At 42.9% G+C, this 72,089-nt stretch overlaps 4 protein-coding genes across 4 annotated transcripts; all 4 read left to right on the top strand.

Annotated features, from left to right (window-relative positions):
• The first annotated feature begins 16,061 nt into the window (after positions 1-16,061).
• Positions 16,062-17,000, top strand: LOC140070061 (olfactory receptor 1E16-like). The gene has a single exon (XM_072116389.1). The coding sequence runs from the start codon at positions 16,062-16,064 to the stop codon at positions 16,998-17,000; it is 939 nt and encodes a 312-aa protein (XP_071972490.1).
• Positions 17,001-44,253: 27,253 nt separating this feature from the next.
• On the top strand, positions 44,254-45,198 carry LOC140070060 (olfactory receptor 5AR1-like). The gene has a single exon (XM_072116388.1). It carries the CDS (start codon positions 44,254-44,256, stop codon positions 45,196-45,198), a length of 945 nt encoding a protein of 314 aa, XP_071972489.1.
• A 10,796-nt stretch (positions 45,199-55,994) lies between these two features.
• On the top strand, positions 55,995-56,994 carry LOC140070059 (olfactory receptor 5AR1-like). The gene has a single exon (XM_072116387.1). The coding sequence runs from the start codon at positions 56,020-56,022 to the stop codon at positions 56,992-56,994; it is 975 nt and encodes a 324-aa protein (XP_071972488.1). The 5' UTR covers positions 55,995-56,019.
• Positions 56,995-65,640: 8,646 nt separating this feature from the next.
• On the top strand, positions 65,641-66,549 carry LOC140070058 (olfactory receptor 1f45-like). The gene has a single exon (XM_072116385.1). The coding sequence runs from the start codon at positions 65,641-65,643 to the stop codon at positions 66,547-66,549; it is 909 nt and encodes a 302-aa protein (XP_071972486.1).
• Positions 66,550-72,089: the final 5,540 nt, after the last annotated feature.

The following is a 72,089-nucleotide window of genomic DNA, read 5'->3' as shown; positions in this document are numbered from 1 at the left end:
ACCTCTACCCTAGTGCGGACCTCCCACTCGCGTCTCCAAGACTTCTCTAGAGCTGCACCAATTCTATGGAATGCTCTGCCCCGGACTATCAGACTAATACCTAACCTCCAAAGTTTCAAACGTGCTCTTAAAACCCATTTCTTTAGGCAAGCCTATAACACTCATTAACTGCATGAAGTTTTAACTCTTCTACTAACCCGTCCTGTGTCGTCCTCCCATCTGTTATCCAGCAACCAACAGGCACCAGACTTCTCTGCAGTCCCATTCACCCTGGACCTGGTATATAAGATGACGGCTGAGTGGTTCAAGCGACAGCAATTCCATTTATTATATTTTTTTCTATTCCCTAAGAAGAATGGCTTGACCATTAAATATTCTTTTACCTCGTGTTACCCCATCATCTTCATAAACCGTAAGCTCTGGCGAGCAGGGACCTCACTCCTGTTGTTCCATACAAATGTTGTGCTCTGTTACATTACATTTGTATTTGTTTCCTATGATTTGTAAAGCGCTACAGAATATGATGACGCTATATAAATAAAGATTATTATTATTATTATTATGGAGGCAGTGAACTAGTAGTAGATTAAAGGTGCTGCAACTATGTTAGTTGGATCTTGGGATGGAGCTGGCGCTCTGCAGCCAGGCGAGCTTTCGCCAATCCAAGCCCCTGTCTCTAGGCTACTCCCCAAACAGCACTTCATACTTTCAAAACGAAAACCCATTTTAAGAAAGTTGATTCTAATAACTACCTGGATTTTTCGAGTGCGCATCATAAAAAATGGATTAAAAATGTGCCCTATTCACAGTATAAGAGAATAAGGAAAAATTGCACAAATGCTACCTCTTTTGATGAACAAGCCAAAATTCTCCGAAAACGTTTTGAAGAAAAAGGGTATCCCAAAGATCTCTTGAAAAATGCATACCAGAAAGTGAAGCCTTTAAAACAAATTGAGTGCATATCTAGGAATGAACACACAAAAAAAAAATAATACCGATTTGAAACAAAATCAATATGAAACTAATTTTATCACAAAATATAATGACAATTTCAGAGAAATACGTGGCATCATACAGAAACACTGGCATATTTTAAAAAACGACCCTCTTTTAAAAGAATACCTCCCAGAGCACCCAAAGCTAATATATAGAAAATCAGCCACACTCAGGAACATTTTGGCTCCCAGTATCCCGAGACAATACAAACCAACACTCACAGACAGTCAAGGTTCAGTCAAAAAGTGTGGCAAACCGAGATGTCTATGTTGTGCATCCATTAAGACAGGTTCAACTTTCACATGTACGCATACAAAAGAGAAATTCAATATAAAAACCCAAATGTCCTGTCAGAGCCAATATATTATTTATGTAATAGAATGTAAAATCTGCAACCTACAGTACGTAGGTAGAACAGTCCAGTCCCTACGTAGCCGTCTGAATAAACATCGAGAAAATATCAAAAACAAGTTCCTCTTACAAGGTGTTTCGAAACATTGTGCCCTCTCCCACCCGGGCAAACCATTTCCTATTTCCATCATGCCCATTGACCACATTGCTAGTACAATATCCAACCGTTTCCCCACTTTATGTAGAAGAGAAGTTTTTTGGATGTTTAAATTGAACACATTGTCCCCGAATGGGTTAAATGAGGTAAATGAAACTATTTTGTAATATACATACACTGACGCTCCAATCTTCCTTCATTTCTTGCACCAACGAGGGTCCCGTCAACTCAGTCGCTCATTTACCTACATCCTACGCCTTTTTGATCCATATCGGCTTCCGTAGCCCTACGGCTCGAGACAGCTTTTTTTCCACACCTCCCTCCATACTTGTAGTTCTTTAGGAGTTCGAGACACCGGCCCTGAGAAGCTTACCATCCCATATGTCCGATACCGGATGTTGTTGTTTGTCGCCTCATATGACGCTCATTTGTATTGTTGCAACGATCTATTTATACATACCCATCCACAGAGTTTTGTACTTTTACATTTATATTTATTTATTTATTTATTTATATATATATGACTTTTTTGTATACACAATAGGCTCTTGATCTTGAAGTTTTTTTATATGTATGTTACTTCTGTTTTTATGTCTAATTGACTCTATCTCCAACCGGATACAGCTATACGCCGTCCGTGAATATAAATTACTTCTAGCACGCCACATTCACATCAGAACCAGACGAAGCGCTCAGCCCGAGCGCGAAACGCGTTGTTCGAATTTTAAAGACCCCCCCCCTTTTTATATATGAATTTCTTTTTTATATATTAATTTTCATTGGTTTATAATATACCACCAAATAAAATCTTCATTCCTATTGGATCAGTCCCAAGCGCCATTTATCGCTCCACCACGTGCGCATCACCGATGCGACAAATTATCTATTCTCTACCCGGAGTCGTGTTTCCGAAGCAGGAGTAAGGATCGACACCGGGAGCGAGGCTGCACGAGGACGCCAACGATCCCTTTCCACCACCTTCTTACGAGTACACAGAGTTGTGCCTGCCAGCACAACTCCATCAGGTGAGAACTTTCACCACCATTTTCAATACGCCTGTTACTAAGGATACTGCACTATAGGAGCGCCCCATCTCCTTTTTCTTTTTTAAACACTTCTAAGAACCTTTTGTATAAGATCAAGTGTAGTAGCGTTCTTATAAGTTTAGGATATGGCGGGTGAGGGGAATGTAAACAGATGCGCAAGAAGCGCTGAAATAATATCCCTAAATGGTAAAAGTTTGCAAGTATATTTTGTGGATTACACAGCAGGGTGGCGACAAAGTTAACAACTTTGATGTGGAATGCCCTGTAATAGCTCTTGGGCGGTGTGCCTTTTATCGCCTAGGCTCAGCAGTTTCAGCACCGCCTGCTGTCGCTTAGCGACGGCACTGCTGCTGTGCCTAGAGCTACCGACTGATGGCGCCATGCCCACGGATGGTAATTCGGAGGAGGAGGAGGTGGAGGAGGGGTGGGAGGAGGTATAGTAGGCCTTTGAGACCTGGACCGAGGTAGGCCCCGCAATTCTCTGCGTCGGCAGTATATGACCAGCCCCAGGGTCAGACTCGGTCCCAGCCTGCACCAAGTTAAGTGTAGTAGCGTTCTTATAAGTTTGGGATATGGCGGGTGAGGGGAATGTAAACAGATGCGCAAGAAGCGCATGATGCGCATGGAGCTGGCGCTCCGCTGCCAGGCGAGCTTTCGCCAATCCAAGCCCCTGTCTCTAGGCTACTCCCCAAACAGCACTTCTAAGAACCTTTTGTATAAGATCAAGTGTAGTAGCGTTCTTATAAGTTTAGGATATGCCGGGTGAGGGGAATGTAAACAGATGCGCAAGAAGCGCTGAAATAATATCCCTAAATGGTAAAAGTTTGCCAGTATATTTTGTGGATAACACAGCAGGGTGGCGACAAAGTTAACAACTTTGATGTGGAATCCATGAAAACAACCCAAATTTCTGCCTGACACACCTCGTTTGATAAAGGGACGATGTATGGAGGCAGCTATATGGACGACTTTTGGAGGTAGCAATGGAGACAACGTGTGGAGGCTGCTATGGAGACAATTTAATTTGGATAGTGCCTGTATGTGGCAGTCCCAAACATTTTTCAAACCAGAGGAGCAGGTAGGTGGCCCTCCAGTAAAATGGAATAGATTGAGTGCCTGTATGTGGCAGTCCCAAAAATGTTTCAAACCAGAGGAGCAGGTAGGTGGCCCTGCAGTAAAATGGAATAGATTGAGTGCCTGTATGTGGCAGTCCCAAAAATTTTTTAAAACAGAGGACCGGGTAGGTGGCCCTCCAGAAAAATGGAATAGATTGAGTGCCTGTATGTGGCACTCACAAAAATTGTTTCAAACAGAGGACCGGGTAGGTGGCCCTCCAGAAAAATTAAATGCATGAAGTACTATAGCAAGAGCCAGTGGGCCCTGTCAAAAAATAGCCATTTTCCTCTGCTTTACTGTACAAAGAGGAGGAGAAGGAGGAAAATGAGGAGGAGGAGGAGTGGATCAATTATTCAGGTTGAGCTTCCTTCACCTGGTGGAGATTGGAAATTCTGAGAAATCCAGCCTTTATTCATTTTAATAAGCGTCAGCCTGTCAGCGCTGTCAGTCGACAGGCGTGTACGCTTATCGGTGATGATGCCACCAGCTGCACTGAAAACCCGCTCGGACAAGACGCTAGCGGCAGGGCAGGCAAGAACCTCCAAGGCGTACAGCGCCAGTTCGTGCCACATGTCCAGCTTTGAAACCCAGTAGTTGTAGGGAGCTGTGTGATCATTTAGGACGATGGTATGGTCAGCTACGTACTCCCTCACCATCTTTCTGTAAAGATCAGCCCTACTCTGCCGAGACTGGGGACAGGTGACAGTGTCTTGCTGGGGTGACATAAAGCTGGCAAAAGCCTTGTAAAGCGTACCCTTGCCAGTGCTGGACAAGCTGCCTGCTCGCCTACTCTCCCTCGCTACTTGTCCCGCAGAACTACGCACTCTGCCGCTAGCGCTGTCAGAAGGGAAATACTGTTTCAGCTTGTGCACCAGGGCCTGCTGGTATTCATGCATTCTCACACTCCTTTCCTCTGCAGGGATGAGAGTGGGAAGATTTTGCTTGTACCGTGGGTCCAGGAGAGTGAACACCCAGTAATCGGTGCTGGAATAAATTCTTTGAACGCGAGGGTCACGGGATAGGCAGCCTAGCATGAAATCTGCCATATGCGCCAGAGTACCAACGCGTAAGAATTCACTCCCCTCACTGGCCTGACTGTCCATTTCCTCCTCCTCCAACTCCTCCAACTCCTCTTCTTCTGCCCATACACGCTGAACAGTGAAGGACTCAACAATGGTCCCCTCTTGTGTCTCGCCAACATTCTCCTCCTCTTCCTCCTCATCCTCCTCCACCTCCACCTCCTCCGATATGCGCTGAGAAACAGACCTGAGGGTGCTTTGGCTATCAACAAGGGAATATTCTTCCCCTGTCTCTTGTGACGAGCGCAAAGCTTCCGACTTCATGCTGACCAGAGAGTTTTTCAACAGGCCAAGCAGCGGGATGGTGAGGCTGATGATGGCGGCATCGCCACTGACCATCTGTGTTGACTCCTCAAAGTTACTCAGCACCTGACAGATATCAGACATCCACGTCCACTCCTCATTGTAGACTTGAGGAAGCTGACTGACCTGACTACCAGTTCTGGTGGAAGTTGACATCTGGCAGTCTACAATCGCTCTGCGCTGCTGGTAAACTCTGGATAACATGGTCAGTGTTGAATTCCACCTCGTGGGCACGTCGCACAACAGTGGGTGAGCGGGCAGTTGGAGGCGGCGCTGCGCTGCCCTGAGAGTGGCAGCATCTGGGCTGGACTTCCTGAAATGCGCACAGATGCGGCGCACCTTCGTGAGCAAATCAGACAGATTGGGGTATGTCTTGAGGAAACGCTGAACTATCAGATTTAACACATGGGCCAGGCATGGCACATGTGTCAGTCTGCCGAGTTGCAGAGCCGCCACCAGGTTACGGCCGTTGTCACACACAACCATTCCCGGCTTGAGGTTCAGCGGTGCCAGCCACAGATCAGTCTGCGCCGTGATGCCCTGTAATAGCTCTTGGGCGGTGTGCCTTTTGTCGCCTAGGCTCAGCAGTTTGAGCACCGCCTGCTGTCGCTTAGCGACGGCACTGCTGCTGTGCCTAGAGCTACCGACTGATGGCGCCGTGCCCACGGATGGTAGTTCGGAGGAGGAGGTGGAGGAGGGGTGGGAGGAGGAGGAGGCATAGTAGGCCTGAAACACCTGGACCGAGGTAGGCCCCGCAATCCTCGGCGTCGGCAGTATATGAGCAGCCCCAGGGTCAGACTCGGTCCCAGCCTCCACCAAGTTAACCCAATGTGCCGTCAGCGATATATAGTGGCCCTGCCCGGCAGCACTCGTCCACGTGTCCGTGGTCAGGTGGACCTTGTCAGAAACGGCGTTGGTCAGGGCACGGATGATGTTGTCTGACACGTGCTGGTGCAGGGCTGGGACGGCACATCGGGAAAAGTAGTGGCGGCTGGGGACCGAATACCGAGGGGCGGCCGCCGCCATGAGGTTGCGAAAGGCCTCGGTCTCTACTAGCCTATAGGGCAGCATCTCCAGGCTAAGCAATCTGGAGATGTGCACATTAAGGGCTTGGGCGTGCGGGTGGGTTGCACTATATTTGCGTTTCCGCTCCAGCGTCTGGGGTATGGAGAGCTGAACGCTGGTGGATGCTGTGGAGGATCGTGGAGGCGACGATGGGGTTTTTGTGGCAGGGTCCTGGGCAGGGGGCTGACTAGCAGCTGACACAGGGGAAGGAGCAGTGGTGTGCACGGCCGGAGGTGAACGGGCTTGTTGCCACTGAGTGGGGTGTTTAGCATTCATATGCCTGCGCATACTGGTGGTAGTTAAGCTAGTAGTGGTGGAACCCCTGCTGAGCCTGGTTTGGCAAATGTTGCACACCACAGTCCGTCGGTCATCCGGTGTTTCCTTAAAGAACCTCCAGACTTCTGAAGATCTAGCCCTCGCCGCAAGAGCCCTCGCCACGGGAGCTTCACTAGTTGACACATTTGGCGCTGATGCACCAGCTCTGGCCCTGCCTCTCCGTCTGGCCCCACCACTGCCTCTTCCAACCTGTTCTGGTCGAGGACTCTCCTCCGTCTCAGAAGCACTGTGTTCACCCGGCCTCTCAACCCAGCTTGGGTCTGTCACCTCATCATCCTCCGAGCCCTCAGTCTGCTCCCCCCTCGGACTTCCTGCCCTGACAACAACTTCCCCACTGTCTGACAACCGTGTCTCCTCATCGTCGGACACCTCTTTACACACTTCCACTACGTCAAGAAGGTCATCATCACCCACAGACTGTGACTGGTGGAAAACCTGGGCATCGGAAAATTGCTCAGCAGCAACCGGACAAGTGGTTTGTGACTGTGGGAAGGGTCCAGAAAACAGTTCCTCAGAGTATGCCGGTTCAAATGCCAAATTTTCCTGGGAGGGGGCAGACTGTGGGGGAGGAGGCTGAGGTGCAGGAGCTGGAGGAGTGGCGATTTCGGTGACATGGGTGGACTGCGTGGAAGACTGACTGGTGGTGGACAAATTGCTCGAAGCATTGTCAGCAATCCACGACATCACCTGTTCGCACTGTTCTGGCCTCAACAGTGCTCTACCACGAGTCCCAGTAACTTCAGACATGAACCTAGGGAGTGTAGCTCTGCGGCGTTCCCCTGCTCCCTCATCAGCAGGTGGTGTCTCACCCCGCCCAGGACCACGGCCTCTGACCCCTGCAGTAGTTGGACGCCCACGTCCCCGCCCTCGTCCTCTACCCCTAGCCCTCGGGTTAAACATTTTTAAAATGAGAGTTATAACTTTTTTTTTTTTTAACTTTTTTTGGGTTTTTTTTGTGTTTTTTGTTTTTTTTTGTGTTTTTTGTTTTTTTTTTAGTTTTTAAAACCAAACAATGCTATCCTATTGCTATGGCTATTTTCTAGCCAAGTATCAAAGCACACTACTATGCCAGATGAGATGACACTGAGTTAGTGCCTAATTGAAATCCAACCCCTACTAAATTTTCCCACTTCGGTCTTTGCTATGGATATGTGCGTCACTAAGCGCAGAACACAGCGGTCGCAAGTCTCACTACAAATTGCTCAGAATTGGCTAGTACATGCACTGCAGAAAGTACAGCCACCAGCAGATCAACCAGAAATCAAATATATAGAACGCTACTGTAGGCGTAAGTAAGCTCTTTGTATTCTCCTATGGCTATTTTCTAGCCAAGTATCAAAGCACACTACTATGCCAGATGAGATGACACTGAGTTAGTGCCTAATTGAAATCCAACCCCTACTAAATTTTCCCACTTCGGTCTTTGCTATGGATATGTGCGTCACTAAGCGCAGAACACAGCGGTCGCAAGTCTCACTACAAATTGCTCAGAATTGGCTAGTACATGCACTGCAGAAAGTACAGCCACCAGCAGATCAACCAGAAATCAAATATATAGAACGCTACTGTAGGCGTAAGTAAGCTCTTTGTATTCTCCTATGGCTATTTTCTAGCCAAGTATCAAAGCACACTACTATGCCAGATGAGATGACACTGAGTTAGTGCCTAATTGAAATCCAACCCCTACTAAATTTTCCCACTTCGGTCTTTGCTATGGATATGTGTGCCACTAAGAGCTAAACACAACGGTAGCAAGTCCCCCTGCTAATTCCTCACAAAATGGTACTAGATGCAAATTAAAATAAAAAAAGTAGAACGTTATTGTAGCCCTAAGAAGGGCTGTTGGGTTCTTTGAGAATCACTCCTGCCTAACAGTAAGCTAATAGAACACCCTAACGCTTTCCCTGACCAGCAGCAGCTCTCTCCCTAGCGGCATCCAGACACAGAATGATCCGAGCAGCGCGGGCAGCGGCTAGTCTATCCCAGGGTCACCTGATCTGGCCAGCCAACCACTGCTATCGACGTGTAAGGGTACCACGTCATGCTGGGTGGAGTGCAGAGTCTCCTGGCTTGTGATTGGCTCTGTTTCTGGCCGCCAAAAAGCAAAACGGCGGGAGCTGCCATTTTCTCGAGCGGGCGAAGTATTCGTCCGAGCAACGAGCAGTTTCGAGTACCCTAATGCTCGACCGAGCATCAAGCTCGGACGAGCATGTTCGCTCATCTCTATTAATGTGGAATTCCACCTGGTGGGCATGTCACACAGCAGTCGGTGAGCGGGCAGTTGGATGCGGCGCTGCGCTGCCCTGAGAGTGGCAGCATCTGTGGTTGTGGTGAGCAAATCAGACAGATTGGGGTATGTCTTGAGGAACCGCTGAACTATCAGATTTAACACATGGGCCAGGCATGGCACATGTGTCAGTCTGCCGAGTTGCAGAGCCGCCACCAGTTTACAGCCGTTGTCACACACAACCATGCCTGGCCTCAGGTTCAGCTGTGCCAGCCACAGATCGGTCTGTGCCGTGATGCCCTGTAATAGCTCTTGGGCGGTGTGCATTTTATCACATAGACTTAGCAGTTTGAGCACCGCCTGCTGTCTCTTAGTGACGGAACTGCTGCTCCGCCTAGAGCTACCAACTGATGGCGCCATACCTACGGATGGTAATTCGGAGGAGGAGGTGGAAGAGAGGTGTGAGGAGGAGGAGGCATAGTAGGCCTGAGAGACCGTGATCGAGGTAGGCCCCGCAATCCTCGGAGTCGGCAGTATATGAACGGCCCCAGGGTCAGACTCGGTCCTAGCCGGCGTGTGGGTGGAACTGTATTTCCTCTTCCGCTCCAGCGTCTGGGGTATAGACAGCTGAACTCTGCGCATGGAGCCATTGGTGGACGCTGTGGAGGATCATGGAGGCGAAGGTGTGGTTTTCGAGCGGGAGGTGTTTGTGCCATGGTCCTGGGCAGGGGGCTTACTAGCAGAGAGAGCTAATCACACAGGGGAAGGAGCAGTGGTGTGCACTCATATACTTGCGCATACTGGTGGTGGTTAAGATAGTAGTGGTGGAACCCCTGCTGATCCTGGTGTGGCACAGGCTGCACACCACAGTCTGTCGGTCATCCGCTGTTTCTTTATAGAACCTCCAGACTTCTGAAAATCTAGCCCTCGCCACGGGAGCTTCACTACGTGAAACATTTGGTGCTGATGCACCAGCTCTGGCTCTGACTCTCCGTCTGGCCCCACCACTGCCTCTTCCAACCTGTTCTCGTATAGGACTCGCCTCCGTCTCAGAAGAACTCTCTTCATCCGGCCTATCAACCCAGCTTGGGTCTGTCACCTCATCATCCTCTGATCCCTCAGTCTGCTCCCCTCTCGGACTTCCTGCCTTGACAACAACTTCACCACTGTCTGACAACCGTTTCTGCTCATCGTCCGACACCTCTTTACACACTTCTTCCACTTCATCATCACCCACAGACTGCGACCGGTGGAAAACCTGGGCATCGGGAAAGAGCTCAGCAGCAACCTGAGAAGTGGTTTGTGTCTCTGGGAAGGGTCCAGAAAACAGTTTCTCAGAGTATGACGGCTCAAATTCCAAATTTTCCTGGTAGGGGGCCGACTGGTGGGAAGGTGGCTGAGGTGGAGGAGCTAGAGGAGTGCTCACTTGGGTAACATGGGTGGACTGCGTGGAAGACTGACTGGTGGAAAAATGGCTAGAAGCATTGTCCGCAATCCACAATACCACCGGTTCGCACTGTTCTGGCCTCAACACTGCTCTACCACGAGTCCCAGTTGAGACATGAAGCTAGGGAGTCTAGCTCTGCGACGTTCCCCTCCTCCCTCATCAGCAGGTAGTGTCTCACCCCGCCCAGGACCACGGCCTCTGACCCCTACAGTAATTGGATCCCCACGCCCTCGTCCTTTACCCTTAGCCCTCGGGTTCAACATTTTGCAAATAAAAGTGTCTTTTATAGACAAAACAGAAATATAAACTGTACATTTTTTTTTTTTAATTATTATTATTTTTATTTTTGTTATTTTTTTTTATTTTTTTTTTGTTTGTTTTGTAGAAAAAAACGTGCAGAAGAAATCAGACAGCACAGCAACCTCAGAAGATTATTGCTATGGCTAATTTAACCAACACTGATGATTCTGTGCTGTGACTTTCACTTTGGGGAAAAAAAAAAAAAAATCGGCAGACTATGCCTAATTCTATCAAACCCCCAATAAATTGTCCCACTTAGCTAGCTGTTTGATATGTGTGTCACTAAGAGCCAAAATTAACGTTCAAAAGTCTCCCTGCTAAAATAGTGCAGTAGCTGCACTACTAGAGCCAGCAAGCCACAAGCAAATAAAAAAAAAACTATTGTAGCACTAACAAGGGCTGTTGGGTTCTTGTAGAATCACTCCTGCCTAACAGTAAGCTAATATAACACCCTAACGCTATCCCTGACCAGCAGCAGCTCTCTCCCTAGCGGCATCCAGACACAGAATGATGCGAGCAGCACGGGCAGGGGCTAGTCTATTCCAGGGTCACCTGATCAGGCCAGCCAACCACTGCTATCGACGTGTAAGGGTACCACGTCATGCTGGGTGTACTGCAGAGTCTCCTGGCTTATGATTGGCTCTGTTTCTGGCCGCCAAAAAGCTAAACGCCGCGAGATGCCATTTTCTCGAGCTGGCGAAATACTCTTCTGAGCAGCGAGCAGTTTTGAGTACGCTAATGCTCGAACGAGCATCAAGCTCGGACGAGTATGCTCGCTCATCTCTATTTGTAATCTTTATTGTTTAATATTCTTTTTCAATTCTGGACAAAAAATTGTGGTTGTAAAGTTTCAGCGATCTAAAATCTTCACTCTCTACTGTGTTATCTTGTCTCAAATCAATGTAAACATTTCTATTGGAATAATATTTAAGGTATTACAGGTATTGTAATTGTGCTGGGAGAGTCCAAGACACAAAAACGGTGATACAATTAAATTGATTGCACCTTCTCCCAAAAAAAACAAGTCCTCTGGGGATTGTAGAAGTATATTTATTAGGAAATATTTTATGGCACTGACCATATTCTCTTTATTTGCTGAACATCACAGATGTGCATACTGTGCACATAGATAATACAATTTGGACATTAGCACAGTAAGTATATATGCATCACTTTATGGGGTCTCTGTTAAAGCCACTCTTAAAGGCATCTCAATATTTTTATGGGGGGCAAATTCTGTAATCATTTTCTAATCATTAGTTAAAATATCATAACATCAATGGGGCACATTTACTTACCTGGTCCCTGCGTGATCCCCGAGGTGCGTTGTCCGCCGTAATCCACATCTGCCGCGATTCATGAAGATCGTGCGCCCGAGTTCCTGCAGCTGTTGCTTCCCCACCGAGGTCCGCCGGAGTTCACCATCTTCATCCCGGTGCTTGTAAGTGCGTGTCTTGCGACGCAATTTTAAAGTTACATTTCCTTTAATCATAAACATGTTATAGGAAATCTACCACCAGGATAAAGAATTGTAAACCAACCACACTGACATACTGGTGAGTGCCCCCTATGGTAGGTTCTGCTTTTCTTTAAGCTTCTTAGAACCTTACTTTTACAAGAAAAAGGTTTCACAACTTATGCAAATGAGCCTCCGGGGCTCCAGACTCTATAGATGACAATGGAGCTTGGAGCCCCGAAGGCTCACCTGCATAATTTTTAAAACCTCTTTTTCTTAAAAACAAAGGCATACAAAGCTACAAGAGGCGCAGATCCTGCCAGAGGGGGCGCACACCAGTATGTCATTGTGCTTGGTTTACAATCCTTCATCCTGGTGGAAGATTTCCTTTAAGCATCACTGTGTCCCAAAACTCCAAATCTATCAAAATGAACTGTGTAACGGAAAATAGAGTCCAAATGTATGAATGTAGGAAAGATGAATGTGGCCAAGTACAGAGCTATCCTGGATGATCAGACTGGCCCAGCCAGAGCCCGGACCTAAACTTATCGAGCATCTCTGAAGAGACTTGAAAATGGCCTCCACCAGCTTTCACCATCCAACCTGAGGAACTGGAGAGGATCTGAAAAGAAGAGGCAGAGGATCCCCAAATCCAGGGGTGAGAAACTTGTAGCATCTTCCCAAGAAGACTCCTGGCTACACCAGCTCCAAAGCTGCTTCTACTCAACACTGAGCAAAAGGGCTGAATACTTACCTAGAATTTTAGTTTTTTTAAACATGCAGAGTGCACATTAATGAGCAAAAAAATAACTATTTTAATCTTACCAATTGGCTGCAATGAAACAAAGAGTGAAAAATTTAATAGGGGTCTAAATAGTTTCCATACCCACTGTATATAAATGTGGTATTTTCATGATCATAAGAAGCCAGACAATAAAAGGGTTGGTTTCATTTGGGGCACACAATATAAGCCCTAAGCCCCTTAAACGAGAAAATGGAGCAAATGCACTTTTTTGTCAATTCCACCACATCTGGAATCGTTTAACTGCTTCCCAGTAAATGCCATGAAAAAAATAAATTTTTTTGCCAAAAAATCAAGACCCAACGCAGTTATGGTGACAAATAATTAGTTAACAGTGAGCTAGAGACATACGCTGTTTTTGTTGTTTTTTAAATCAAAGCCTGGTGAGCATTGATCATTTTTCTTATATTTTACATTCCTTTTTAACCCCTTCACGCTCCGTGGCAGATATATCCGCCACGGAGCGCAGTGACTTAGCGCTCAGTGGCGGATATATCCGCCACGGCGCTTACGCCGGTTCGGCTCTGGATCAGAGCCGAACCGGCATCGGGAAACACGGGGTGCCGGCTGTAACTAATAGCCGGCACCCCAGTGTAACACCCGCGGTCGGAGTGGGCTCCGATCGCGGGTGTGTAACCCGTTAAATGCCGCGGTCAGCACGACCGCGGCATCTAACATGCCTCTGGGGGTCTTTCCCCCACGATCGGCCCCCCTGAACCCTTTTCGGGGGGTCCGATCACTGCTATGGAAGTGCTGGGGTCCGATCTGGTCCCCAGCACAGCCTGCAGGCACTGCCAGTAAGATGGCGTCTGTGACATCATCTTACTGGCATAGTGCCAGCCTATGCAAGTGCATAGGCTGACACTGATAATACCCTGCAATACATGATTATTGCAGAGTATTATCATGATCAAGCAATCAGATGATTGCTTGGTCATTTCCCATGGTGAAAAAAAGGGAAAAAGTAAAAAAAAAATGTTATTCATTTAAAAAATAAAGTAATAAATCAATAAAAATGCCCATAAGCCCCATAACATATAAAGAGACATATAACCCCAAAAAAGTCTAAATCATAACAAAAACCCCACATATATAGTATCACCGCGTCCGTAACAACCCGTAGAATACAAGTAAATCATTATTGAACCCGTACGATGAACGCCGTTAAAAAAAACTATTGAAAACCGACCAAAAATTAACATTTTTACCTATTCAATCTTACAAAAAATGCCATCAAAAGTGATCAAAAAAAGATATGTACTCCATAATGATACTGCTGCAAAGTACAACATGTCCCGCAAAAAACAAGCTATCAACCAGCTCCCAAGTCAAAAAAGTAAAAATGTTATGCCACTTGGAAGACGGCAATGCAAAAATGATAGATTTTTCCCACATTACGGTTTTATTTGACAAATTTAGTAAAATGTAAGAAAATATATTCAAGTCTGGTATCCCCGTAATCGTATCGACCCATAGAATAAAGATAACAGGATTATTAGGCTATACGGTGAACACGAAAAAAAAAAGGTCAAAAATCCAGTACAGAATTGATGCTTTTCTACTCATACCCTCAAAAACGAGTTCCTAAATGTTCAACAATAGGTGATACCAACCCCAAAATGGCAACACTGGAAAAAGCATCTCATCCCGCAAAAAAAAAATGCCAGCACATGGCCTCAATAACGAAAAAGCGAAAATTTATAGCCTACAAAAGGGACAAAGAGGAAACTAAAATCCTGGCAGCTGCAGGGTGCTCCTTCCATTCTGCGCCTCGCTGTGTACCCATAAAACAAGTAACGTCCACATGTGGGGGGTCTCTGCACTCGGGAGAAATTGCAGAACAAATTGTATGGTGGGTTTTCTATTTTTATCTTTTGGAAATGTGTAAATTTTAGGGCTAAATGAGCGTATAAGGGAACAATATGACCATTCTAAATTTCACCTCCATTTTGATTCAATTACTATGAATCTCTAGGGGTTAACAATCTTCCTAAAAGCTGTTTCTGATAGTTTGAGGGGTGCAGATTTGAAAATGGGTTGATTATATAGGGGGTTTTGATACTAAATATGTAAAATTTCATTCAAAACAGTATTTATCCGCAAAAGAGTAAATTCTGAAAATACGGAAAATCGCTATTCGATTTGTAAGCCGAACGGCATCAAAATATATTATCCAGACATTTCAAAAATTATGAAAATGTAAAGTAGATACATGGGAAATGTTATTCTGCAAGTTATTTAGGTTGTAAATCTATCTGCCTGAAAATGTAATGATTTTGAATTTCAAAAAAGTGAGATTTTTCCAAAAATTCATCATTTTTTCTTTTTTTGGAAAATAAACGCAAAACGTATCAGCCAACATTTACCACTAAAATGAAGAACAACATGTGGGGAAAAAACAATCTCAGAATCGTTTTGATAAGTAACAGTGTTCAAAAGTTATAACCATATAAAGTGACGCAAGTCAGAATCCAAAAAATGGGACTGAGCCTTAAGCTGTAAAATGGCTGCGTCCTTAAGGGGTTAAATATACTAATTGGAGGTTATTTATCATACGCTGGCACTCGTGCTCTGGCGCAGCCAATACATCAAGAAGCTCCGTCGTCTTACGATGGAATATACAGTATTTTTTCCTCTTTCTTTCTTTTTTTGTTTAAATTTAACCACTACAAATTCAACCACTGCAATGTCTAATGTAAAGCATGAAACTGAGAAAAATACAACATTTTATACAGAAAACAAGTTGTTAGAGAAAATGTAAAAAATTATGACTATTGGAAGGCAAGTAAGAAAGGAAATATGGAAAATCAGGAAGGGGTTAAAATTCATCTGAACTATTTCAGTCTTCCAGGATTTGTGATTCATGAACTGTGAATTGTGATTTTCATGAGCACAATAAAACCCATTGGGGCACATTTTTGTTCACGAAATGCATTGTCCGACGATAGTGCACTATGCCGCGGTTCACTAAGATCGTGCACCTGATATCCTGCATGTGTCGCTTCCCCGCTCAGGTCCGACAGAGTTCACAATCTTCTACCCGGTGCATGTAAGTGCATTGTCTTGCGATACAATTTGAATTTTAAATCCGGCGCTGAGACTGAATCAGTCGGACTGTCCAACGGCCCGCCCCCCAATTTCTGTCGCATGAAAGCCAGCGCAGCTGCGCCACAATCCGATCGCGAGCGACACAATCCCAGAGCAAACCCCTGTTTAAGGAGGCTTTCTCTGTTGGGGAGAAGATGGGTCACAGGTGGAGAGTAGATGGGTTGCAGTGGTGTGGAACTTATAAAAATGTTAAATTCCAGTCTCTTTCTTACCATTAAGTAATTTCCAATTATTTATCCAGTTAAATGTTAAACATCTTATGGAGATCAAATATGAATCAAACATTGGTGAAGACCTTTATCCTCATAGGACTCTCTAACAGTCCAGATTGGCAACTTATCCTCTTTTTTTTGTTTGTCTTGATGTATTTGGTGACACTATCTGGAAACTTTCTGATAATCATTGTGGTGAGGTTTAATTCTTCTCTCCAGACACCAATGTACTTCTTCCTCAGCAATCTTGCAATTATTGATCTCTGTTTCTCGACCACCATTGTACCCAAGCTTCTTAAAAATACCATATCCCAGGATAGGACAATATCGTTCTTGGCATGTGCTACACAGATGTACTTCCACTTGAGTCTGGGATCTACAGAGTGTTTGATGTTGGCTGTCATGGCGTATGATAGATATGTTGCTATCTGTAAGCCTTTGCATTATAACACAATCATAGACACAAGGAGACGTCTAGGGTTGGCTGCCGGATCCTGGACTTTGAGTTTCTCATTCTCTGTGATCCATGCAGTTCTGACCTTCCGATTGTCCTATTGTAAGTCCACTCAAGTGAACCATTATTTTTGTGAGATGCCACCACTCCTCCAGCTATCGTGTACAGACACTTGGGTCAATGAACTTGTACTCTTTATTACTGGTGCCTTCTTTACTCTTTGCTCATTCCTGTTGACGCTGGTATCTTATATTCAAATAATTTCCGCCATTTTAAAAATCCACATTACCAAAGGAAGATTCAAAGCTTTCTCTACATGTTCCTCCCATCTTACAGTGGTATCCCTATACTATGGCACAGTAGTATGTATGTACATGAGCCCAAGGTCTAGTCACTTGCCAGGTCAGGATAAAGTTCTCTCTATCCTCTACACAGTAGTCACTCCCATGTTGAATCCTATCATTTATAGTGTAAGAAATTCCGCATTTAAAAATTGTGTAATAAAGATTTTTAGGAAAAAACAGTGTTTAGTGAGAATGAATTAACCTTCAACAAAGTTCTCTGATAATAAATAATCCTTATTATGAGTTCGGTCTTAGTGTCTCTTCTTCTTCTTCTTCTGCTTTAATGATCCATTAGGCTACTTTGCTACACTTTACCAAGGAGTTTTTCTTACATAAGACTGGGGCTATTGGGAGACTGTTTGTGGCACAACTTTCTGGTTTTTATCAAGTTACTCAAAATATTTCTCCATTGAAACTAAAAGACTCAAAAAAGTGATGCAACAAGGACACCCCATGTAGTCCAAGTGATGTTACAGAAATAACAACTGTAAATATACAGCTTTGTGCAAGATTATTTGTTAAACTTGTTTTCAAAATCTGATGATCTTTTCATTATATAAATTCTTTAACTTTGAAATTCATAGTATCATAATATATGCTGTTGAAAAAAGACACTTGCCCATCAAGTTCAACCAAGGAAGGGAAGGGATTCGTTGAGGAAGGGATTTAGGGGAAACAATTCTATATAACATAACCATTAGAGATGAGCGAGCACTAAAATGCTCGGGTACTCGTTATTCGAGACGAACTTTTCCCGATGCTCGAGTGCTCGTCTCGAATAACGAGCCCCATTGAAGTCAATGGGAGATTCGAGCATTTTTCAAGGGGACCAAGGCTCTGCACAGGGAAGCTTGGCCAAACACCTGGGAACCTCAGAAAAGGATGGAAACACCACGGAAATGGACAGGAAACAGCAGGGGCAGCATGCATGGATGCCTCTGAGGCTGCTTAATCGCACCATTATGCAAAAATTATGGGCAACAGCATGGCCATGACAGAGTGACCGAATGAGGCTAGATAGCATCTAAAACATGCAATAATTGACCCTGACACTATATGGGACGGCATGCAGAGGCAGCGGCAGCAGTGGCAGGCTAGAGAGTGTCATGGCGACATACCCTAAATGGACTCAGGTTTCACCAAAGGAGGTGAAATGATTTCCTATGTGAACAAAAGGTTGACGGTATATTTAGTCGATAACACAGCATGGTGGCGACATAGTGACCAAGTTCCATAACGTATCTGGTGAAACACCCGAAAAATGAGCCTTACACAGCTCTTTTGATAAGGGGACGACATGTGGAGGCAGCCATGGAGACGACTTCCATGATTAAGAGCGACAGTATGGGGCATTAATATTGCGCTGCTATGATTGCAACTTCAGGTCTCCAGCATGGCGGCGACAGATGGGCCGAGTTCCACTATGTATCTGGTGAAATACCTGAAAATTCTGCCTGACACAGCTCGTTTGATAAGGGGATGATGTGCTGCATATCCTCTCGTGCTCCAGCGTCTGGGGTATAGAGAGTTGAAATGAGACATTGGTAGATGCTGTGGAGGATCGTGGAGGCAAAATGGACAGGAAACAGCAGGAGCAGCATGCATGGATGCCTCTGAGGCTGCCTAATCTTGGGATGGAGCTGGCGGTCCACTGCCAGGCGAGCTTTCGCCTGTCCAAGCCCCTGTCTCTCGGCTCCTCCCCACCCAAAATGGGCCTGGGGGCCAGAAGCGTTTACTTTGAAAAAATTATAATTTTCAAAGCAGGCCGGGTCGTTTGAATATTTCACCTAGGAATAATGGAATAGCATAGTGGTTCTATTTTTAATTGTTTTTACGGAAATGGTTCCATGATTAAGAGCGACAGTATGGGGCATCCATATTGCGCTGCTATGATTGCAACTTCAGGTCTCCAGCATGGCGGCGACAGATGGGCCGAGTTCCATTATGTATCTGGTGAAACACCTGAAAATTCTGCCTGACACAGCTCGTTTGATAAGGGGACCATGTATGGAGGCAGTGAACTAGTAGTAGATTAAAGGTGCTGCAGTTAAAACTATGTTAGTTGGATCTTGGGATGGAGCTGGCACTCCGCTGCCAGGCGAGCTTTCGCCAATCCAAGCCCCTGTCTCTAGGCTACTCCCCAAACAGCACTTCTAAGAACCTTTTGTATAAGATCAAGTGTAGTAGCGTACTTATAAGTTTGGGTTATGGCGGGTGAGGGGAATGTAAACAGATGCGCAAGAAGCGCTGAAATAATATCGGTATATGATAAAAGTTTGCCAGTATATTTTGTGGATTACACAGCAGGGTGGCAAAAAAGTTAACAAGTTTGATGTGGAAGCCATGAAAACAACCCAAAATTCTGCCTGACACAGCTCGTTTGATAAGGGGACCATGTATGGAGGCAGTGAACTAGTAGTAGATTAAAGGTGATGCAGTTAAAACTATGTTAGTTGGATCTTGAGATGGAGCTGGCGCTCCGCTGCCAGGCGAGCTTTCGCCAATCCAAGCCCCTGTCTCTAGGCTACTCCCCAAACAGCACTTCTAAGAACCTTTTGTATAAGATCAAGTGTAGTAGCGTACTTATAAGTTTGGGTTATGGCGGGTGAGGGGAATGTAAACAGATGCGCAAGAAGCGCTGAAATAATATCGGTATATGATAAAAGTTTGCCAGTATATTTTGTGGATTACACAGCAGGGTGGCGACAAAGTTAACAAGTTTGATGTGGAATCCATGAAAACAACCCAAAATTCTTCCTGACACAGTTCGTTTGATAAGAAGACCATGTATGGAGGCAGCTATATGGACGACTTTTGGGGGCAGCAATGGTGATGACGTGTGGAGGTAGCAATGGAGACAACGTGTGGAGCCAGCTAAAAAGACGACATGTGGAGGCTGCTATGGAGACAATTTAATTTGGATAGTGCTTGTATGTGGCAGTCCAAAAAAGTTTTCAAACCAGAGGAGCAGGTAGGTGGTCCTCCAGAAAAATTAAATAAATTGAGTGCCTGTATGTGGCACACCAAAAAAGTTTTCAAACCAGAGGAGCAGGTAGGTGGTCCTCCAGAAAAATTAAATAGATTGAGTGCTTGTATGTGGCACTCCCAAAAATTGCTTAAAACAGAGGACCGGGTAGGTGGCCCTCCAGAAAAATTAAATACATAGAGTACTATAGCTAGAGCCAGTTGGCCCTGGCAAAAAATAGCCAGTTTCCTCTGTTTTAGTGTACAAAGAGGAGGAGAAGGAGGACAATGAGGAGGAGGAGTGCATACAATATTCAGGTTGAGCTTCTTTCACCTGGTGGAGAATGAAAATCCGGAGAAATCCAGGCTTTATTTATCTTGATAAGCGTCAGCCTGTCAGCGCTGTCAGTCGATAGGCGTGTACGCTTATCGGTGATGATACCACCAGCTGCACTGAAAACCCGCTCGGACAACACGCTAGCGGCAGGGCAGGCAAGAACCTCCAAGGCGTACAGCGCCAGTTCGTGCCACAAGTCCAGCTTTAAAACCCAGTAGTTGTAGGGAGCTGTGTGATCATTTAGGACGATGGTATGGTCAGCTACGTACTCCCTCACCATCTTTCTGTAAAGATCAGCCCTACTCTGCCGAGACTGGGGACAGGTGACAGTGTCTTACTGGGGTGACATAAAACTGGCAAAGGCCTTGTAAATGGTACCCCTGCCAGTGCTGGACAAGCTGCCTGCACGCCTACTCTCCCTCGCTACTTGTCCCGCAGAAGTACGCCCTCTGCCGCTAGCGCTGTCAGAAGGGAAATACTGTTTCAGCTTGGGCACCAGGGCCTGCTGGTATTCATGCATTCTCACACTCCTTTCCTCTCCAGGGATGAGAGTGTAAAGATTTTGCTTGTACCGTGGGTCAAGGAGAGTGAATACCCAGTAATCGGTGCTGGAATAAATTCTTTGAATGCGAGGGTCACGGGATAGGCAGCCTAGCATGAAATCTGCCATATGCTCCAGAGTACCAACGCGCAAGAATTCACTCCCCTCACTGGCCTGACTCTCCATTTCCTCCAACTCCTCCAACTCCTCTTCTTCTGCCCATACACGCTGAACAGTGAAGGACTGAATAATGGTACCCTCTTCTGTCTCGCCAACATTCTCCTCCTCTTCCTCCTCATCCTCCTCCACCTCCTCCGATATGCGCTGAGAAACAGACCTGAGGGTGCTTTGGCTATCAACAAGGGAATCTTCTTCCCCTGTCTCTTGTGACGAGCGCAAAGCTTCCGACTTCATGCTGACCAGAGAGTTTTTCAACAGACCAAGCAGCGGGATGGTGAGGCTGATGATGGCGGCATTGCCACTGACCATCTGTGTTGACTCCTCAAAGTTACTCAGCACCTGACAGATATCAGACATCCACGTGCACTCCTCATTGTAGACTTGAGGAAGTTGACAACTGGCAGTGTACAATCGCTCTGCGCTGCTGGTAAACTCTGGATAACATGGTTAATGTTGAATTCCACCTCGTGGGCACGTCGCACAACAGTCGGTGAGCGGGCAGTTGGAGGCGGCGCTGCGCTGCCCTGAGAGTGGCAGCATCTGTGCTGGACTTCCTGAAATGCGCACAAATGCGGCGCACCTTCGTGAGCAAATCAGACAGATTGGGGTATGTCTTGAGGAAACGCTGAACTATCAGATTTAACACATGGGCCAGGCATGGCACATGTGTCAGTCTGCCGAGTTGCAGAGCCGCCACCAGGTTACGGCCGTTGTCACACACAACCATGCCTGGCTTCAGGTTCAGCGGTGCCAGCCACAGATCAGTCTGCGCCGTGATGCCCTGTAATAGTTCTTGGGCGGTGTGCCTTTTATCGCCTAGGCTCAGCAGTTTGAGCACCGCCTGCTGTCGCTTAGCGACGGCACTGCTGCTGTGCCTAGAGCTACTGACTGATGGCGCCATGCCCACGGATGTTAATTCGGAGGAGGAGGTGGAGGAGGGGTGGGAGGAGGAGGAGGCATAGTAGGCCTTTGAGACCTGGACCGAGGTAGGCCCCGCAATCCTCGGCGTCGGCAGTATATGACCAGCCCCAGGGTCAGACTCGGTCCCAGCCTCCACCAAGTTAACCCAATGTGCCGTCAGCGATACATAGTGGCCCTGCCCGGCAGCACTCGTCCACGTGTCCGTGGTCAGGTGGACCTTGTCAGAAACGGCGTTGGTCAGGGCACGGATGATGTTCTCTGACACGTGCTTGTGCAGGACTGGGACGGCACATCGGGAAAAGTAGGGGTGGCTGGGGACCGAATACCGAGGGGCGGCCGCCGCCATGAGGTTTCGAAAGGCCTCGGTCTCTACCAGCCTATAGGGCAGCATCTCCAGGCTAAGCAACTTAAAGATGTGGACGATAAGGGCTTGGGCGTGTGGGTAGGTTGCGCTATATTTCCTTTTGCGCTCCAGCGTCTGGGGTATGGAGAGCTGAACGCTGGTGGATACTGTGGAGGATCGTGGAGGCGAAGATGGGGTTTTCGCACGGGAGGTGTTTGGGCCGGGGTCCTGGGCAGGGGGCTGACTAGCAGATGACACAGGGGAAGGAGCAGTGGTGTGCCCGGCCGGAGGTGAACGGGCTTGGTGCCATTGAGTGGGGTGTTTAGCATTCATATTCCTGCGCATACTGGTGGTAGTTAAGCTACTAGTTGTGGAACCCCTGCTGATCCTGGTTTGGCACAGCTTGCACACCACAGTCCGTCGGTCATCCGGTGTTTCTTTAAAGAACCTCCAGACTTCTGAAAATCTAGCCCTCGCCACGGGAGTCAAACCCCTAATAAATTGTCCCACTTCGGTGTTTGAGGTGGATATGCGTGTCACTAAGAGCTAAACACAACGGTCGCAAGTCTCCCAGCAAATTCCTCACAATATGGTACTAGCTGCACTACTAATGCCAGCAAGCCCAGCCACAAGCAAACAAAAAAAAGGAAAATATAACGCTATTGTAGGCCTAAGTAAGCCGTTGGGGTTCTCCTATGGCTATTTTCTAGCCTACAGTGAAAGCACACTGCTTTGCCAGATTACTTTGAGCTATAAAAAGAAATAAAGGTAAAAAAAAAAATAAATCAGCAGACTCTGCCTAATTCTAATCAAACCCCTAATAAATTGGCCCACTTCAGTGTTTAAGGTGGATATGTGTGTCACTAACAGCTAAACACAATGGTAGAAAGTCTCCCTGCAAATTACTCACAATATGGTACTAGCTGCACTACTAAAGGCAGGAAGCCCAGCCACAGGCAAACCAAAAAAAAGTAAAATAAAACGTTATTGTAGCCCTAAGAAGGGCTGTTGGGTTCTTGTAGAATCACTCCTGCCTAACACTATTCTAATAGAACACGCTAACGCTTTCCCTGACCAGCAGCAGCAGCGGCATCCAGACAGAGAATGATACGAGCAGCGCGGGCAGGGACTAGTCTATTCCAGGGTCACCTGATCAGGCCAGCCAACCACTGCTATCGACGTGTATGGGTACCACGTCATGCTGGGTGGAGTGCAGAGTCTCCTGGTTTGTGATTGGCTCTGTTTCTGGCTGCCAAAAATCACAACGGCGGGAGTATTCGTCCGAGCAATGAGCAGTTTCGAGTACGCTAATGCTCGAACGAGCATCAAGCTCGGACAAGTATGTTCACTCATCTCTAATAACCATCAATGTTAGTTAGGTATAAAATGCCATCTAGACCCTTCTTGAAGCTCTCTGCTGTCCCTGCTGTGACCACCGCCTGAGGCAGGCTATTCCACAGATTGACAGTTCTCATAGTAAAAAAGCCCTGTCGTCTCTGGTGATTAAACCTTGATTTCTTTAAACGGAGACGGTGCCCTCTCGTCTTTTGATTTGATTTAATCTGAAACAACTTACCACTATATTTTTTGTATGGACCATTCATATATTTAAATAAATTAATCATGTCCCCTCGTAGTCGTCTCTTTTTCAGACTAAATAAATCAAGTTGTTTTAATCTTTCCTCATAACTGAGACCCTCCATACCCCTTATTATTTTTGTGGCTCTAGGTTGAACCCTCTCCAGCTCCAGAGCATCCTTTTTATGGACCGGTGCCCAGAACTGGACTGCATATTCCAGGTGAGGCCGAACCAATGCCTTGTACAGTGGTAATATTACATCCCGATCCCGAGAGTCCATACCACTTTTGATTCATGACAAGATCCTACTGTCTTTAGAGGCAGCTGGTTGACATTGCATGCTGTTATTCAATTTATGATCTACTAGTACCCCCAGGTCCTTCTCAACAAGGGACTCTCCCAGATTTACTCCCTAAAGGACATATTTTGCCTCTGGATTATTTGCCCCCAGGTGCATAACCTTACATTTATCCACATTAAACCTCATTTGCCAAGTACATGACCAAACATTCAGTTTGTCCAAGTCACCCTGCAGCCTATGAACATCCTCCATAGACTATATTACACTACTGGTGTCATCTTCAAAAATAGACATAGTGCTATTAATTCCTACCTCTATATCATTAATAAATATATTAAATAGTAGTGGGCCAAGCACAGAACCCTGGGGTACACCACTCATAATTGGTGACCATTCCGAGTAGGAATCATTGACCACAACTCTCTGGATACGATCCTTAAGCCAGTTCTCAATCCAATTGCAAATGATTTCTGCCAAACCAATAGCCCTAATTTTACCCATCAGGCGTCTATGAGGTACATTGTCAAATGCCTTTGCAAAGTCCAAGAACACAATATCCACTGCTGCTACTCCATCCTGCTCACCTCTTCATAGAAGCAGATCAGGTTAGTTTGACAACTTCTATTCTTGGTAAACCCATGCTGGCTATCACTTATTATACTATTTGATGTCACATACTCCAGTATATAGTCTTTTACTAACCCTTCCAATATTTTCCCCACAATGGAAGTTAAGCTTACAGGCCTGTAATTGCCTGGTGAAGTTCTAGAGCCCTTCTTATATATTGGCACCACATTTGCCTTGCGCCAGTCACTTGGCACCACACCAGACATTACGGAATCCCTGAAGATCTTAGAAGGCGGTACAGCAATAACAGAACTGAGTTCTTTAAGAACTCTGGGGTGTAACCCATCTGGTCCAGGAGCCTTGAACACATTGATTTTATTGAACTTAGATTGGATCATGTCTACATTCAGCCAGTCTATTATATTACAGGGTGCATGACCCGCACTGTCACCACCCACGTCAGAAGTTCTTTCTTCTATCGTATAAACAGAGCTAAAAAACCTATTAAGTATCTCCGCCTTCTCTTGGTCTCCAGTCACCGATGCCCCATTTTCAGAATAAAGGGGTCCAACCTGCTCTGACCCATTTTTTTTCAGTGATATACTTAAAAAATTTCTTGGGATTTGTTTTGCTATCTTTAGCCACCTGGCTTTCATTTTGTAATTTGGCTGATTTGATTTCCTTTTTGCAGATTTTGGTAAGTTTTTTGTAAGTATTGAAAGCCTCAGCCTCAATTGAATTGAATTTGTCATACGAACAGTGCATTGGAAAGTTCTGCTGCCTATTCAACTGGCCCCAATCTCTTAAGTTCTAAGGCCAGCATGTCAAGTTCTTATTTTTTGTTGATATTTTTATAAATTTTATTTTTGTTTAGAAATTAAAAATAAAAAAAGAGAGGAAAAAATTAAAAAAGAAAAAGAACTTACAGTATACTTCCAATTGACCGAAATTCCATTAATCTAATGTGAGACCTCATTGGTTAAAAAAATAAATTACAAACAGCTCAACCATCAAGGATGGGAGAAGGACAGGGGAAGAAAAGGAGAGAGGGAGGAGAAAAGGAGAATTAGAGGATAGAAAGTCCTATAAAGACCATCCTTGCTACAAGCTAAAGACTTTCTATAACCCGGCCAATATGCCCAAAGCTCATCCAGGCTATTATTCCTAATAATACCAAAATCCTGCATACATTGTTCACCTTTCCAATTCTTATTTACCAATTTTATAATATCCCCTATTGACGGTATAGACTTTGTCTTCCAAAATGTTCCTCTCCAGCAGCGATTAGAGTAATCTGGGTAAGATCTGGCTAATCTTGCTGGGGACAAAGCCATCTTGTCAAGTTCTAATATTTAACTGGACAGTGGGCCTTTGCTAATGTATTTCAATCCTTTCATAGAACAACCCATATTTCCTAATGGGAGGTGCCTGAGAGTTCAAGCCATTTCCCCTTTGTTTCTATTCTGTGACTCTGAATTCTGTTTCTTAGTGATGAGCTTGGCCTTGAACTTTGCACAGAATGAATGCCTTTCAGTCTTGTACAGACTCCAAGCTGTGATGGGAACAGTTGGCTCACCCATGACATCACAAACATCGATCATCCTCGCCAAAATGGCCACACTGCCAGCACCTATTGATGCTGTAATTCAAATATCATTAACGTCACTGTGATATGTAGATCAGTCAAGTGTCATTAAGGTGAAACTCTGGCTGATGGTCCGCTTGTTGATAGGATGGCGAGTCTGAATGCCAAACCCCAACCTCGGGCTGAAGTCTCGGTTTGGTGATGTGAAATCTCAATGTTTTTCACAGACCCAAACAATGCGGTTCAGGTCCACTCAATCCCACTGCTTGCCCCAACCCAACCTGATGATTATTTTTTGCTGATCCCCATCAGAAATGTTTTTTTTCCAATTGCACATCAATTAAGTGTTAAAAAGTTAATCGATAAATACTGTATAGACCAAAATCATGCCATTAAAAACTCAACTCAACCAGCCAAAACAATTATAGTGACAGCAAATGTAAAAAGCTAGGAGTAAACATCTTAGCCCAAAACAAACTGCATGATTTCCGTATGATATAGTGTAAAATTACAGCATATAAGTTTTCTCCTCATTTTCAAAGTTTCTATCCTGTGTCCACCCCCGCCTACCCCTGAAATATAACCTGCTTTCAAGTCTTCCTGCTTAAAGGATATCTACTATCAGATTTACTGATGACCGATGTCTCAAACTTATTCTAGATTCTAGAATTCTTCTCCATGATGTTTTGATTGACATCTTCTAACCCACCTAGACCACCTTCCACCAGTACCAAGACTACTATGCGAGACAATAGGGCAGATTTATCAAGTGTCTGAAAGTCAGAATATTTCCAGTTGCCCATGGCAACCAATCACAGCTCCTCTTTAAAATATTCATGAGCAGTGGTAAAAAGAAAGCTGAGCTGTGATTGGTTGCCATGAGCAACTGGAAATATTCTGACTTTCAGACACTTGATAAATCTGCCCCATTGTTCTTGTCAAACTGTCAAAGTAAGGTCCAGATCCCTCCTGTGGATTCAGCCCTGAATCAAACAGGTCTTCTGCCACAATGGGTACACATACAGTATATCCACTTGTTATACTCAAACAGCGGTGTAAATACAGGCATATCAGTCATAGCTAGAGATGAGCGAGCACTAAAATACTTGGGTGCTCGTTATTCGATACGAGCTTTTCCCAATGCTCGAGTGCTCGTATCGAATAACGAGCCCCATTAAAGTCAATGGGAGACTCGAGCATTTTTTAAATAAAATATAACATTAAAAGAACAGCGCATAATAAAATATTCCAGATGTTTACAGATGTTTTGCTTGTAAGAACACATTGAAATAACACTATTCTTCACTTTCCAGGTGTTCGCGCGTGTCTCCCGCTAAGTTAAGAGATGTTCAGAACATCTGGAATGTGAAGAATAGTGTTTTTTCATTGTGTTCTGCACTTAAATGGTCCAGTGTTCACTGTTTTTAATGTTTTTATTCTATTCTTCACTTTGCAGATGTGTGCTCGTGTGTTTTCCGATAGGTTCGGAGACACGCTCGCACATCTGCAAAGTGAAGAATAGAATAAAAACATTAAAAACAGTGAACACAGGACCATTTAAGTGCAGAACACATTTAAAAAACACTATTCTTCACATTCCAGATGTTCCGAACATCTCCGAACCTAGCGGGAGACACGCGCGAACACCTGGAAAGTGAATAAAGTGTTATTTCAATGTGTTCTTACAAGCAAAACATCTGTAATAGAGATGAGCGAACATGCTCGTCCGAGCTTGATGCTCGGTCGAGCATTAGGGTACTCGAAACTGCTCGTTACTCGGACGAATACTTCGCCCGCTCGAGAAAATGGCAGCTCCCGCCGTTTTGCTTTTTGGCGGCCAGAAACAGAGCCAATCACAAGCCAGGAGACTCTGCACTCCACCCAGCATGACGTGGTACCCTTACACGTCGATAGCAGTGGTTGGCTGGCCAGATCAGGTGACCCTGGGATAGACTAGCCGCTGGCCGCGCTGCTCGGATCATTCTGTCTCTGGATGCCGCTAGGGAGAGAGCTGCTGCTGGTCAGGGAAAGCGTTAGGGTGTTCTATTAGCTTACTGTTAGGCAGGAGTGATTCTCAAAGAACCCAACAGCCCTTCTTAGGGCTACAATAACGTTCTACTTTTTTTATTTTAATTTGCATCTTTTACTATTTTGTGAGGAATTAGCAGGGGGACTTGCTACCGTTGTGTTTAGCTCTTAGTGGCACACATATCCATAGCAAAGGCCGAAGTGGCAAAATTCAGTAGGGGTTGGATTTCTATTAGGCAATAACTCAGTGTCATCTCATCTGGCATAGTAGTGTGCTTCCTTTGATACTTGGCTAGAAAATAGCCATAGGAGAATACAAACAGCTTCTTGAAGCCTACAGTAGCGTTCTATATATTTGATTTCTGGTTGATCTGCTGGTGGCTGTAGTTTCTGCAGTGCATGTACTTGCCAATTCTGAGCAATTTGTAGTGAGACTTGCGACCGCTGTGTTCTGCGCTTAGTGGCGCACATATCCATAGCAAAGGCCGAAGTGGCAAAATTCAGTAGGGGTTGGATTTCTATTAGGCAATAACTCAGTGTCATCTCATCTGGCATAGTAGTGTGCTTCCTTTGATACTTGGCTAGAAAATAGCCATAGGAGAATACAAACAGCTTCTTGAAGCCTACAGTAGCGTTCTATATATTTGATTTCTGGTTGATCTGCTGGTGGCTGTAGTTTCTGCAGTGCATGTACTTGCCAATTCTGAGCAATTTGTAGTGAGACTTGCGACCGCTGTGTTCTGCGCTTAGTGGCGCACATATCCATAGCAAAGGCCGAAGTGGCAAAATTCAGTAGGGGTTGGATTTCTATTAGGCAATAACTCAGTGTCATCTCATCTGGCATAGTAGTGTGCTTCCTTTGATACTTGGCTAGAAAATAGCCATAGGAGAATACAAACAGCTTCTTGAAGCCTACAGTAGCGTTCTATATATTTGATTTCTGGTTGATCTGCTGGTGGCTGTAGTTTCTGCAGTGCATGTACTTGCCAATTCTGAGCAATTTGTAGTGAGACTTGCGACCGCTGTGTTCTGCGCTTAGTGGCGCACATATCCATAGCAAAGGCCGAAGTGGCAAAATTCAGTAGGGGTTGGATTTCTATTAGGCAATAACTCAGTGTCATCTCATCTGGCATAGTAGTGTGCTTCCTTTGATACTTGGCTAGAAAATAGCCATAGGAGAATACAAACAGCTTCTTGAAGCCTACAGTAGCGTTCTATATATTTGATTTCTGGTTGATCTGCTGGTGGCTGTAGTTTCTGCAGTGCATGTACTTGCCAATTCTGAGCAATTTGTAGTGAGACTTGCGACCGCTGTGTTCTGCGCTTAGTGGCGCACATATCCATAGCAAAGGCCGAAGTGGCAAAATTCAGTAGGGGTTGGATTTCTATTAGGCAATAACTCAGTGTCATCTCATCTGGCATAGTAGTGTGCTTCCTTTGATACTTGGCTAGAAAATAGCCATAGGAGAATACAAACAGCTTCTTGAAGCCTACAGTAGCGTTCTATATATTTGATTTCTGGTTGATCTGCTGGTGGCTGTAGTTTCTGCAGTGCATGTACTTGCCAATTCTGAGCAATTTGTAGTGAGACTTGCGACCGCTGTGTTCTGCGCTTAGTGGCGCACATATCCATAGCAAAGGCCGAAGTGGCAAAATTCAGTAGGGGTTGGATTTCTATTAGGCAATAACTCAGTGTCATCTCATCTGGCATAGTAGTGTGCTTCCTTTGATACTTGGCTAGAAAATAGCCATAGGAGAATACAAACAGCTTCTTGAAGCCTACAGTAGCGTTCTATATATTTGATTTCTGGTTGATCTGCTGGTGGCTGTAGTTTCTGCAGTGCATGTACTTGCCAATTCTGAGCAATTTGTAGTGAGACTTGCGACCGCTGTGTTCTGCGCTTAGTGGCGCACATATCCATAGCAAAGGCCGAAGTGGCAAAATTCAGTAGGGGTTGGATTTCTATTAGGCAATAACTCAGTGTCATCTCATCTGGCATAGTAGTGTGCTTCCTTTGATACTTGGCTAGAAAATAGCCATAGGAGAATACAAACAGCTTCTTGAAGCCTACAGTAGCGTTCTATATATTTGATTTCTGGTTGATCTGCTGGTGGCTGTAGTTTCTGCAGTGCATGTACTTGCCAATTCTGAGCAATTTGTAGTGAGACTTGCGACCGCTGTGTTCTGCGCTTAGTGGCGCACATATCCATAGCAAAGGCCGAAGTGGCAAAATTCAGTAGGGGTTGGATTTCTATTAGGCAATAACTCAGTGTCATCTCATCTGGCATAGTAGTGTGCTTCCTTTGATACTTGGCTAGAAAATAGCCATAGGAGAATACAAACAGCTTCTTGAAGCCTACAGTAGCGTTCTATATATTTGATTTCTGGTTGATCTGCTGGTGGCTGTAGTTTCTGCAGTGCATGTACTTGCCAATTCTGAGCAATTTGTAGTGAGACTTGCGACCGCTGTGTTCTGCGCTTAGTGGCGCACATATCCATAGCAAAGGCCGAAGTGGCAAAATTCAGTAGGGGTTGGATTTCTATTAGGCAATAACTCAGTGTCATCTCATCTGGCATAGTAGTGTGCTTCCTTTGATACTTGGCTAGAAAATAGCCATAGGAGAATACAAACAGCTTCTTGAAGCCTACAGTAGCGTTCTATATATTTGATTTCTGGTTGATCTGCTGGTGGCTGTAGTTTCTGCAGTGCATGTACTTGCCAATTCTGAGCAATTTGTAGTGAGACTTGCGACCGCTGTGTTCTGCGCTTAGTGGCGCACATATCCATAGCAAAGGCCGAAGTGGCAAAATTCAGTAGGGGTTGGATTTCTATTAGGCAATAACTCAGTGTCATCTCATCTGGCATAGTAGTGTGCTTCCTTTGATACTTGGCTAGAAAATAGCCATAGCAATAGGATAGGATTGTTTGGTTTTAAAAACTCAAAAAAAAACAAAAAACACAAAAAAAAAAAAAAAACACAAAAAAACACCAAAAAAAACAAAAAGAAGTAAAAAAAAAAAAAAAGTTATAACTCTCATTTTAAAAATGTTTAACCCGAGGGCTAGGGGTAGAGGACGAGGGCGGGGACGTGGGCGTCCAACTACTGCAGGGGTCAGAGGCCGTGGTCCTGGGCGGGGTGAGACACCACCTGCTGATGAGGGAGCAGGGGAACGCCGCAGAGCTACACTCCCTAGGTTCATGTCTGAAGTTACTGGGACTCGTGGTAGAGCACTGTTGAGGCCAGAACAGTGCGAACAGGTGATGTCGTGGATTGCTGACAATGCTTCGAGCAATTTGTCCACCACCAGTCAGTCTTCCACGCAGTCCACCCATGTCACCGAAATCCCCACTCCTCCAGCTCCTGCACCTCAGCCTCCTCCCCCCCAGTCTGCCCCCTCCCAGGAAAATTTGGCATTTGAACCGGCATACTCTGAGGAACTGTTTTCTGGACCCTTCCCACAGTCACAAACCACTTGTCCGGTTGCTGCTGAGCAATTTTCCGATGCCCAGGTTTTCCACCAGTCACAGTCTGTGGGTGATGATGACCTTCTTGACGTAGTGGAAGTGTGTAAAGAGGTGTCCGACGATGAGGAGACACGGTTGTCAGACAGTGGGGAAGTTGTTGTCAGGGCAGGAAGTCCGAGGGGGGAGCAGACTGAGGGATCGGAGGATGATGAGGTGACAGACCCAAGCTGGGTTGAGAGGCCGGGTGAACACAGTGCTTCTGAGACGGAGGAGAGTCCTCGACCTGAACAGGTTGGAAGAGGCAGTGGTGGGGCCAGACGGAGAGGCAGGGCCAGAGCTGGTGCATCAGCGCCACTGTCAACTAGTGAAGCTCCCGTGGTGAGGGCTCTTGCGGCGAGGGCTAGATCTTCAGAAGTGTGGAGGTTCTTTAAGGAAACACCGGATGACCGACGGACTGTGGTGTGCAACATTTGCCAAACCAGGCTCAGCAGGGGTTCCACCACTACAAGCTTAACTACCACCAGTATGCGCAGGCATATGAATGCTAAGCACCCCACTCAGTGGCAACAAGCCCGTTCACCTCCGGCCGTGCACACCACTGCTCCTTCCCCTGTGTCAGCTGCTAGTCAGCCCCCTGCCCAGGACCCTGCCACAAAAACCCCATCGTCGCCTCCACGATCCTCCACAGCATCCACCAGCGTTCAGCTCTCCATACCCCAGACGCTGGAGCGGAAACGCAAATATAGTGCAACCCACCCGCACGCCCAAGCCCTTAATGTGCACATCTCCAGATTGCTTAGCCTGGAGATGCTGCCCTATAGGCTAGTAGAGACCGAGGCCTTTCGCAACCTCATGGCGGCGGCCGCCCCTCGGTATTCGGTCCCCAGCCGCCACTACTTTTCCCGATGTGCCGTCCCAGCCCTGCACCAGCACGTGTCAGACAACATCATCCGTGCCCTGACCAACGCCGTTTCTGACAAGGTCCACCTGACCACGGACACGTGGACGAGTGCTGCCGGGCAGGGCCACTATATATCGCTGACGGCACATTGGGTTAACTTGGTGGAGGCTGGGACCGAGTCTGACCCTGGGGCTGCTCATATACTGCCGACGCCGAGGATTGCGGGGCCTACCTCGGTCCAGGTGTTTCAGGCCTACTATGCCTCCTCCTCCTCCCACCCCTCCTCCACCTCCTCCTCCGAACTACCATCCGTGGGCACGGCGCCATCAGTCGGTAGCTCTAGGCACAGCAGCAGTGCCGTCGCTAAGCGACAGCAGGCGGTGCTCAAACTGCTGAGCCTAGGCGACAAAAGGCACACCGCCCAAGAGCTATTACAGGGCATCACGGCGCAGACTGATCTGTGGCTGGCACCGCTGAACCTCAAGCCGGGAATGGTTGTGTGTGACAACGGCCGTAACCTGGTGGCGGCTCTGCAACTCGGCAGACTGACACATGTGCCATGCCTGGCCCATGTGTTAAATCTGATAGTGCAGCGTTTCCTCAAGACATACCCCAATCTGTCTGATTTGCTCACGAAGGTGCGCCGCATCTGTGCGCATTTCAGGAAGTCCAGCCCAGATGCTGCCACTCTCAGGGCAGCGCAGCGCCGCCTCCAACTGCCCGCTCACCGACTGTTGTGCGACGTGCCCACGAGGTGGAATTCAACACTGACCATGTTATCCAGAGTTTACCAGCAGCGCAGAGCGATTGTAGACTGCCAGATGTCAACTTCCACCAGAACTGGTAGTCAGGTCAGTCAGCTTCCTCAAGTCTACAATGAGGAGTGGACGTGGATGTCTGATATCTGTCAGGTGCTGAGTAACTTTGAGGAGTCAACACAGATGGTCAGTGGCGATGCCGCCATCATCAGCCTCACCATCCCGCTGCTTGGCCTGTTGAAAAACTCTCTGGTCAGCATGAAGTCGGAAGCTTTGCGCTCGTCACAAGAGACGGGGGAAGAATATTCCCTTGTTGATAGCCAAAGCACCCTGAGGTCTGTTTCTCAGCGCATATCGGAGGAGGTGGAGGTGGAGGAGGATGAGGAGGAAGAGGAGGAGAATGTTGGCGAGACACAAGAGGGGACCATTGTTGAGTCCTTCACTGTTCAGCGTGTATGGGCAGAAGAAGAGGAGTTGGAGGAGTTGGAGGAGGAGGAAATGGACAGTCAGGCCAGTGAGGGGAGTGAATTCTTACGCGTTGGTACTCTGGCGCATATGGCAGATTTCATGCTAGGCTGCCTATCCCGTGACCCTCGCGTTCAAAGAATTTATTCCAGCACCGATTACTGGGTGTTCACTCTCCTGGACCCACGGTACAAGCAAAATCTTCCCACTCTCATCCCTGGAGAGGAAAGGAGTGTGAGAATGCATGAATACCAGCAGGCCCTGGTGCACAAGCTGAAACAGTATTTCCCTTCTGACAGCGCTAGCGGCAGAGTGCGTAGTTCTGCGGGACAAGTAGCGAGGGAGAGTAGGCGAGCAGGCAGCTTGTCCAGCACTGGCAAGGGTACGCTTTACAAGGCTTTTGCCAGCTTTATGTCACCCCAGCAAGACACTGTCACCTGTCCCCAGTCTCGGCAGAGTAGGGCTGATCTTTACAGAAAGATGGTGAGGGAGTACGTAGCTGACCATACCATCGTCCTAAATGATCACACAGCTCCCTACAACTACTGGGTTTCAAAGCTGGACATGTGGCACGAACTGGCGCTGTACGCCTTGGAGGTTCTTGCCTGCCCTGCCGCTAGCGTCTTGTCCGAGCGGGTTTTCAGTGCAGCTGGTGGCATCATCACCGATAAGCGTACACGCCTGTCGACTGACAGCGCTGACAGGCTGACGCTTATTAAAATGAATAAAGGCTGGATTTCTCAGAATTTCCAATCTCCACCAGGTGAAGGAAGCTCAACCTGAATAATTGATCCACTCCTCCTCCTCCTCCTCATTTTCCTCCTTCTCCTCCTCTTTGTACAGTAAAGCAGAGGAAAATGGCTATTTTTTGACAGGGCCCACTGGCTCTTGCTATAGTACTTCATGCATTTAATTTTTCTGGAGGGCCACCTACCCGGTCCTCTGTTTGAAACAATTTTTGTGAGTGCCACATACAGGCACTCAATCTATTCCATTTTTCTGGAGGGCCACCTACCCGGTCCTCTGTTTTAAAAAATTTTTGGGACTGCCACATACAGGCACTCAATCTATTCCATTTTACTGCAGGGCCACCTACCTGCTCCTCTGGTTTGAACAATTTTTGGGACTGCCACATACAGGCACTCAATCTATTCCATTTTACTGGAGGGCCACCTACCTGCTCCTCTGGTTTGAAACATTTTTGGGACTGCCACATACAGGCACTCAATCTATTCCATTTTACTGCAGGGCCACCTACCTGCTCCTCTGGTTTGAACAATTTTTGGGACTGCCACATACAGGCACTCAATCTATTCCATTTTACTGCAGGGCCACCTACCTGCTCCTCTGGTTTGAACAATTTTTGGGACTGCCACATACAGGCACTCAATCTATTCCATTTTACTGGAGGGCCACCTACCTGCTCCTCTGGTTTGAAACATTTTTGGGACTGCCACATACAGGCACTCAATCTATCCCATTTTACTGGAGGGCCACCTACCTGCTCCTCTGGTTTGAAAAATGTTTGGGACTGCCACATACAGGCACTATCCAAATTAAATTGTCTCCATAGCAGCCTCCACACGTTGTCTCCATTGCTACCTCCAAAAGTCGTCCATATAGCTGCCTCCATACATCGTCCCTTTATCAAACGAGGTGTGTCAGGCAGAAATTTGGGTTGTTTTCATGGATTCCACATCAAAGTTGTTAACTTTGTCGCCACCCTGCTGTGTTATCCACAAAATATACTGGCAAACTTTTACCATTTAGGGATATTATTTCAGCGCTTCTAGCGCATCTGTTTACATTCCCCTCACCCGGCATATCCTAAACTTATAAGAACGCTACTACACTTGATCTTATACAAAAGGTTCTTAGAAGTGCTGTTTGGGGAGTAGCCTAGAGACAGGGGCTTGGATTGGCGAAAGCTCGCCTGGCAGCGGAACGCCAGCTCCATGCGCATCATGCGCTTCTTGCGCATCTGTTTACATTCCCCTCACCCGCCATATCCCAAACTTATAAGAACGCTACTACACTTAACTTGGTGCAGGCTGGGACCGAGTCTGACCCTGGGGCTGGTCATATACTGCCGACGCAGAGAATTGCGGGGCCTACCTCGGTCCAGGTCTCAAAGGCCTACTATACCTCCTCCCACCCCTCCTCCACCTCCTCCTCCTCCGAATTACCATCCGTGGGCATGGCGCCATCAGTCGGTAGCTCTAGGCACAGCAGCAGTGCCGTCGCTAAGCGACAGCAGGCGGTGCTGAAACTGCTGAGCCTAGGCGATAAAAGGCACACCGCCCAAGAGCTATTACAGGGCATTCCACATCAAAGTTGTTAACTTTGTCGCCACCCTGCTGTGTAATCCCCAAAATATACTTGCAAACTTTTACCATTTAGGGATATTATTTCAGCGCTTCTTGCGCATCTGTTTACATTCCCCTCACCCGCCATATCCTAAACTTATAAGAACGCTACTACACTTGATCTTATACAAAAGGTTCTTAGAAGTGCTGTTTGGGGAGTAGCCTATAGACAGGGGCTTGGATTGGCGAAAGCTCGCCTGGCAGCGGAGCGCCAGCTCCATGCCAAGATCCAACTAACATAGTTTTAACTGCAGCACCTTTAATCTACTACTAGTTCACTGCCTCCATACATGGTCCCCTTATCAAACGAGCTGTGTCAGGCAGAATTTTGGGTTGTTTTCATGGCTTCCATGTTAACTTTGTCGCCACCCTGCTGTGTAATCCACAAAATATACTGGCAAACTTTTATCATGTACCGATATTATTTGAGCGCTTCTTGCTCACCTCCTTTGGTTCCTCTCTGCCACCCATTGGTTTGAAGCCTGAGTCCATTTAGGGTATGTCGCCATGACACTCTCTAGCCTGCTGCCGCTGCCTCTGCATGCCGTCCCCTATAGTGTCAGGGTCAATTATTGGATGTTTTAGATGCTATCTAGCTTCATTCTGTCACTCTGTCATGGCCATGCTGTTGCCCATAATTTTGGCATAATGGTGCGATTATGCAGCCTCAGAGGCATCCATGCATGCTGCCCCTGCTGTTTCCTGTCCATTTCCGTGGTGTTTCCATCCTTTTCTGAGGTTCCCAGGTGTTTGGCCAAGCTTCCCTGTGCAGAGCCTTGGTCCCCTTGAAAAATGCTCGAGTCTCCCATTGACTTCAATGGGGTTCGTTATTCGAGACGAGCACTCGAGCATCGGGAAAAGTTCGTCTCGAATAACGAGTACCCGAGCATTTTAGTGTTCGCTCATCTCTAATCTGTAAACATCTGGAATATTTTATTTTGCAATAAAAATACTTTTCTTCACTTTATTTTATTAATTTAATGCTCGATGTCGAGCCGGCGAGATACTCGTCTGAGAAACGAGCCGGTCCGAGTATGCTAATACTCGACCGAGCAGTATACTCGCTCATCTCTAGTCATAGCAGATGCTATCGGGCTGAGAGTGTCAGGGAACCCAGCGCCCTAACTGTCACACTGAAGAATGGAGGAGGTGCACTGTTATATAAATATTATACTGCACATTGTACAGCAGAATATGTATATAACGTGCACAGCTTTCACAGAATGTAGTTGAGCTGGAGGTTTAGAGGAGAAATGTCGGGAAGGGGGGAAGAGCAGAACGGTAGGACTAGGCATCTATTACCTCGACTTGCTGCTGTCTACTTCCTCGAAGTAGACCTATTAAGCTTCATGAAGTCAGATTTGTGGCCTCTGACACCCCCCTTGAATAAGAAGACAGTCTGACATTGAGTATATGTGTGTACATGCTGTATGTATGTGAATATATATAATGTCCATATATTGCATGTATGTGTGTATATGTTATATGTAGGAATATGCATTATGTATGTATATGGTGTATATATATACCGCATGTATGACTCTATAAATGTATACATGAGTGCATAAATGTGTGCCTATGAGTGTACACATGTATGTAGGTGGGTAAAAGTGTATGAATGTGTGTATGAGTGTAGAACTTTGTATGTATAAAAGTATACATGTGTGTATATATGACTGTATTAATGTGTGTGATTGTATAAACATGTGTGAGTGTATATTTTTTAAAGGGAAAGTGGTCCCATGCAGAAGTCTGCTATGCGGCCCCGCCTCTCCCAGATACACCCCTGTGCTCAAATATTGGTCATTCAATAGAAATACATTATAAAACAATCATATGTCAATATACAAGGCACAAAAAGGGGAAGTTGGTGGAGTAGCACTGTGATATCCCGGATTAAGATCCGTGTGGGTGCACGCTTCGGGGATTTTGGCTCAAGAGACCCTTACACAAGTAAATCCAACAACGAGGAAGCAGCACTCCGTGATTCAATGGTGATATTTATTGCACCAGTGGAAAAAGATACAACGTTTCAGCTATCTCAATGTAGCCATTTTCAAGTATACCAAACAATGATACAAGGCGGGTTTATATCCCCCGCAGGATGTGACATCATCAGTGAAAAATGATATGAAAAAATACAATTTAACCCTATGCGGGTGTGTACATCCAATGTGTAACATATGTGAATATATTCATGTGCATAAATTGTATAATACACAATACATAGTATAGACTAAAGTGAATCAACAAGCTACCCGGCGTACCACCAGTTGTTAGTATTATACCACACAGCGCATGTCCAAGGGCGTTGCTAAGTAACCCGACTTAAACAAAGGGCAAATCGCATATTAGTAAACTAACCTGCATAGTGCCCAGTACTCGCGACTGATACATCCCTACTCATAGGTATTGACAGACCTTGTGTCGATGTAGGAGGGGATCCTGAGGTGACCGGCTGGAATCATGTGACCACGTTGCGGGATCACGTACCGCCGCGGTCAACTCGTCTCACAGCGCTGTCTACTACTCAAGAATCCACCATACTCTCGCGAGAAAACATCTGACGGGTCCGTATTCAACCTAGAGGTGGGTAAGCGCTTTCCTTTGGCTAATGTGCCGGTCAGTCATATGCAGTGTCCATATCTATTTAATACGAAGTGTTCAGATTTCACTGTACATAATTAATTGCAATAATTCCTGCTTATATGAAGTATCATGGACTGAACACAACCAAAACATTGTCGATACCAAAAAGTCAGGACTTTGTGGGTGGTCACATCTCAATTTTATATCTCAACAGATCCTTAGAGATGTGGGCAACACATAATCAATCTTGTAAAGAATAGTAGCTGGTGGTAAACACTCGGGTGCGGTTGTTTTGACAACTCCATGTGAATAGTGATCTAAGTGAAAAAAGAAAGAAAGGTCAAAAATATATTTATCAAAGTAAACACTTCCTTACATCATCCTATGTGTCATCAATAGGCCTAGTCGGCATTCGGGGTACACTTAAATCAAGGTGTTAGTATTAAAGTCCAAGTTCAACCCTATCGGTTGTAACGAATTCAATCTATAGATCCATTCTGTTTCACGTTTCAGTAACATCCTACGTCTGTCTCCTCCTCTCCTTGGTGGGGGTACATGATCAATGATGCAGAATCTCAGTTGGTGAATGGTATGGCCGTAGTCACTAAAATGTTTGGGTACTGGTAAGTCGAGCTTCTGAGTATTAATGGTCGATCTATGATTGTGTAGCCTCAATCTACATTCTGTCGTCGTTTCTCCCACATACACTTTTGGGCAGGGGCATACTAGAACATAGATAACATGGTCAGACCTACAAGTGAGGTGATGTTTGATGTTATATTTCCTACCATCCATTGGGTTAATGAAAAACTCCCCCTTTAACATGTAGCTGCAATTCTCGCAGCTCATACATGGAAAGCTTCCAGGCTTTAAAATGGATGCCAAATTGCTCTTATTCTCAATAGAGCCAAGGTCCCCCTTCACCAATTGATCTTTCAAATTTCTTGAACGCTTATATGAAAAGAGAGGAGGTGCTTGGAATTCTCCAATGTCTCTATAAAAATGAGATAAAATTGGCCAATGTCTTCGGACAACTTATGGAGTCTGCGGAATTTACCGCATATAAAGAGAAGTCGGCACAAGTGTTCCAAAAATTTAAACATGAACAGGAGGAAATGAAAAGACACAAGTGGCATAGAGATTCGGAGGACTATAAAGCTGGAAAGATTTATAATTGGCAGACAGATGATAGAATGGAACAAAGACCACCTAACCACAGATCCAACAAGAAAGGATTTAAAATTCAACCGTCACAACACAAGAATAAAGCAAATAATGCACAGGATTCTTTTTTAGAGCTGGGAGAGTCCCGCCTGAAAGGCGGAGGAGAAACATCAGGCGTGGTGGGAAACGCCACAGAAAGCAGTCCAGTGACACGAAGTGCAAAGCACCTGAAATCCATCAGCCAAAAGAAGTGAACAAGACCTCTAGAGACTTAGTGGTAAATATATCATCTCACACATTATCAGATGTACAATTAAAATGGTTAAATAAGGGTTTGTCTTTCTGTCCGACTGGGGACACTGATTGGTTGAAATTTGAAGGCGAGATTGCACGATTTCTCCGATCAGTTAAACTTAAAGTGTGGTTTTCTCAGCAACAACCTCCAGTCGAGACGATTAATATAACTGGATCTAAGCCTGATTTATGTTTACGGGATTTAGGTCTGTATAACAAAAGTGATTTTTTACCCTTTGTTAACTCAAGTGCTATTGAGACATTTACTTCGCTGGTAAAAAGTGATATTCAGGCTTTACAGATGAGAGATGGGTTAACCCCTCACCCGCAAATACGTAATAATTTATCCAGATCTGCTAGGATGGCCCTACGTGATCTCATCCATGACGACAAACTGGTGATTAAACCGGCCGACAAAGGCGGAGCAATTGTCGTCATGGATAGGGGTAGTTATGTACTTAAGATACAACGCCAACTAGCTGAGGAGACTGTGTACAAAAGGTTATCTGAAAATCCATTACCTTGGATTACCAAGAGATTGAGGATATTGGTTGACAACGCATGTGCCAATGACATAATTGACAAGGCCACGCATAAATTCCTTGTACCCGAAAAACCAGTCACTCCGGTACTTTATTGCCTACTTAAAATCCACAAGAGGCTCGAGGACCCCCCTGGTAGGCCCATCGTATCGGGGAGGAACTCAATCTTGTCCCCTGCAGCCATACTTGTGGAGAAATCATTACACAACCTGGCCACATCATCAAGGTCGTTTATTCGGGATACCTCCGATTTTCTGACCAAAATACAGGACATTGAGATCCCCCCAGATGCCATTTTAGCATCATTTGATGTGTCCAGCTTGTATACTAGTATCAGCCATGAATGCGGAATACGTGCAGTAGAAAAGGCGTTAGCCTTAACTGACTCCTCGAAACGATGCCAGAGGTTTATTGTGGATTTGCTTGAGATCATACTGTCATGTAACCATTTTTTGTTTGGTAATGAGTATTTTTTGCAGTTAAGAGGTACTGCAATGGGGGCCAATATGGCCCCCACGTATGCCAATATCTTTATGGCAGACATGGAGGAAACGTTGATCTATACCTCCCCACTTTATGTACATATACTAAAGTGGGTTAGGTTCATCGACGACATTTTCCTAATCTGGGTAGGAGATACTGAAACCTTCCTGACCTTTTTCGACTATCTGAACCAAATAGACCCAGACATTAAATTCACCAAATCTTTCTCGCAGTCGAATATTCAATTTTTGGACACGAATGTCTACATTGAAGGCAATAGACTGAAAACGGACCTATTCATTAAAAGCACTGACCGTAATAATCTACTTAGATTTGAGAGTGCACATCCCAGACAAACACTTGACTCCCTTCCGTATAGCCAGATGGTACGAGTACGTAGAATAGTGGATGATCCGAGTCGATTAAATGACAGACTTACTGAAATGTCTGAGAAATTCATTACTCGGGGATATCCCACACAAGCAGTCAGACGTCATAGAGACAGAGCAGAAAGACTTGATAAATTATCTCTTCTGACTCCAAAGACTAAGGACAGGAACACACGAGACAGAATACCATTCGTGACGACATTCGGTCCACACAGCCAGAATGTAGCGAACATAGTCCGAAGACATTGGCCAATTTTATCTCATTTTTATAGAGACATTGGAGAATTCCAAGCACCTCCTCTCTTTTCATATAAGCGTTCAAGAAATTTGAAAGATCAATTGGTGAAGGGGGACCTTGGCTCTATTGAGAATAAGAGCAATTTGGCATCCATTTTAAAGCCTGGAAGCTTTCCATGTATGAGCTGCGAGAATTGCAGCTACATGTTAAAGGGGGAGTTTTTCATTAACCCAATGGATGGTAGGAAATATAACATCAAACATCACCTCACTTGTAGGTCTGACCATGTTATCTATGTTCTAGTATGCCCCTGCCCAAAAGTGTATGTGGGAGAAACGACGACAGAATGTAGATTGAGGCTACACAATCATAGATCGACCATTAATACTCAGAAGCTCGACTTACCAGTACCCAAACATTTTAGTGACTACGGCCATACCATTCACCAACTGAGATTCTGCATCATTGATCATGTACCCCCACCAAGGAGAGGAGGAGACAGACGTAGGATGTTACTGAAACGTGAAACAGAATGGATCTATAGATTGAATTCGTTACAACCGATAGGGTTGAACTTGGACTTTAATACTAACACCTTGATTTAAGTGTACCCCGAATGCCGACTAGGCCTATTGATGACACATAGGATGATGTAAGGAAGTGTTTACTTTGATAAATATATTTTTGACCTTTCTTTCTTTTTTCACTTAGATCACTATTCACATGGAGTTGTCAAAACAACCGCACCCGAGTGTTTACCACCAGCTACTATTCTTTACAAGATTGATTATGTGTTGCCCACATCTCTAAGGATCTGTTGAGATATAAAATTGAGATGTGACCACCCACAAAGTCCTGACTTTTTGGTATCGACAATGTTTTGGTTGTGTTCAGTCCATGATACTTCATATAAGCAGGAATTATTGCAATTAATTATGTACAGTGAAATCTGAACACTTCGTATTAAATAGATATGGACACTGCATATGACTGACCGGCACATTAGCCAAAGGAAAGCGCTTACCCACCTCTAGGTTGAATACGGACCCGTCAGATGTTTTCTCGCGAGAGTATGGTGGATTCTTGAGTAGTAGACAGCGCTGTGAGACGAGTTGACCGCAACGTGGTCACATGATTCCAGCCGGTCACCTCAGGATCCCCTCCTACATCGACACAAGGTCTGTCAATACCTATGAGTAGGGATGTATCAGTCGCGAGTACTGGGCACTATGCAGGTTAGTTTACTAATATGCGATTTGCCCTTTGTTTAAGTCGGGTTACTTAGCAACGCCCTTGGACATGCGCTGTGTGGTATAATACTAACAACTGGTGGAACGCCGGGTAGCTTGTTGATTCACTTTAGTCTATACTATGTATTGTGTATTATACAATTTATGCACATGAATATATTCACATATGTTACACATTGGATGTACACACCCGCATAGGGTTAAATTGTATTTGTTTAGTCGTTTTTTTTCACTGATGATGTCACATCCTGCGGGGGATATAAACCCGCCTTGTATCATTGTTTGGTATACTTGAAAATGGCTACATTGAGATAGCTGAAACGTTGTATCTTTTTCCACTGGTGCAATAAATATCACCATTGAATCACGGAGTGCTGCTTCCTCGTTGTTGGATTTACATATGTCAATATACTATATAGGCCCCTATAAGTCGGGTCTTATCCAATTGTTTTTTATTTGCAGATAACAGTGACAGCCTGATATTTAGTGTACAATTTTAAAATAATAACAGTTAACAAAATTGTAAAAATAAACACACAAAAATAATCATTACATGGTTATAGCCTATTCTAATGACAAATGTCCCAAAAGGACCAAGGATCTTGTAATTGTATTGGGAAAATCCAACACAGACCAATCATTGAATGATTTTTGCTTGTAGTATTTCATGTAATATACTAGACAGAAAACATGGGGTGTAGCATATAAATATACATCCACCTTCATATTTAGGAACATTGGTGGAAATTTTCATGACGGCTGTGAGCTGCTGATGCTTATGAGAACAATGGAGAACAATGACAAAGTGGACCAACAGACCGATGAAGGATCCAAGAATAACTAAAGCGTATTTATCTCACGACTTCTGGTTCTTTGGTGAGTCTACTCACTTGGCAATCAAACTCATCTTTAACAACAGTTCAAGTTTTACAAAAATTTGACCAAAAAACTGCGACATGTTACGAGCACTGATGGAATGTCTCACCCAGTTGTAGAAGTCAACCTTTTTTTGATTAGAGGAAATATAAGTTTGGCCCAATAAAAAGCATCACATCACTAGACGACCCAAAAATATTTTAAAATTGACGGGTGATATATAGCAATTTTCAGTAAATTATTATGAACACCAAAAAAAGGCCAATTCAAGGAAATGCTACATTGAAAACCAAAGTACATTAGAATTTTTATATTTTAGGTGAATTATGAACAATGTGAACCACACGTTGGCAAAAACCTTCATCCTTCTGGGTCTTGCTAACACTCCTGGATTGCAATTGATATTCTTTCTGTTGTTCCTTCTCATGTACACGACCACATTGTCTGGAAACCTTCTACTGATCATTATGGTGAGACTTCATACCAGTCTCCAGACTCCTATGTACTTCTTTCTTAGTAACCTTGCTTTCATTGATATTTGTTTCTCCAGCACCATTGTCCCAAAACTTCTTGCAAGTACAATATCTAATAATAGGGAAATCTCCTTTGTGGGATGTGCGATGCAAATGTATTTCCATTTGGCTCTAGGAGCTGCAGAATGTCTAATATTGGCTGTCATGGCCTATGATCGATACATTGCTATATGTAAACCTCTGCAGTATAACACTATCATAGATAAGAAGCTTTGCCTATCTTTGGTTTCCGGATCATGGACATTTAGCTTTTTTATTTGTATGGTTCAAGCTGTCTTAACCTTCCAATTACCATTTTGCAAATCCAACCATTTGAACCACTATTTTTGTGAGATGCCACCACTCTTTCGGCTTTCGTGTAGAGATACCTGGATTAACGAAATAGTTGTATATATTGGGGGTGGAATAATTGCCCTTTGCTCATTCATATTAACACTATTATCCTATGTTCATATCATTTCCACCATACTTAATATTAACTCAATCAAAGGAAGACAAAAAGCTTTCTCTACATGTGGGTCCCACCTTACAGTTGTCTCGCTCTACTATGGTACCATTATGTTCATGTATTTTCGCCCACGATCTTTGTACTCTCCAAATCGGGACAGAGCAGTGTCCATCCTCTATACAGTGGTGACTCCGATGTTGAACCCCATTATTTACAGTGTAAGAAATAAGGACTTTACAGGAACCATCAAAAAGGCTATTAGCTTCAAACTTAATAATAAATATGTATAATTATGTGGTGACACTTATGTTAAAATGACAAATTGAAAGTTGAATGATTCTATAAATAGGTTTTAAGCCATACGTTCATCTTCTTAAACCAGTATTTATAGTCATGCCATATGTCAAATGTCAGCTAAATGGAGAACCCAATGTTTAGTGGTTCCAGGTTCCCATTAGCATCAACCTCAACAGATAAGGCCACCAGTTGTGTCCTCATCCAGGTAAAAACTAAGAAACTATCTGTAACATCTGAACCTAATTCAGGCTTCAGTGCTACCCTTTGCCCATATTGTAATGAAAACTATGCATTCTGTCTTGCACTAGTCTGAACGCTGCCCGATTTTTCTCCTGCATGTTTTAATTGAATTTTACCACATATGTTCTTTCTCCTGCTGGTTTTGTTCTGGGCTTGAGACCCATAAGCTAGCTGTGATTGGTTGATGCTTGTTTTCTGTTTGAGGAAGCAGGGCCACCCATTCATGCCTGGACTGACACTAAAACATCCCATAAGAAGATCATTTGACCACTTCATAAATCTTTTCTATATGGATTTATTTTGGTTTTTCTGATTTCTTTTCACGTCTTTGCTTTCTATTTGACTTGTTTTCGGTTCTGAGTTGTCCACTTTGTTTTCATCCATATTTTTATGACTTTCCTTCTGTGTTTTATTTTGTCCTGTTGTTGTCTCTGTATTCCACTTTGTTGCAGTAAGGGAACGTCGTATTAGCTATGGAACCTGGATGGGTCTAACATTAGTGGTCACTGCCCATGTCCACACTTACTTTTTCCCTTTTTTGTTTGTCCCCTATGAGCAGCTTTACATGATGGTAACATCAAATCCACAGTGTGGACCCATATGTATCGGGAAAGGAACAGTGTATGGGAAATTTTTGAGTTTTCATGGAACACTAAATTTCAACTTAATTGGAGGAAAATATGTATTTTTTCACCTTTTACATGTATGATCCCTACATGAGGGTTTGTTTTATGTAATTATAAATTATACAATGCTAACAGTGGTCATACATTAGCTTTGCTGTATATGATAATGCCAATATCCTAAATGTTTATTTTTCTTTTACTCCAATAATATTTTTTATCACGAGAATCTCATTTGGGAAGGGATCTCTGTTTTTTGTTAAACATGTTGATATTTTCAATTGTATTATTCTTGGGGTACAGAGTATCCCCTTTTGTCTTCCAGTTTTCTTGGTAAGGGATCATGAAGTACATATCACAGATTCATGTCACAGATCGCAGGCACACCTGTACCCCTCTCTGTGGCCCTGCTTCCCCCCACCCACACTCTGTGGCCACTTCCGGATTTTCCTTAACCCCTTCCCGCCACGGCCCTTTTTCGATTTTGCATTTTCATTTTTCACTCCCCACATTCAAAAATCTGTAACTTTTTTATTTTTCCATGTACAGAGCTGTGTGATGGTTTATTTTCTGCGTAACAAATTACTCTTCAAAATGGTGGTATTTAATATTCCATGCCATGTACCGGGAAGTGGGAAAAAAATTCCAAATGCAGTGAAATTGGTAAAAAAAACGCATTTGTGCCGTATTCTTGTGGGCTTGGATTTTACGGATTTCACTGTGCACCCCAAATGACATGTCTACTTTATTCTTTTGGGTCGGTACTATTACGGAGATACCAAATTTGTATAGGTTTTATAATGTTTTCATACATTTAAAAAAATTAAAACCTCCTGTACAAAATTTTTTTGGAGGATTTTGCCATCTTCTGGCGCTAATAACTTTTGTGTACAGAGCTGTGGGTGGTGTTGTTTTTGCGGATTTTGATGATGTTACCAATGTTATCATTTTTATGACTGTACAACCTTTTGATCACTTTTTATAGAATTTAAAAAAAAATTTTAAATGGCAAAAAAGTGTCATTTTCGGCTTTGGGCGCGATTTTCCGTTACGGGGTTAAACACAGTGAAAAAACGTTATCATATTTTGATAGATCGGGCATTTCCGACGCGGAAATACCTAATATGTTTATGATTTTTACTGTTTATTTATATTTATATCAATTCTAGGGAAAGGGGGATGATTTGAATTTTTAGGTTTTTTTATTATAATTTTTTTATTTTAACTTTTTTTTTATTTTTATTTTTACTATTTTTCAGACTCCCTAGGGCAGTGGTAGCAAACCTATGGCACTGGTGCCAGAAGTGGCACTCGGAACCATTTCTGTGGGCACTCAGACCATTGGCCCAGGACAGAGTTCACCAAATATGACCAAATCCATCAAACCTTTCTGCATTCCCAGGCAACTTAAGAGATGCTGCTCTCAATGCTACTTTAAAGTGACACTTCATTGGCTGTTTGGAACTGCAGGAAAAGTGAGAAGGTTTTGTGGAAGAACAGGAAGCAATAAGTTACTTCTTAAAACCCATGTTGGCACTTCACGTTAAATAAGTGGATTTAGCTTGTAGTTTGAGCACTCTGTCTCCAAAAGGTTCACCATCACTGCCCTAGGGTACTTTAACCCTAGGGTGTCTGTACGATCCTATCATGTACTGCCATACTACAGTATGGCAGTATATGGGGATTTTACTACTCATACATTACAATGTGCTGACAGCACATTGTAATGAATGGGTTAACCCAAAGTAGCTTCGGGTCTTCGTGAGACCCGAAGCTACCATGGCGACGGATCGCCGCTCCCCGATGATGTCACGGGGAGCAACGATCCATGGAAAGATGGCGGCGCCCGCACGGCGCTGTCTTTTTGAAGCCGCCGGCACCTTTGCCGGCGGCGATCAGCGGTAAAACACCCGCGATCAGTGCCGGCACCGATCGCGGGTGTTACCGATAAGCCTTTGCTTACTATTACTATTGCGTACTATTACGTCACATGTCGGTAAGGGGTTAAAGGCCGGCTGTTCCCATCATTCCCTATTGGATCTTTGTGCTCATTAGCCTTATAGAAAGCTTCCTATGCGTTCCTTGCTGTTATTTCCATTCCTGTTCCTCGTTGATCTTCTGTTGTGACCTCGGACCTGACCTCTGACCTCTGCATCTCTGCCGCCTGCCCTGACTGCCTGCCTGTGCCTGACCACAAGCCTGAACGCTGATTCTGTACCTTGACCTTGGCTGCCACCGCTGGCTAGTGGCACCGGTGGAATGACATGGTGGCACCCTGCCGTAAGACCATTCCGCTTTGCGGTGGGCTCTGGTGAAGACCAGGTGCCACTTAGACTCTGGTCCCAGGTGTCAGCTAGTACCACCCCCCCACGATGGTCCAGTGGGTTCACTGACCCCGAGCCCTGACACATGTTAAGGAGTAAACTTTCTTAACAGTGGGTGTTCTCCCCATTTTTATAAGCTGCTTTTCTAAAAGAAAATCCATCTTAAAAAATGTTTGGTGTTTTAATTTGTTTGTATTTTAAGAAGATATTTGAATGCAGGAGGTGCTGTTAAATTAATTCCCTTGTGTAGCCACCAAAATAATTTTTTTATATAATATTGCACATTCAATCAAAATTAATCTGCTTAGTGGTATTTTGAGAATGGCAATGGACCATGGTTTTAGGGGCCATTGAGGGATCAGTGTGGGCAATATAATAAAACATTTCCCTATTTTATTATTTGTAGTTCGCCTGTATCTCCTAAACACCAATCCCAATTATTAAAGTGTAAATTCATACAGAGAAAAATCATATAGCTCCAAATAACATGGACATAAACGATAATTAGGAGCACCCACTAACTGGATAGTGTCAGGGAGTTAACCCTATCTACCTTGCAATTTTGGGACTCTACTCTTCCAGGAAGCAAACTAAATCACGTAAGAAATCTGATCCTAGGTATAAAACCTATAAAAAGACTGATATGGGATAAAGGTAGCAGGGTACCCAGTTGATTGAAGGCAACTGTACCATCAAAAAATGTTCCTGTCCAAAGTTATAAGATTTCATAAAAAATAATTGCAGTCTATTGCTCCAGGATGGAAGAGGGGGGTACCCACATTCAACAACTCTACTGTTACCTGCAAAGCTCCATGGACAACCCCTGCCCCATACCCCATGCCTACTGCAAATCACTACATTCTTTGACAAAAGGAGAAGGTACTGTAGTATGGAAGGGGGTTATGTCCCTTATTTTGTAGAAGAATTCAAATAAAGAAAAATCATTGTAGGAAATGCTTCTGGTATAGCAAAAACCAATGAGGAACAGTCCCAGTGAGAGGCTTGTTCCCACAAACATTCCTGTTGTGGTGATGTAGCTCTTACTTTTTAAAATTTTTAGGTAATTTATAGTAAGAACAGGTTCATTGGATTTGATTCTACTCTAGTGTTCAGCACTTACTTCTTTGATGTTTTATATATACCTCTACATAAACATTCATTCATTTATACATTAAGTATAGTGGCAAGAAAAGGTTCAATATATCCAAATAGAAAACAACTTAGGTAGGACTACTGGTACCGGCAAAACCTGGAGTTGCAAATATCTGTATTGTCACAGCCAGTTGCACAACTCCTTCCTGACTAAGAAAACCATTTTCTTTCTCAATGGGTCAAAGAGATGTGTTCCTCCGGATGATCCGTAGAAATAGTGGCATAACTACGATGCAACTGTTTGCAGGAACCAGCCATCGGCCGGGGCTGTTCCCCGGTTATTGCTGCTACACAGAAGCATTTCCTACAGGAATTCACTAAGTGTCTTTCGTGTTACCTACTCTTGGTCTCCATCTGGATATACTGTTTATGGTGCCTCAACTATTTTCATTTCATTTCAGTTGTACATATTTTCAGTACATTATTAATATATTTATATGTTGTACTATTTTCCTACCAAACTAATTTTTTTTTACTGTATTATGTTCAGTTGATTTTACACCTTAGAGAGCATGTGGGTTACTCCCACTTAGTTGACCAGTGAAGTTTGTAAATAGAGAAAATCTACTCACTGTATATGTGATATTGTGCCAGTGATTCTTTTATCTATATTTTCCAAAGAAAAATAATATCTGTCATAATAACACAAACATAATCCATAATTTGTAGCAACTAGTAGCAGGATAGGGTCAGGATTTAGCCCTTTCCAACTACCTGATCCTATTTATAAACATTCAAGTCTGGTTATCCAACATGGATTTCGTTTGAAGCTGGATTTGTTTGCCTATTTGTACCAATATACTTGGAGCCAAGGTTTCCATTGCTCACGATACTAGAATCACATGTCCTCAACGTTCGTTTTTCTATTTCTCAAGTCTGGTATGGGATCGGAGGTAACAGCCCCTTTCGGTGACATCACAAGCCAGGAGGTGGAAGCTATAAACCACCTGGGCATAAACTATTGGGCAGCACACACCACACTTGCCAGTCATTTGGGGAATTCCTTGTCACATGGAGAGGCTGTCCGAATCACATCTGGTGAAACCCCACGGCGTGACTAAGTCTACTATTCATTAGTAAGCTTCATTTAACTTTATCCTTTTTATTTTTAACTGTTTGTTATTTACGACTGGATCACAATAAAGACTAAAAACCTGTGAGGTGTTACAATAGAGTCTTTTATTAGTCTGATTATTGCCATCCTGTTGTAAAAAAAATTATGTCCCTTTATATATCAATCTGTTGTTTTAAAGGTTTTTTTTTTAAATATCCTTTGATGATCACTACCTAGTGTGTATAAAATGTAAATTTTCTGTTTCATGCATAACATCATGTCTGACTAAGAGAACTATTCTCGAAAGCTCACCATCAAATATACTCAGTTAGCCTCGAAAAGGTATCTCCCAATTTCTTAAATTTTCTTCTGCTCTCTGTGGCTGACATGGTACAAATCTACACTACTTTTCTCTAATATGACAGTTTCCTAGTAAGGAGGATAGGTAGGAATAAATAGCAAAATAGCCAATGTGATTTTTACTTGGATGTGATTTATCTGGAAGTAGACACATTTGATGGTCAATCTATATAGAACCCTTCTATGGGTACAGAGGTGCACCATGATAATTAGTGTATCATCTTTATCATAGCAGACGGCTACTAACAAAAATGGGAAAAAACACACCAAATTCATTAAATGTTAAGAGCTTATTAAAATCATGAACATCTCCAAATTGTTGAAGGTCTAGTAATTCTATTGGGAGAATCCAACACTCAGACCAATCGTTGAATTACATTGCTTGTAGTCTTCCAGTGACAGATTGTATGTTAGACAAGACACAAGGGATGGAACCTAAAAATATAAATATGTATCGACTGTCATATTTTGGAAAATTTCTAAAATGGGTTATGTTGGCTGTGAGCTGCTGTTGCTCATGAGCCAGTCAGGAAAAAATATGTAGAACGACGACCATTTGGACCAAGTAACTTATTCACGAAACATGACTTGAACCTTTTACGTTTTGGGAGCACCTTCTGGATATTTTACCAAACTTGGGCAAGTCAACATTTTTGGGACTGGTTTATTATTGTTGCTTGAAAATCTGATACACTCAATTCCTTGTTCCTTCTAAAAATCTAAAACAAAAAAATGTATAAGTCATGGGCCAGCCACTGTAGAGAGTCCATATCAATGTATCTAAGTGCTAATTGAACAGAAAAGGTCTAAGAAGATAACTTATCTTTGGCTGTAGGATCACATGATGTGACCTTTTTAAACTCTGGGATCCATGCAGTCTTTGTTTCTCATCTGCGAGTCTTTCCAAGTAAACCACCCCATTTGCCTGGTGCCAACTCTCCAGTTTTCAGGTTCTAACCTTCAATCTTCAGGTAAATTTATTCAATGTGTCAGTGATCTTACAGTACATAACCCTTTAACTCTGGTGGTCCAGCTGGTTGTTGTATTTTCCTGGTTTTTGTTCAAATCTGTTCATTAAATTTAAATTGCCAGTCTACTCAGTTCTTAAGTTTTCATGTTCAATTTTTGGTACAAATTGGCCCACAGAAGATGCCAACGTATTAAGGATGACAGTCCTGTGATAGTCCTTGTGCTAGCAACTGAGCCTTTTGTTTTCCCAATTTCTGACCCTTGCTTGTTTTCAGACTGTAATCTTGCCTTTTGATTCTGTACTCTGGTGACAACCCCATCCTGTTTCTTGGATTGTGTCTGAATCTGTACTCCCTCATTTCTGGCCTATATTTTGTATTTTACTCCAATGTTGCTCTGTTTTTGACTATCCTTTGTCTGTGACAGTCAACTGCTTAGGTGACACCTTTGGTCCAGACTCTCCGGCTCATAACACTTTTTTTCCAAACATAGCAGATGCCCTTTACAGAGTAAAAATTCTTCTTTAGATTTATTCAATCATAAAGTATATTCATACACATTGATAGTATTTTCCTTTACCTAATATTTTTATTTAAAAAAAAAAAGTAACCTAGTCATTTCACATCATTTTTAACAACTTGTTACTGTAAAAGTGAAGATAAGTCCTTTCCTCAGAAGCCACAGTTACTTTCAAAAATGTTTTCAATACAAAATACAAAGAAATACAAAAAAAAAATCATAACACAAAACATCAAAATGAAAATAAAATTACCAAAAGGAAAAATAAAGTCTCTTGAATATCCTGGCCTTTGAGTGACAGACTACAAAAAACATCCAAGAATCACCTAGTTATCTTAAAATACACATGTAATTTAATACATTTTGCAGTAGAAAATGCTGAACACAAACACATAATTGTGGTGAAAAAGTGAACAAGAGCTTCAAAATACTATGCAAATGGAGGATTTGATTGGTTAACCCCTTAAGGACACAGGTTTTTTTTGCTCATTTCTCGCTCTCCACTTTCACAAGTCCATAACTTTTTCATTTTTCCGTGTACAGAGCTGTGTGAGGGTATATTTTGTGCGTAACAAATTTTACTTTCCCTTAATGTTATTTATGTTAACATGCCGTGTATTGGGAAGCTGGAAAAAAATTCCTAATGTGGAAAAATTTAAAATAAAGCGCATGTGCTTGTGGGCTCAGATTTTACGACTTTCAATCAAATAACAACTCTACTTTATTCCTTGGTTCGGTTTGATCGCGGTGATACCAAATTTATAAAGGTTTTATTGTGTTTTAATACATTTTTAAAAATTAAAAGAATGTGTACAAAAAAGAAAAAAGCTGGGGGAGGTGTTATTTTTTGCAAAATGAGCCGACGTTTTCATTGCTACCATTTTGAGGTCTGTGCGACATTTTGATCACTTTTTATTCCATTTTATATGTGATATAAAATGGTGTAAAAGTCGCATTTCGGACATTTGGGCGCCATTTCCCGTCTTGGAGGTCACCGCCGTTAATAACCGTTGTTATATTTTGATAGATTGGGCATTTTGGGACGCGGCGATACCTATGTGTTTGTGTTATTTACTGTTTATTATGTTTTATATCAGTTCTAGGGAAAGGGGGGTGATTTGAATTTTTAATATTTTATTAATTTTTTACATTTTTTTTAACTTTTTTTTTCTTTTTTTTCACAATTTCTTAGAACATCTAGCGTACATTAACCCTAGATGGTCAGATTGTTCCTACAATATACTGCAATATGTCCGGGGTAGCGACAATCGGAACGCGGCGCTGTCTTTTAGGTGCCGCCGGCAACATCAGAAGGGTTCATTGCCATGGTCAGTGCTTGCGGTGCTTAGTGGGGGGGGGGGGAGTTTGCTGCAATATGCAACAACCCCCACTCTTGTATGAAGAGGGCTCAGCCCGTAAGTCCTCTTCATACATTCCCTGCACCTCTGTGCCATAGACCTACGGCGCAGAGCGTTAAGGGGTTAAGAAAGTAGTGTGGAATCGTTGGTCCTCGATCTTCACTTCCCAGGCCTAGAGTTGCACAATGTATGGAAACTTCCATACTGTCTGCGATTCTGGAAACAGAGAGTCTTTTCGTATTACTACATTGAACTGTTTTGTATAAAGCGTAAAATCTATAAAATTTTATTTAATTTGTAAAAATGTAGAGCTACATCATTCACATGAGACACCAAATAAATTAAACATTTATTGTATTTCAACATTACCAGGGCAACCCCTAAAATCCTTTAAAAAACTTTTTTAAACTTGACATAAACAGTCATAAATTAAAGTCTTTCCTGTAAAAATGAAAGCACCAGGAAAGTCTGGTGTTCAATAAACAGGTTAAAGAGCAAGGGTTACAATGGGCACCCCAGTCTAGTGCCATTACTTAGCTCAAATTTCTCACTAGAGAAACCCACACCAGATACAAAGGCAGATGGTGCATTATACAGTCGCATAACCAATTGAATAAAAGTTTCTGGTAGGCCTACATGTGCCATCACCTCCCTGATAAAGTCCCAGGGTACTCTGTCAAAGGCCTTTTCGGCATCAATTGACAGAAGTACACTGGGAGATACTGAAATATTTGCGATCTGAATTAAGTTGATGTTACGTCTAATAGAATCTCTTGTTTGTTTATGTAGCCAAAGCCTAACTGATCTAAATGTATTATGAATTCTATTGCCAATTTTATATCCTCAATTTATATCCTAATTGAGAAGCGATATTGGTCGATAATTTTTTCAGTGGGTCCTGTCCTTTCCTGCCTCTGGGATTGTTATTATTGTTGCTTTCAGCATTTCTTTTAAACAATTCTCCACCTTCTTTGAAATTATTGAAGAGATTGGTAAGTGGTTTAGCAAGGGTATTTGCAAACTAAATATAGAATTCATTGAGGATACCATCAGAGCCTTTTTTAAGTTTTTTATCACCATGTTTATCTCTTCTATACTAAAACTTGTTTATTTAATAGCTCAGCTTTCCCTCTGTTAAGTTTAGGGAGGTGCAGCGGCGCAAGGTAACTGTTAATTCGTCCCACGTCTGGTTTCCGAAAGCCTTCTTATTTTTCCAAATTGTAGAGGCCTGAGTAGAAATCCGCAAATACTTCAAGAACCCAGCGACAGCTCCGTGTGCACGCCCGCCCGGCGCAAAACTTTGATGCCAGCTGCTGCTGTTGCAGATCTGGCACTGGCATGAAGAAAGAAGAGTTGCTGCCCACAGAGCTGTCGTGGACCTGCAGCAAACATGAATATAGAAGGAGCTGCCCGGGCTATCAGAATGGTGAGTACTCAGTATATGTTTTTGTATATACCCGAGTATAAGCCGAGTGGGGAATTTTCAGCACAAAAATTGTGCTGAAAAACTCGGCTTATACTCGAGTATATACAGTTTTCATTAAATAATGTAGTTTATAGTTGTATACGGGCTTTATTTAAGGTATCCAAGTTTTGGACATCCCTAGTCTCTTTATGTGTTTTTTCTAAGGCTTCAATTTTTTTAATAAGCCATTCATGGTTGTCGCTTTTCCACTTTCTACTGTTTAGTCTCTGAAAAATCCCATGGTAGCTTTATGACTGCATCATAGAAGTGAATTTCACAGGTCTCTCTCTGTACTATCAAATATTTCCTTGACCTGTGTTCCGATTTCTTTATGATGTAGGTTGAGTAATCTTGTTTTCTTTCTCCATCTAGGTCTAATTTTCCGGATCTGGTTTATGTAGAAGGAGAGTTTTATTGGGGCATGGTCAGTCCAGACCACTGGTAGTATTGATGCTTCCTTAATACTAGATTATTAGTTAATTTATGTCAACAAGGAAGTAATCAATATGAGAGTAGCTATCGTGGAGCTATTGGCTATTTGAAAGTGTAAAAAATAATATATGTAAGAGTTACTACTATTTGGATTGAAGTGATGGTGCCAGTATTCCATCATTTTTAATTTATTTCAGTTTCTTCTTGTCTGTTTTGATATCAGTATTTTATTTTATGCTGTGGTAATACTGTTAGAAATTGACTTTACATGACATGATTACATTTATTCTAACAACACTTTTATCTTTTAGGTGAATTATGAACAATGGGAACCAAACATTCGTAAGAACCTTCATCCTTCTAGGTCTTTCTAACACTCCTGGATTGCAGTTAATATTATTTCTGTTGTTCCTTCTCATGTACACGACCACACTGTCTGGTAACCTTCTACTGATCATTATGGTGAGACTTCATAGCAGTCTCCAGACTCCTATGTACTTCTTCCTTAGTAATCTTGCATGTATTGATATTTGCTTCTCTAGCACCATTGTGCCTAAACTTCTTGCTGATACAATATCTTACGATAAGGAAATCTCTTTTTTGGGATGTGCGACACAAATGTATTTCCACTTGGCTCTAGGTGCTACGGAATGTCTAATATTGGCTGTCATGGCCTATGACAGATACATAGCTATATGTAAGCCTCTGCAGTATAACACTATCATAGACAAGAAGCTTTGCCTATATTTGGCTGCAGGATCATGGACTGTGAGCTTTTTGATTTCTGTGGTCCACGCAGCCTTCACCTTCCAGTTACCTTATTGCAAGTCCAACCAAATAAACCACTATTTCTGTGAGATGCCACCACTCTTCCGGCTTTCATGTAAAGATACTTGGCTTAACGAAATCGCTGTATACATCTGTGGTGGACTTATTGCACTTTGTTCATTCATTTTGACACTTTTGTCCTATGTTCATATAATTTCCACCATACTACATATCCGCTGCACGAAAGGAAGACAAAAAGCTTTCTCTACATGTGGGTCACACCTTACGGTTGTCTCCCTCTACTTTGGAACCATTATGTTCATGTATTTACGTCCACATTCACTTTACTCCCCAAATCGGGATCGTGTGGTTTCCATCCTCTATACAGTAGTGACTCCAATGTTGAACCCCATTATTTACAGTGTAAGAAATAAGGACTTTACTGGAACCATCAAAAAGACTATGGGGTCAATCCATCATGCTTTGTGCACCAGTTTTTTGGTTGTACAAGACTTGAAAAAGTAGCACTTCTTGGCGCACCATGTGGAATGTGCGATTTTTGACCCTTGTTTTTTTAAAAAAAACATGCTCGGCAGGGAACAAGGCGTGCCACCAGTCCTGGGATGCCTTGGCAGCCAAATTTATCCTAAAAGTTGCCGAATAACTGGCACAGGTTATAGCTGTCAACATTAGCCCTGATTCCAGCATGAGAGTGTCACTAAAATGTCAGGGTTTACTGATAACTTATACAAGGTGCACAAAATGAGTCATCATTGGCACCTTTGAGCATTATTCAATGTCATTGATGTGCCTTTCTTATGGTGTGATCAAAATGACCACTATACGTTATGAAATGTTGACCAACTCTATCTCTTTCTTACATTTCCCAAAATGGTCCTCAGGCCATATTTTTATATGCCAATTTCATTCTACTAAACTTCATTTATCTTAACCTTATTGTTCATAGTTGTCAGCTAGAAAGGATCACAATGGTTAGGCTTTAATCTAACATGAAACATGGTTCCTCAAAAACTCAAGAAAATGAGGCATCCAGTTGTGGCCTCATGAACTGAACTGAATTCCAGGTCTACTGAGAATTATGGTGGCAACTGAGGACGAGGTGAAGTTCCGACCTGCTATATAGGACATCCATGGCATGACTTGTTCTACATTTACATTCTTAAATAATCCATGTATCTTGATAAGGGACAAGCTGTCATATCCTGTCATACTGTATATGTACACAAATTGCCGTAAGCCACTATTCAAATCGATGACCTATTTTTAGTAAGTTGCTCTTTGGTTATTTTTCTACCTACTCCTTAGTTCTCTTACTCTTAGTTCTCTTAGAGATTTACTCTCTAGTGCCCATTTAAGATCCCTGGTTAGATGGCCACTGTTTCAGCCCAAGACCACCACAAAAAGAGTCTACTTAGAATATTGGTTACTGAAAATAATCCTGAATGCTAATTGCCAGCTCTACTAGAGATGATCAAAATGATTCGGACAAAGAGGAAGTCTATCTGAATTTATGGAAAATTTGTGTTGAATGCAAATGTCCTGCCAAAATCCTGTTGTGAAATGAATTTATCCCAAAACTGAAGGCTGAAATGAAAAGCCTGAGAGCACTACATCACATGTCAAGATGTGCTGGGAGACAATCCAAAGTGACCCCTTCTCTGTGAGATCACTGGCTGTAACAGTGTCTATTAAAGGGGTTCTCCAGTGACATACAAGTTAGCTTCTATCTACAGGATGAATAGGGCAGCCGACGTGTGCATGACCACCTGCTCTCTTCATCTTGCACTAGGACAGGTGGTACATTGGACATGCATTCTCCTGTTCCCGTGGGGGTTCCATCACTGAGATGTCTACCAATCATCAAGTTAAAGGGCACCTACCACCACAAATCTACCTACCCTAGATTGGGTGGTAGGTGGATCAATGGGACTTGAGGATAGCCCTTTTAAGGGCTAATCCTCACGTCCCCGCACTTTTTTGATAACTTTTATTAGATGTATATTCAAATTTACTTATGCGGCTACTGGGGCGTGGAGTAGCCGCATCTGAGATTACACGAGGCGGCTACTCCACGCCCCGGTAGCCACTTTACCCCTCCTACTCACCCATCTTCGGCGCGCAGCTCCGCGCCTGTTTCGGAGCAGTGAAGATGGGTGAGTAGGAGGGGTAAAGTGGCTACCGGGGCGTGGAGTAGCCGCCTCGTGTAATCTCAGATGCGGCTACTCCACGCCCCAGTAGCCGCATAAGTAAATTTGAATATACATCTAATAAAAGTTATCAAAAAAGTGCGGGGACGTGAGGATTAGCCCTTAAAAGGGCTATCCTCACGTCCCATTGATCCACCTACCACCCAATCTACCTTTATAGGTAGATTTGTGGTGGTAGGTGCCCTTTAACCCCTTGTATGTCATTAAAGAACCCATTCAAGACTTACCTCTGTTATTTCCCCATTTTTATACTGACTCTGTTAGGAGAAGGCAATGTAGGCATGTGGAGCACAAGCTGTAGGGTCAGTGGAAGAAACGGAAGGATTGTTGCTTGTGATTATTGTAAACTGGTACCTCATTTATTATTTCTCATCTGGCAGTATGCATTTGTAAGTGTAAATACAGTATATTGGGGATCACTTTACCCTCACTTTGTGCAAAACACATAATCTGACAGTATCTATATTTTTGTAGAAATTTAATAAATAGGGCTTCAACTTACTTCACCTCAGTATGTAATTGCTCATGGAGGTACAGTATATTAACCATCCCTCTCACTCTCATAACAAAATACAATGAATCTACCAGTTTTTAATCACCTTAAGAAATATTCTATACTGGGATCACTCAGTTGTTGCAAAACACAGTGCATACCCTGGCAGTTCCAAATTGTTCATAGAAATACAATAAATTGGCATTTACCTTGCCCTCACTTTATACAATATACAGTGCATACCGTGGCAGTTCCAAATTGTTCATAGAAATGCAACAAATTGGTACATTGCCCTCACTTTATACAATATACAGTACATACTTGGCAGTTCGTGACTGTTCATTAATATACAGTATATTGAGGTTCACCCCCCCCCTCAGTTATGGCAAAATACAGTCACATACTCCAAGTTCCTGATTGAATTTGGAAATGCAGTATATTGTGTTAAACAATGATTTTAAAAAAGAACCTTTCAAGCACTCCAGGAATATTGTAAAAAGTGGAAAAAAAACTTTTATTTAGGCATTAAAATTGGTGTACATCCAGGTGAAAAAACCTACGTGTTTCGAGACCATGACTAAGAGCAGAATGTGATTGCTCGAGACGCATAGGTCCACCTACTTTTTTCACTTGGATGTACACCAATTTTAATGACTAAATAGAAGTTTTTTCCACTTTTTACAATATTCCTGGAGTGCTTGAAAGGTTCTTTATTTAACACCGATACCGGTGAGGTTTTTCCCTGCACTGTGACACACTCCTCTCCTTCTGTGCACTGCATCCATGGACATGAAGATACAGAATTGAAAGAGCTGACTATTTCTTCTTTCTATTATATTGGGCTACAGCATTGCCTAAGTTATTGTAGAATACAGTGCATAATCTGCATAATAATTTATTGTTTGTGGAAATACAGTATATTGGGTTCCACTGACCCCTTAGTTATTACAAAATATAGTTCATAATATGCCAGCATCTTATTGTTGCTGGAAATACAGTATATTAAGGGTCCTACTCCCCTTTGGCTACTTTGAAATACACTGCTTCATATTTCTGGGTTTAAATCAAAATTAAATATATTTTGAGTTCAGCTTCCTCTTGGCTAGAGTGACTTGGATGATGATTTGAATCAGCGTCCTTTGGTCTTTCTGGTTGGTTCTCTACCACTCTGCTATGTGACCTGATTAATTGATACCTGTCTTTTTGTTATTGGTGTTTCTGCATTACTTGCTGGGTTTTTAGGTCTCAGCTGTGTTAATCAGGAGTAGTCGGCCTCCATTTAAGGTTAGTTTTGTCATTCAGTATTTGCTGGGTATTGTTGTATCTGCAGCTTATCCCTGGCTCTGTTCTGTAGGAACATCTATGCTTACTATGTAACTTATTACTTTGACTGTGGTGACAGTGATTCTGAAGTTTGTCTGTTCTCTTGTATTCACTCACCACCTTCCTGTCTGATCCCCTTTTTCTTTGCTTATTTTCGAGTGAATTCCTTGTGGACCTGCTGTGGTTACCTGTTATTCCTTTCCTCCCTATTGCCCTCCTTTCTGTATACAGTATTGATTGTGTGTTTGTGTGCATGCTGCAACTGCTAATTCGCAAAGTTTTACTTGCAGCAATCTTTTTGTTAGGGGGGCCCAAATTTAGTACACCTGATCCAGTATCCTTTTAGTCCTTTTCCATAATTTCTTGCTAAGTTTTCTTGCTCAGAGAGAGAAAAGTTGTTAGGTTTGGAGCTAGTACAGGCAAGCAAACCATAGGCAGGCAGGGGCTAGCTTAACCATAGAGTAAGGGACAGTTTTCCCTTCCCCGTTCCCCTAGTTCTTGGTGCTCTCTCTACACTTTATCCTGCAAAGTATAAACTGAAACAGTGACATCCACTGGATTACATGCCTTTGTATAATTGTTGCACAGTATACATTTAGGTAAATTCAATGGGGCAGATTTACTTACCCGGCCCATTCGCGATCCAGCAGCGCATTCTCTGCGGTGGATTCGGGTCTTCTGGTGATTCACTAAGGCAGTTCCTCCGCCGGAGTTCACGATCCTTTACTTGGTGAAGGTAAGTGCGTGTCCCACGACACTTTTTTTTTAAAAATGCGTTTTTTCTGAATTAGTCGGGTTTTCGTTCGGCCACGCCCTCCAATTTCCGTCGCATGCATCCCGGCGCCGATGCACCACAATCAGATTGCGTGCGCCAAAAACCCGGGGCAATACAGGTAAAATCGGTGCAAATCGGAATATATTTGGGTAACAAGTCGGGAAAATGTGAATCGGGCCCTTAGTAAATGACCCCCAATATGTCATACAGGCATACTTTGGGGTCCTCCAAATGGAAAGAACATGGCAAAACCATTGATAATGTAAAACAAACAAATAAACTCTGGTAGTGATCACAGCATGTCATCAGATAAATTCTGAAATGTAAGTGGTTTGATACAGGCCGCACAATAAAACTGGGAAGAATAACAGAAGGAGTATTTCAGTCCCGAAAAACTGGAGTCTGAGGAATGTTGCTGATCTGCTAAGATGTGTATGGAGAGCAGTAAAGGAGATCTACCAGTGGTCTGATGTAAGCAATGCCTGGGTAACATAAATGTGAAGGAAATAAATCTAAACACGAGACATTTCATATTCCTCGGGAGCAGATGACCCGAAGACTACTCTCCTGGACTTACTGGAGCACCAGCTGTAAACCAACAAATGATAAAGCATCCAGAGTATCAGAAGTGTGTTTACTTTCCTTGGCCAACCAAGTGAAATTTAGACCTTCGGGGCTATGTTTACTGTTTATCTTTTATCGTTCTTTTCAAAATGTGTTTTTATGTAGTTATTATGTTGGTTTTATGTTATCTTTTACTGTTATTTACTGAGATCTATTTTATTTCCATCTACAAACTTGAGGAAGCAGACCGATAGTCCTGGTACAGAACGTCACTCATTTGGGAAAGTATGAAGAGGTGGCCATTCTGTGTCAAACTCCTAAGTGTTCAGTTCTTTATTCTCCTCATGTGCCAGTTCAACAGTCAAAGCTTCCCCCAGCCAGCTTGATCTGTGGGAACCCATTCATCTCATCATCCCATTAGATGGCCATCTCAAAAGAACACTGCATAAGGCAGGATGTCACAGGCAGATGATATTCCATGAGGACCCCAGTTAGACCCCAAAAGTTTCACTTTTGGAAAAAAAATTGGTGAACCAACAGCAACGAAATATGCTCATCACTACTTTGCTTTCAGATGGTTAATCCTGGGTCCCAGCCTGGAAGTAATCAGCTGACCAAATACTGACACGCTTCATGGAGAAACAGTTGCTTGACGTACAATATGTACTGATTGTGTAACATAAAATTAAAATATTAAAATGTAAAAAAAAATCAAAATGCCTAGATTAAAGCTTTTGATAACTTGTTTAACTAATAAAGATATTGTCACATGTAATCTCAATTTGACCAAATGTAAGTGACCACACTTCTGCTCACCCATTTTGGCCCAAGATCTTAGGTTCCACCTAATGACTTAAAATACTGAAAAATATTGAAAAAATTTCCCAATGACCTGTCATTTATAAAACATTAATGAGCTGGTGGACGTGGGCAGCTATGGAAGTCTGAAGACGTGTCTGTACAGCACCTCGCTGTTCACCCCAAACCCTTTTGTATCCTCCATCCAGCTATGGGAAACCCCACCAAGAGTGAATGTATTTCTCAATGCACCAGGGATGTGGCAAACCCTGCTGGCACATCAATTTTCTACTTTGTAAGTCTATTCTATAGTGGATGTCAATTATTTGAACAGCCGTTCCAGCTCACCAGCTAGTTTGCGCTTGGTCCACCAAAAAACTTATTTAGTATATTCTGTATATAGACACGATTTTCTCTAAAATGAGAGATTATTTTTGCAAAATGGTATCTTTGTCAAGCTTGTGCAAAAATTAGCATTCAATAGTATTTTTATTTCTGGAGTGATTGAATGGTTTTTTCCACAAACTAAAATTAGGAACTATCCGCGGGATAAAGCCTAACTTGCTGATCAGTTGGGGTCTCAGTCCTAAGACCGCCACAGATCGTGAGAACAAGGAGTCCACCAGACCCCTCATTGCTCCGTCAGAGTAATGGAGCACATGGCCGCTCATGACCGTTCTGCTCCATTAATCTCTATGGGGCTGACGGAAATTGCCGATCTCCGTCAGCTCCAAAGAGATTAATTGAGTAAAAAGGTCGACCGTCTGCTCCATTAGTCTGATGGAGGGATGAGGAGTTCTTGTGTTCTGTGGAGGTCTCAGCACTGACACCCCCACTGATGAGCAAGTTAGGCCCTATCCCGTGGATAGGGTCTGATTGTAGTTCATAGGAAAAACCCTTTAAGGAGTTTCTATAAACTCCATTTAAGTGATGCAAAATCCCAATTGTAATAATGCTAAACGTCTCAAACAATGTAAACATATTGTAATTGTGCTGGGAGAGTAAAAAACATAAAACCATAATGATCCTATTAAATTTAATTAAAATAAATATACTTCTGTCTGATAGCAAGACCTCTGGGGATCTTCGAGGTATATTTATTAAGTATTATTTTAGCGCAATTGTCATATGTTATTGTGTTTGCTGATTGCCACTGATACTGATACATACTGTATAGGTTAAGAATGCAACCTTTAGTACAACGTAATAGTAAGTATGATTGCGGTACCATTTGTCATCTACAACTATATCTTAAATATCCATATGTATTTGACCTCAGACACCTCATCCCAAAAAAACGCAGTCTAGATAGAAATTTATGGCCATTGTTCTGAGAATTCATGGACAATATGGGGATTTTGTTACAGGAACATTCCAGTGAGTTCATTGAATAATTCATAGTGCAGGGTTTGAAGGAGCAGGACTCATTTTCATTGTATTTCTAGAACATTACTAGAACCTGAAGATCTAGTCCTTGCTTCAGGACCTAACAATGCAGAGGGGTTCCTTTAATAGCTTTGTGGAAAACATATAAATCATTTTATCAGAGGTATCTGAGTCTAAGGAGAGACAAAAAGAAAAAGGAAAGAACCTTTTTTAATTGAGTGTGGCTAGGAATAGTCTGAAATTCATGACTTCTTATTTTTACCACATTTCAGACACTTCAGTTCTGCTTTTGTAGACTTCTATACATGAAGCCATCTAGTAGCTCTATAAAAAGTCACTGTAAGGGAAGGAGAATTCAATTTCACTACAAAAGAGAATCTTTGAAAACATTGGGGGGGTGGGGGTGGCATTCATAAATGGCTTTCCGACATTATTTTTTTCTTTACTTGTTGCGCCTGGTGTGTCATATTTTGTTCCTTTTCCAACATTCACTCCTGGTTACCCAATTAAGGGACGCAGCTTGGGAAAACTAACCCTTTTCCTTCACTTCTAGGATCCCGACATATTTTTTTGGGCACAATTTGCGTCACACACTTAGACCCACAAAAAGCAAGTCGAACAAGTCCTATTTCAGCTTTATTAATGTAGAGTTAGTTCAGACCCTTTTTGGCTGTTCACCAATTTATTGTGCCTCAATCTAACATAAGAGTCTAACTTAATGCGCAGTTCATGCACCAAAAACAAGAAACCTCCCTATCGGTTCCTAATTATTCTTGAACATTATTGTTCATTTCAAAAATGCAATCAAATCACTTTTCTGTTTACGAATTGCGTAAAATTCCCAACTTTTCACTTAGAACTGATTTTTAGAAACAACATTATGGATAGAACTAAGTAACTTTGTCAAATATAAGTAAAATAGTATATTTTTGTAGTGAAATGTACAGGTTATACTATACTTTTCTTTTCTACCCTAATATTTCAGCCCTAGATTTTCTACCCTAGATATTTTATTTATATTACTGTATGGCAGTATATGGGGATTTTCCTAATTATTCATTACAATGTGCAAATCACACATTGTAATGAATGGGTTAAAACCAGACAGCCTCGGGTCTTGGTAAGACCTGAGACTGTCATGGCAACTGATCACAACTCCCCCCCCCCCCCGGTAACCTCATAGGGGGTGGGAATTGAATCGAATCCTGATTTAAATGCCTCTGACAGCTGATGCATTGTGTGGAATGATGGATCATACCAATGGTAGGCAGCTTGCTTGATCATTTTCATCTCACATTCCATAGTTGTATATTTCATGCAGATTTTTTCCGGAAAAAAAAAACCGGAAATTCAACTAACTGGAATAAATGGTTCCCAATTATACTGTGAAATCTTTTCTCCTATACAGAAAGGAAGGCAGTCTCATATGTGCAGAAGATGGCTCACATTTCAGAAGAAGATGGGACGTTGTTATGTCGGAAACAATTTGATGCACATTTGACAGTTACGTTGCAATCTTCTACCTACTGATGTCCATATATTTACTTTTCAAACATTAATCCAGGAAGCAAATTAAAAATATTATGGAGATTTTGAATCAAACAATGGTGAGGACCTTTATCCTTCAAGGACTTTCGAACAATCCTATGATGCAACCTGCCTTGTTTCTTACTTTATTCTTGATGTATTTGGTGACATTATCTGGAAATTTTCTTATAATCATTGTGGTTAGGCTTAGTTCTTCTCTCCAGACCCCCATGTACTTCTTCCTCAGCAATCTTGCAGTTGTGGATATCTGCTTCTCCACCACCATTGTACCCAACCTTCTTAAAAATACAATATCTCAGGATCGGACAATTTCATTCTTGGGTTGTGCTACACAGATGTACTTTAATTTGGGTCTGGGGGCTACGGAGTGTTTGACGTTGGCCGTCATGGCCTATGATAGATACGTTGCCATCTGTAAGCCTTTACATTATCACAACATCATTGACAAGAGGCGACGTCTAATGTTGGCAGCCGCATCATGGACAGTGAGTTTTTTTTTCTCTGTGATCCATGCACTTCTGACCTTCCGGTTGTCCTATTGCAAGTCCAACCAAGTGAACCACTATTTCTGTGAGATGCCACCACTCCTTCGTCTATCCTGTACAGATACTTTGGTCAATGAACTTATAATCTACATCACCGCTGTGCTGTTCACTCTTAGCTCTTTTCTGTTGACACTGTTATCCTATATTCATATAATTTCAAGCATATTAAAAATCCAACTCTCCAAAGGAAGACTGAAAATTTTCTCAACATGTTCCTCCCATCTCACAGTGGTCTCTCTCTACTATGGGACAGTGATGTGCATGTACATGATTCCAAGGTCCAAGCACTTGCCGGGTCAGGACAGAGTGGTGTCTATCCTCTACACTGTAGTCACGCCCATGTTGAATCCCATTATTTATAGTGTAAGAAATTCAGACTTTAAAGAATGTGTGATAAAAATCTTTAAAAAACAAGTCTGACATGTTTATTGAAATAACATTTGCTTCTAATAAACTTTGAGAAAGTTCTAAGATAATAAAGGATCCTCACTTTCAGTTATGTCTATAGGTCTATTTTTGTTTTTCCGGTAGTGTAACGTATTCCTCCATAGGGTAGCTGAAAATTATAATGCAAGAAATATTCATGCAACCACATCTCAAAATAAAAGAGCAAAGTGGGGAAAATAAGTATTTGGTGAAGTTTGTAATTTTTTTTTTTACAGTCGGTACACTTAAAATGTAGCACTGTACTACAGAAACCTTAGTTTGCAGTTACTGAGGTCAGACTTTTACTCCAGTTCTTGACCAACTTTGGCAAATTGCACCAGGGTCATAGTTCATTCCACCATACAGATCTTATCCAGATCTTTCATGTTTTGGAGATGTTACTGGGCAACACTGAATTTGAGCTCTCTCTGAGGATTTTGGATTGGGTTTAGATCTGAAGACTGGATACTCCACTCCAGGACTTTGAAATGTTTCCTCCTTAGTTGCCCTGGCCCAACAACCCATCTTCAATGCTCTTAGTGAGGGATGGAGGCATTTAGTCAAAATCTTATGATACATGGCCTCATCCATTCACATGGCAATCAATACAATACAGTCGTCTTGTCTCCTTTCCTTAAAAGCACCCCCAGTATGAGTTGGGTTGTACTCATCCTTCTTCTTCCTTGGTTTGTACTCATCCTTCTTCTCCTTTGGTTTTTACTCATCCTTCTTCTTCCTTTAACTATGACAAATGAAGTTGATACCAAAGCTAAAAAAATATACTTATCTATAATTAAATAAACAAAATCATACACATCCCAAAATTCCCAATTTATCATTATTTGAAAATTATTATATTAAAAACATGAGAGAAAAAAACTTTCTGTCTGAATTCCCTGAGATGTGTGGTTGAACCGCAAACTGCGGTTGCATTAAATTCTAAAAGTTGCTGTTACAGCACAGTTTGCTGGCCCCTTAAATTCTGTAAGGTACTGTTACAGTATAGTTTGCAGATAAAATACAAGTCTTAGACCTATTTGCCCCAGTGTTACTTCACACTTTTTACAGTTTTAAAACTATTTGTATCTCTGTTAACTTACACTACTTCTCTTAACACACATATAAAATGGAAAATAAACACAGTTCAAAACATATATAATTGTGAGTCCTTATAAATCACAGCTTGAGGTTCTAGAGTAGTAATGAGCTGCCACATCCCCTGGAAACCAGAATCCGATGAATGTATATAATAAAATACAACAGAATATGAAAAAAATACCAGGAATTTCCAGGATGCGCTGCTCAGCGGGTAGAATGGGTGTATTTTCAAAGTAGACAATAAAATGGACAACGCATTTCGGAGGACGGACAGATCCCTACACAAGGTCTACATGATAGTGATAAACACTATAAAAGACATATAAATACATGTAAATATATATATATATATATATATATATATATATATATATATATATATATATTATATGAATACATAAGACTGTCCAGATAAAATCAGTGTGTGTAAAATAACATTTTATAAATAGTGATAAATAAATCAATAAAACATGAAAAACTTATTTCATTCAATATAAGAAACTTAATTAATTCAGTATGACAAATGTTAACCCTTTATAAAGAGAATATACCTATACTGTATATATTGACCCTATGTCTATTGGCCTAAAAAGTTTCTTTAAATGTAGAGGGGTTAGAATACTATTCCTATAGGTCAGTGGTGGCGAACCTATGGCGCGGGTGCCAGAGGTGACACTGAGAGCCCTTTCTGTGGGCACCCGGATCATCGCCCCAGCACCAGGCAGGACTCATAGAATCTTTCTGCAATTCCAAGCAACTTAAAAGATGCTGATTTCAGCCATATATTTAACCCCTTAAGGACGGAGGGTTTTCCGGCTCATTTCTCACTCTCCAACTTCAAAAATCCATAACTTTTTCATTTTTCCGTGTACAGACCTGTGTGAGGGCTTATTTTGTGCGTAACAAATTTTACTTTCCCGTAATGTTATTTATTTTAACATGCCGTGTACTGCGAAGCTGAAAAAAAAATTCCAAATGTGGAAAAATTGAAAAAAAAACGCACTTCACATCACGTTCTTGTGGGCTCAGTTTTTACTACTTTCACTCTTCGCTCCAAATAATACACCTACTTTATTCTTTGGTTCGGTGCGATCGCGGTGAATTTATATAGGTTTTATTGTGTTTTAATACATTTTCAAAAATTAAACGAATGTGTACAAAAAAGAAAAACATTTTTTTGCCATCTTCTGACGCTAATAACTTTTTCATACTTTGGCGCACGGAGCTAGGGGAAGGGGTCATTTTTTGCGAAATGAGGCGACGTTTTCATTGCTTCCATTTTGAGGTCTGTGCGACATTTTGATCATTTTTTATTTCATTTTTTATGTTATGTAAAAAGGTGTAAAAGTCGCATTTCGGACATTTGGGCGCCATTTCTCGCCTCGGAGGTCACCGCCGCCTGTAACCGTTTTTATATTTATATCGGGCATTTTGGGACGCGGTGATACCTAATATGTTTGTGATTTTTACTGTTTATTATGTTTTATATCCGTTCTAGGGAAAGGGGGGTGATTTGAACTTTTAATATTTTATTAATTTTTTTTATTTTTTAAACTTTTTTTTTATTTATTTTTTTCACTATCTTTTAGACCATCTAGGGTACATTAACCCTAGATGGTCAGATCGCTCCTACCATATACTGCAATACTTCTGTATTGCAATATATGGCATTTTTGTAGCACATTCATTACAATGAGCCACTGGCTCATTGTAACGAATCTGCAGCTGCCAGATAGCCTTGTGTCAAAAGAAGACACGAGGCTACCATGGCAACCGATCGCCACCCCCCGTTCGGGGGCGTGGTGATCGGAAAAAAGATGGCGGCGTCTTTTAAACGCCGCCGGCGACTTTGCCGGCGGCGTTGAAGGGGTTAATAGCCGCGATCGGTGCAAGCACCGACCGCGGTTATTAGCGGTGGGGGTTTTGTGCAATATGCAAAAACCCCCACCTTTGTATGAAGAGGACTCAGCCCGTGAGCCCTCTTCATACATCCCTTATACCTCTGCGCCGTAGAGCTACGGCGCAGAGCGTTAAGGGGTTAAGTGATACTTACTTTGCTACTTGGGTATGTAGGAAGAGGGAGAATGAGTAAACAGGGATGAATTATCTTTGGAGGAACTTCTACTGTCCCCACAATTCTCTGTGTACAAAGGGACACTGGAAAGAAGCTAAAATGATGCAAATTTTCCATCTTGTTCTCAGGAGGCCAATATGATTGAACGGTGTTGAAGAACAGGGAGCAATAAGTTACTGAATTTTTGGTTGGCACCTCACAATAAATAAGGGGGGTTTGGGGTTGCAGTTTGGGCACTCGGCTGCTAAAACGTTCGCCATCACTGCTATAGGTGAATCCTGTATATATGTAAACCATGTGTCAATAGCATTGAAATATTGTGGATGAATGACAATATGGAGAAGTTACTGTGTAACTGACAGTTAAAAATAAACTAGGTAGCCTGTCAAGATCACTGGTTACTGAAAGTGATACACGTGCAGCAGGCCACTGACCACGGCATCCAAATCATTAGACAACTTTAGCAAAATGCCACAATTTATTAAAACATAACTTTTAATACAGATAGATAAAAGGCGACCACCTTCAAGTCCGTGGTCCAATTCAACCACAATTCGTAAAAGAGAACACCTAGTGAACAAACAAACAATCACATACACGGACAAAAATAGCCGTACAATAACCAATATTTACAAAAACAGCATGAGAGAGGGCCACATGTATTAGTGCAGATATGCCAGTGTTGGGAAGAAAAGGTTGGATCTCACCCGTCTTCGTCCAGAATTGGCCGCAGTAGGGACTGTTCCGTCCAGTGATGACCTATTATACCCTACTGTATCTGTTAGCCTGGTCCCCCTTGTGTTGCTCCCAGCCCTTACAAGGGCGGTCCCAAGACTGCCCCTATACAGACTGTTATGCCCTTACTCTAAGCTGCATAAGTCCATTAACTCCCTACGCGTTTCGTGCACCGGTCCTTGTGCACTCCTCAGGGGAATCTAAAGTAGGTTATACTTGTGCTGGTATGCTTGCTGCGCCACGATGGGCTGCATAAGTATGCGCTAAATAGTGCTAAGACTTTCTCCAAGGCGGGCAGTGGCTCGTCCAAGGCTACTACAAGAGGTGCAAGCATACACCTAGTCACTAGGTTGAAAGCACGGCGTCGGCGCCAGTTTACTGCGCATGCGCCAAATATATCTGTTCCGGCTCCGCCCGACAATTCTTTTACGAATTGTGGTTGAATTGGACCACGGACTTGAAGGTGGTCGCTAGAGATGAGCGAACATACTCGTCCGAGCTTGATGCTCGATCGAGCATTAGCGTACTCGTAACTGCTCGTTGCTCGGACGAATACTTCGCTGCTCGAGAAAATAGCAGCTCCCGCCGTTTTGCTTTTTGGCGGCCAGAAACAGAGCCAATCACAAGCCAGGAGACTCTGCACTCCACCCACGTAGATAGCAGTGGTTGGCTGGCCAGATCAGGTGACCCTGGGATAGACTAGCCGTTGCCCGCGCTGCTCGGATCATTCTCTGTCTGGATGCCGCTAGGGAGAGAGCTGCTGCTGGTCAGGGAAAGCGTTAGGGTGTTCTATTAGAATAGTGTTAGGCAGGAGTGATTCTACAAGAACCCAACAGCCCTTCTTAGGGCTACAATAACGTTATACTTTTTTTTTTAATTTGCTTGTGGCTGGGCTTGCTGGCAGCTAGTACCATATTGTGAGGAATTTACAGGGGGACTTGCTACCGTTGTGTTTAACTCTTAGTGACACACATATCCACCTCAAACACCAAAGTGGGAAAATTTATTAGGGGTTTGATTTCAATTAGGCACAGTCTGCCAGTTTCTTTTTATTTTACGTTTATTTTTTTAATAACTCAGTGTCATCTCATCTTGCATAGTAGTGTGCTTTCATACTTGGCTAGAAAATAGCCATAGGAGAATCCAAACGGCTTACTTACGCCTACAGTAGCGTTATATATATTTGATTTCTGGTTGATCTGCTGGTGGCTGTACTTGCTGCAGTGCATCTACTAGCAAATTGTGAGCAATTTGGAGTGAGACTTGCGACCGCTGTGTTTTGCGCTTAGTGACGCACATATCCATCGCAAAGACCGAAGTGGGAAAATTTATTAGGGCCCGGGGTTGTATTTCAATTAGGCACAGTCTGCCATTTCCTTTTTTATTTTACGTTTATTTTTTTAATAACTCAGCGTCATCTCATCTGGCATAGTAGTGTGCTTTCATACTTGGCTAGAAAATAGCCATAGGAGAATCCAAACGGCTTACTTACGCCTACAGTAGCGTTATATATATTTGATTTCTGGTTGATCTGCTGGTGGCTGTAGTTGTTGCAGTGCATCTACTAGCAAATTGTGAGCAATTTGGAGTGAGACTTGCGACCGCTGTGTTTTGCGCTTAGTGACGC

This window comes from Engystomops pustulosus, chromosome 7 (assembly GCF_040894005.1).
Source record: "Engystomops pustulosus chromosome 7, aEngPut4.maternal, whole genome shotgun sequence".
Classification (NCBI taxonomy): domain Eukaryota; kingdom Metazoa; phylum Chordata; class Amphibia; order Anura; family Leptodactylidae; genus Engystomops; species Engystomops pustulosus.
Note: the sequence above shows the minus strand (reverse complement) of the source record. Positions and strands in the feature narration are given on the sequence as shown.

What these genes read in the sequence shown, in the direction of transcription:
- LOC140070060 (XM_072116388.1), top strand. Translation starts at nt 44,254, where the DNA reads ATGAACAATGTGAACCACACGTTGGCAAAAACCTTCATCCTTCTGGGT.
- LOC140070059 (XM_072116387.1), top strand. Translation starts at nt 56,020, where the DNA reads ATGAACAATGGGAACCAAACATTCGTAAGAACCTTCATCCTTCTAGGT.
- LOC140070061 (XM_072116389.1), top strand. Translation starts at nt 16,062, where the DNA reads ATGAATCAAACATTGGTGAAGACCTTTATCCTCATAGGACTCTCTAAC.
- LOC140070058 (XM_072116385.1), top strand. Translation starts at nt 65,641, where the DNA reads ATGGTGAGGACCTTTATCCTTCAAGGACTTTCGAACAATCCTATGATG.